The 72,089-nt window shown below is 34.1% G+C and overlaps 1 pseudogene; it reads right to left on the minus strand.

Moving 5' to 3' along the window:
- Window positions 1-8,941: 8,941 nt before the first annotated feature.
- Window positions 8,942-9,254, minus strand: LOC122479369 (annotated as a pseudogene).
- Window positions 9,255-72,089: the final 62,835 nt, after the last annotated feature.

Consider the following 72,089-nt stretch of genomic DNA (forward strand, 5'->3'; position numbering starts at 1 on the left):
TTATATAGTTGATTTTAGGTAATAATGATTAATCTTAAAATTTTCATATGTATGTTTAGATTGATGTTAATTTTATACTCTACTTAAAGCTATATTTGAATTGTAAGATGGAAAAGGGTCATATTTGTTTATTTAGTACCAAAAATGAACAAAAAATGTTGGATTAATTAAAACTATACAAAACATATCCTATAAAATATAGTTCAAAATATTCAAGAATAACATGATAATATTAACAGGAAGACTTCCAGCAAAAACAGTTAATTAGCACTGAATCATGATGTTACTATCTTTGTGTGTGTTTCTTTAGTTGTGAACTGTCAATAGGCTATATGTAAATGATGAATAAAGTGTGATAGCCCTGACACATTTTTAGCTTAATCGAGGATGCAACTGGTCTTATCTTTATCATTAATGAAGCAGTAGGAAAATGTTTTCAACTATATTATAAAATATTGCTGTTAATTCATTATTGATTAAGGTTATATTTATGAGTCATTTAAAGTCTAGGTTATACCATACAACAGGGAATTTTGAGGCATTAGCTAGAACTATTTTCATTTAATTCTAAAGTGTACCCATATATTAATTTAAATGAATGAGAATTGCCAATTGTGAAAATGTTGAGTGAAGCACATTTTTAAATTTTACCTACTGCTTTATTTCTGGTAGAAACCAATATTAATAATGCCAATTTGATGCACATTTTTTTTATGTAAAAAAAGTGGTTTTATTAAAACACAGGGACAGGATCCACTGGGCAGAAAGAGCTATCTGATACGTAATTATTTAAACAGTAAAATATTAAGAACCATAAGCAAAGTACATAAATATAAGATATTAATGACTTTTCCTATTTGTCTTCTATGTTTTTTTCTCTGTCTGGTAATTAGCCTAAGTTTAGATCCAAAATATATAAAATATTTTTGGGCATTTTGCAATATCTCAGTTACCTAGTTCACTTTATTCTATTATATCTTCATAAAAGCAGGGCCAATGTTTTATTTTACTGTAAGAGTAGTTTAACATGCACACTCGACTATCATAAAACATACAAACAAAGAGTTTAAAATATATTTGATTATATAGGGATGTATACAATTTTGTTTGCTCAAAAGTATTTATATGGATACCATAATAAATGGATTGATCCAATCTCAGAGTGTTTATGCCATCCAAAATAGTTACTTTAGTTTGTAAAAGCTAAGCAAATTAGCATTGCCCTTGTTTTCTTTCAAATATTTTCATTTATTTTCTACACCAATAACAGACATACATAAACACAAATTCACACACACACACACACACACACACACACACATGCTATTTCCCACAGGACAAGGTTTGTGGCATCAACTTATAAACTCTAATATCTATCAAACAATACTCTGAAATTATGTTTGCATATATACATGTATGTGTATTTATATGTGTGTATATGAAGAGATGTGAGAAGTTGGAATGGGATAATTAAGTTTATAGAGGAGGATAAATTTAATCAAAATTGAGCTTCAAAATGTGTTTAAAATGAATTCTGTAAATATTATTAAATAATCTATACAAAGATTCAAATAACAATTATATAATTGATTTTGCATACTTATTTGTATAAATACATTGCATAGTTTCATAACTTGATTCAAAATAATTCATTATATGTCTCTCATTTTTAAAAAATAGGAAATAACAAAGTAAAAGATAGAATTCATTCAACTAAAATTTATTGATATTTTAAAATAAAGTTAAATAAAGTATACAGTACTATTCTCAAAGATCTAACAGATATTTGAAGAAATAGATATTAAATAATGCATTACATAATATTTCAAATGTTAGGAAAAATTCTAGATGCCAACTCCTACTATCTGGCACTTTTTAACCCATTCCTCAAAGGTTCCAACTCATCCTGGAAAATGATTGTACATAGAAAAGACTGATTTAATTTTTTTCCCTGTCATTCCATCAGAATGGTGTGCAGTAGGAAATCCAGTTGTTATATACTTATGAAAGCTTATTTCTTCCTCTAAGGTCAGGAACAAGACAGGAATGTCCACTCTCACCATTGTTATTTAACATAGTACTGGAAGTCTTAGCCTCAGCAATCAGATAACAAAGAAAAATAAAAGGCATCCAAATCAACAAGGAAGAAGTCAAACTTTCACTATCTGTAGATGACATGATACTCTTTATAGAAAACCCAAGACGCGACCAAAAAATTACTAGAACTTATACATGAATTCAGTGAAGTCACAATATATAAAATCAACATATAGAAATCTGTTGCATTTATATACACCAATAATGAAGCAGCAGAAAGAGAAATCAGGGAAATGATCCCATTGACAATTGCACCAAAAACCATAAGATACCTAGGAATGAACCTAACCAAAGAGGTAAAAGATCTGTACTCTGGAAACTATAGAACACTTTTGAAAGAAAGGGAAAAGGACACAAAGAAATGTAAAAGCATTCCATGTTCATGGAATCGAAGAACAAATATTGTTAAAATATCTTCACTACCCTAAGTAATCTACACATTTAATGTAATCCTTCTCAAAATACCACCAGCATTTTTCAGAGCTAGAACAGACAATTCTAAAATTTATATGGAACCAAAAAAGGCTCCAAATAGCCAAAGCCATCTTGAAAAAGAAAAGCAGAGCTGGAGGCATCGCAATTCCAGACTTCAAGCTATATTACAAAGCTGTAGTCATCAAGACAGTATGGTATTGGCACAAAAACAGATGTATAGATCAATGGAACAGAATAGAGAGCCCAGAAATAGATCTACAACTCTATGGTCAACTAAATTTCAAAAAGCAAGAAAGAATATCCAGTGGAAAAAAAAAACAATCTCTTCAACAAATGGTACTGGGAAAACTAGACAGTAACATGCAGAAGAATGAAACTGGACTACTTTTTTATACCATACACAAAAAGAAATTCAAAATGGATGAAAGGCCTAAATGTGAGGCAGAAGACCATCAGAATCCTAGAGGAGAACACAGGCAGCAACCTCTTTGACATGGGCCAAGGTAACTTCTTACTAGACATATTGCCAAAGACAAGGGAAACAAATGTAAAAATGAAATACTGGGACTTCACAAAGATAAAAACCTTCTGCACAATGAAGGAAACAATCAACAAAACTAAAAGGCAGCCTATGATTTGGGAGAAGATATTTGCAAATGACATATCTGATGAAGGGCTAGTTTCCAAAATCTGTAAAGAATTTAGCAAACTTAGCACCCAAAAAAACAATCTGGTTAAGAAATGGGCAGGAACATGAATAGACATGTTTCCAAAGAAGACATCCAGACGGCTAACAGACACATGAAAAGATGCTCAACGTCACCCATCATGAGTGAAATGTAAATCAAAACCACAATGATATATCACTTCATACCTGTAAGAATGGCTAAACTTAACAATACAAGAAACAACAGATGGTGAAAATGTGGAGAAAAGGGAAACCTCTTACACTGTTGCTGGGAATGCAAACTGATGCAACGACTCTGGAAAACAGTATGGAGGTTCCGCAAAAAGTTAAAAATAGAAATACCCATGGCCCAGCAATAGCACTACTAGATATTTACCCAAAGGATACAAAAAAATATTGATTTGAAGGTGCACATGCACGCCAATGTTTGTAGTAGTATTATCAACGGTGGCCAAATTATGGAAAGAACCCAAGTTTTCAGTGTCCATCAACTAATGAATGGGTAATGAAGTGGTATATACATATACATACATATATATATATATACACACACACACACACACACATATGTATGGTATATATATATGTATATATGTACATATATATACACATATATACACATGTGTATGTATACACAAACACCTACATATGAATATTACTCAGCCATCAAAAAGAATAAAATCTTATCAATTACACCAACATGAATGGAGCTAGAATGTATTACACTAAGTAAAATTTCAGAGAAAGACAAATACCATATGGCTTTACTTCACTCATGTCTGAACTTTAAGAAATAAAACAGATGAACGTAGAGGAAGGGGAAAAAAAAGGGAGGAGGCAAACCATAAGCGACTCTTAATTATAGAGAACAAACTGAGGGTTACTAGAGGGGAGGTGGATGGTGGTAGGCTAAATGGGTGATGTGTATTAAGGAGGGCACTTGTGATGAGCACTGGGTTTTATATGTAAGTAATGAATTACTAAATTCTACTCCTGAAACCAATATTACACTATATGTTAACTAACTAGAATTTAAATAACAATTTAAAACAAATAGAAAAAAGCTTATTTCTTGCATATCTCAATTGGAAGGCTGAGATCTACTCCCAATTCATGTGGGGACTTAGCAAATCACAGTTAAAAATTTCTAGAATCACAGATATGCACAAAGAGCTTATTAACAACATCTAGAATTATAATCAGTTGCTTTTGAGGGAGCAATCAAGAGCCTTTTTCATAACAGATGTAGAGTATAAGGTTGTAATAAATTACAGCCATTGTGAGGAGACCAGGGGACCACTCTGAGACTGAGTTGACAATATTGTGATCTAATAAATGCATGTTTTTAAAAATTTTTTTAAATGTTTATTGATTTTTCAAAGACAGACCATGAGTGGGGGAGGGGCAGAGAGAGAGAGAGAGGGAGACACAGAATCAGCACAGAGCCTCTCATGGGGCTTAAACTCATGAAATGCGAGATCAAGATCTTAAGCCTAAGTGAGACACTTAACTGACTGAGCCACCCAGGCGCCCCATGAATGAATGTATGCTTTAAAAATCTCTGGGTGAGAACAGTGTGGCTGGGAAAGAAAGAAAGAGAGAGAAAGAGAAAGGAGGAAAGGAGGGAGGGAAGGAGGGAGGGAAGGAGGGAGGGAAGGAGGGAGGGAGGGAGGAAGGAAGGAAGGAAGAGAGAGAGAAGGAAAGACAGAAAGAGAGAGACAGGGAGCGAGGGAAGAAGGGCAGAAGAAAGGAAGGAAGGGAGGAAGAAAGAGAAAAAGAAAAGGAGAGAAAAAGCAAGTTGTTTAGATTTGTTAATAAGAATATATTTTCTAGTTATCTCAGTAAATTATCTGAAAAGAGAAGGCATAGGATTAGTTTTTTTAAGACCCCTCCTTTGGAATTAGAGTTTTACTGCTGAGTAAAGATCTCCCTAGATGAATAGGGCACAGCCCAAGCTCAAGCTTGACAAGTGCAGATGGAATTTACAAATCTAGAGTGGCCCTTTTGTATATTCAACCTAGCTGTCTATGCGATGTAATACATGTTGGAATCCTTTCTCCAGCTATTTTACAACACAATATTTCAAAAGCAATATTACAAAACAATTGTGTTGGGATTTCACCAGGAATATATGTCCATTAGTACTCTGTAGTATGGATACATGAAAGTAGACTATGCCTTGGAGAAGACTAAAATCTAGAAGAGTAGCAAGTTCAAAGAGATGTGTGCCCTGCCTCTGGTTAGTAGGGGAAATGATGGCTTTAATTCTAAGTTATCTATTATGTGTTTAGGAAAAAACTTTCCCTCTTTTTTTGAGAGTTCATGCTAAACTATGCCCATTAAAGAGCCGCCAGGTCTGCAAAGGTCAAAACTAAGGAAAACTTAACTGAGAAGGGGTGAGGCTAAGTAGTCTTGGAAATCAGACAACTAAAATTGTTTGCTGCCATTCTAGCTAGGCAAACATAAGTGATCAATCAGCACCCATTTCCATTTCCAGGCAGACATTGTGGTCTAGAAGAAATGAGAAAGGGACAAGAAATTCCATCTTGTGATTACATTAGGTAGGTACTGTTCACATAGTAGTTTTCTGCTTGATCTATTCCCCACCTTGGACATACATGAACAGAGGACATCTTGTTTGTTAAATCCAGAGACTAAATGCAGAATAATGTTTCAGAAGAGAAATTATGTATGGCTGGGATAATGGATTAGGGAACCAGATGCTTATATGTAAAAATCTAAAAACTGAACAAGCCAGTTGTTCAAGTATTTTCCTATTTTTCACCTACTAGTCACTTGCTATGGAGCTCATCTATTTTGGAGAATGACTACACCTGGGCTAAGGGTAATCTCAGTGAGAAATAAGATAATATAAATATAGAAGGATATAGATATTTAGCCAATATATAAGTTCATTCTTCAAACACTTAGAGAACATAAGGAAAAAAATATGTACCTTTGTAGAATGACACTGCTTTAGTGTTTAAGCACTACTGTTTGGAAGGATACATTAAATTTCTCTATGGAAGGAAGACACAATGAAAAGTAATTCAACTTTATTTGCTAGATAGAAAGGTTTGTTGTGAGAGACTGTGTCTGGCATACTACATTGAGATTTGAATACTTTCCCATTGACTCCTTCTCCCTCTTCCATGGAAACATTTTGTTTCCTGTGTGCACAGTTCACAACGTAAATGAGCAGAAGGCAAATACAACTTTGATGCCAAACACAGACTTATCTAACATCATTTGCACCATGCAAGAGAAAATTGCCCGAGAAAAAACAAACTGCTCAAACCCTAGACAGGAAAAGCATATTCCTAGACAGAAAATAGATGTCGGCCTGGGCTGGATGGAAGAAAAGGGAGAGAAGTCTATGAAATTTAAAAGTAGAGAAAATTTCCTCTCCTTTTTCAGGCAGGGGAAAAGAAAAAAAACATAGAAAGAGGACGATGAGGTGCATCTAGATGGAGAGAACCACGCTTAACATTTGAAAATATTTCCCATACACAAATGAGAGACATGATAAAATAGAACATCTTCTGAATCTGAATTATGTGAGCATAAGAAATTCTTAGGTGTTACAAAGAAAGAAACCTTCTGGCTGGTGGGTTTTTTTTTTAAACTTTTGTTTGTTTTTTGGCAAGTGTATTATAAGAAAGGTTTTATAAAGAAATAGAACCTGAAATAGGTAAGTAACCAACATTTTGTTTTGGTAGAAAAAAAAGTTACAGCAATCTATACAGGAATATATTTTTGATTTCATTTTTAGCATGGAGAATATGCATAGAATGTAAAATATAAATAAATACTATTGACTGCTTTGGGAAGAACATCTATCGTGAATACAATGATCCTGACAGTGGATAAGCTTGGGCTCTAGATTTAAAGTGTGGATGAATTTCTGTATACACTTATGTGTCTCTGGGGAAGTCATTGAACTTTTTAAATCTTCTCTGTTCTCATTTATATAATGGGGATAATAATCTTATCTACTAAATAGAAGGCAGAATAACTCAAGCAATAGCTTTCAAATATGTAATATGTAATAAGCAACCAACACATTGTTTTTTTATTTTTTTTTGAAACACATTAGTTATTTTAAAAACACATTAGTTTTTACTTTTAATTTTTTTATGATGAAATTTCCTGGATTTTTAGTTTAAACATTATTCTATTGGTAATAAGGAATAACAAAAAAGTTTTCAATCTAGCAAATGAAATTACCAAGTTGCTCTCCAGTGAAAAATTTCTTAGCTCTAAGAAGTGTGAAATTGAATGGAGAATGGATGATATAGTCAGAAAAATCAGTTTATGGCTTTAAAAACATGAATTGGACATTGTTCATACTAATAAATTATTAGATAATATCCTGACTATGACTGTAGGAAAAACTATGGAAATGTTGAAAAAAGATACTCACTATCAAGGCGCCTGGCTGATTCAAACCGTGCAGCGTATGACTCTTGATCTCACAGTCGTAAGTTTAAGCCTCACATTGGGCATGGAGCCTACTTAAAAATAGAAAATAAAAGATACTTGCTATTTTTTCTTTTTTCTTTTTTTTAACTTTTATTTAGTTTTGAGAGAGAGAGAGACAGACAGACAGACAGAGCATGAGCAGGAAAGGGGCAGAGAGAGAGGAAGACACGGAATCCAAAGCAGGCTCCAGGCTGTGAGCTGTCAGCATAGAGCCCCAGGGAAGCTCGAACTCATCAACCATGAGATCATGACCTGAGCCTAAGGTGGCTGCTTAACCTACTGAGCCACCCAGGTGCCCTGATACTTGCTATCTTATAACGGGAACATTGCCATTTGATTTTTAAATCTATTTTATAAATAAAAACCTCAGGATAACTCAATATTTTTGGACCAGTATATATTTACCAGTATTTTATAACTGTATAAAAATATGTAAAATTGTGTTTAAAATATTTAAGTTAATGTTCCTTGGTCAGTTCTGAAAATTAAACTACACTTTGTATCAGAAACATGCTGAGTGACCATATAATGAACACCAGATATGCAAATTTGCCTTGAAATTATGTAATTTACTTTTTAATAACTCATTGTTTAAGATGACAGTATAGAGGTGCCTGGTCTGCTCAAGCAGAAGATCATGTGACCCTTGATTTTGGGGTTGTGGGTTTGAGCCCCATGTTGGGGGGAGATTACTAAAAAATGAATTAGAAATTACAATGTATAATTACCAACTCATGTTATCTTTTCATATATAATTATATATAAAGCAATCTTGGATAATATACATCTTAGCAGTTAATCTAGAAGTGATTTCACTGTATCTTCTTTCCTAAATCACATACTTACAAGTGTTTTTTAACACTTTTTCATTTTTACCCATCAAAACATTTTGAAATTGACAAATGAAACATTTGTCGATTAATTTAAAATTTATTTCAGATAATTTTACCATCTTAACAGCATAGTGCACAATCTGAAATGTTAAAATCTGAGTTGTTTTAATCCAATCTAAGATTGAAGTAACTATTGTGCTTCTCAAATACAAATCTTTTCATTTCAGAAAAGGATAAAATATCACACAAAACAAAAATCTGAAGCTTCTTATTGACTTATTGGGGGGGGAGATACCATTAGTTTATTATAAAAGAGAGACATGCAAATTATCTACATGATGAATAATTTCACAGCTTCAGTGGAATGGGCAGCTTTCATGTGATGCCAGTTCAGTAATGGTTTATTTCAGTCCACATACTTTCTGAGAATGTCACTGTCTCTACATAAGAAATAATCCTTGTCAACCAGAACTACTTTGGTGTCTCCACATTCTGGGAGAAGAACTTTATCTATTTCCAACTTTCATGCTAACTGGTTGAAGTTCTCCACCCTTTCCTTTAGAGCCCAATCCAACAGCTAACTGCTAGTGCTTGCAATAGTTTTCCTTAAGATTTTTCTGGAAGCATGATGCCTCCTTTGGTTACTGTTAAGCTGCACTCTTTACAACTAAAACTCAGTCAAGGAGGGGAAGAAATTTTTTAAAGGCCTGTCCTGCCATAACTCTGGCCGCCACAGTTCATAGTCTGCTCTCAAGCTGCTGCAGCCACAGGAAGACCTACAGTTTCACCCTTGGACCATGTGAACCTGAAGCTTTTTAATACAGAATGAAATTAGGCATCATAAATTGGACTTTTGAAGACCATTTTAGAAATTACAGATAGCAAATTAAAGGCAAGTCAAGGGGCGCCTGGGTGGCTCAGTCGGTTGAGCGACCGACTTCAGCCAGGTCACGATCTCGCGGTCCGCGAGTTCGAGCCCCGCGTCAGGCTCTGGGCTGATGGCCCAGAGCCTGGAGCCTGCTTCCGATTCTGTGTCTCCCTCTCTCTCTGCCCCTCCCCCGTTCATGCTCTGTCTCTCTCTGTCTCAAAAATAAAATTAAAAAATGTTAAAAAAATTAAAAAAAATAAAGGCAAGTCAATTTACCCCCAAAGCGCTAAATCCAAGAATTGTTAATGAAAATATAGATATCTGCCAACACTAAATAAGATGGAATTGGGGCGCCTGGGTGGCGCAGTCGGTTAAACGTCCGACTTCAGCCAGGTCACGATCTCGCGGTCCGTGAGTTCGAGCCCCGCGTCAGGCTCTGGGTTGATGGCTCAGAGCCTGGAGCCTGTTTCCGATTCTGTGTCTCCCTCTCTCTCTGCCCCTCCCCCGTTCATGCTCTGTCTCTCTCTGCCCAAAAATAAATAAACGTTGGAAAAAAAAAATTAAAAAAAAAAAAGATGGAATTATATATAAATGACACACAGATAGTATGCAAAATAGTACGTACTATTTGTTCTCAATGATTTCATTTATATAAAGTTCAAATTTTGACAAACCTAATCTATAATCCAGAAGTCAGGGTTATTAAACTACTCTTTGATATGAGTGTGGGATCTCTGCAAATGATATTTTTCTTTTTACCTGTTCACTCTTTTGTTAGGTGTTAGTACCAGGAAGGTGGCACTGAAGGAAGACTGGACAGCAGGGGGACAGAGAAACGATTTTCTCCATTTTTTTTCTTTGCTTTCCTAACGGACTTAGCACAGAAATGTCTCCTTACTCAAGCAGTGGTTGCTTTTTTCCTAGCACTTCCAGAAATAGCATCATTGCATGTGTGTGTGTGTGTGTGTGTGTGTGTGTGTGTGTGATTATAAATACTGACAGGTCCCAAGATCTGCATTCACCAAACTGGAGACCAGGAAACCTATAGAGTATTTCTAGTGCAAATCCAAAGACCTGAGGCATTCCACTATAAGCCAATGGTGGTTCCAGTCCATAAGCCTGTAGACTAGAAACCCAGGAAAAATTGATGTCTCAGCTCAAGGCAGTCAGACAGGAGTTCCCTCTCATTCAGCCTTTTTGTTCTGTTCTGATGTTTAATTAATTCCATGAGGCCCACCCACAATCTGCTGTACTCAGCTCATCAATGTAAATGTTAAACTCATTCAAAAACATCCTCACAAAAACATCCAGAAAAATACTGAACTAAACATCTGGGCATGCCATGGCCCAGTAAAGTTGACACGTAAAATTAAGCACTACATCCATTCTTTTTTTTTTTTTTAATTTTTTTTTCAACATTTATTTATTTTTGGGACAGAGGGAGACAGAGCATGAATGGGGGAGGGGCAGAGTGAGAGGGAGACACAGAATCAGAAACAGGCTCCAGGCTCTGAGCCATCAGCGCAGAGCCTGACGTGGGGCTCGAACTCACGGGCCGCGAGATCGTGACCTGGCTGAAGTCGGACGCTTAACCTACTGCGCCACCCAGGCGCCCCACTACATCCATTCTTTAAGTTTCTACATAGTAATAACCAAAAGCTTTCTCCTTTGTCACTCCACGTAGTAACTTCTTCCTGAAATTACTATTTCAGTGTTCCCTCATGTGCCTGTTTCACATTTCATTTCTCCAATAACTCATATTAAATCCACATATTAACCTCTCTGGTTTGACATAATTAACTTAGATTTTGCTTTTCTGATGAGACGTGGCTGGCTTATCATATGGTTCAAAGAGTGGTCCCAGAAAACAGGCCCTTAAAAATGAGATCCAGGAATTCATTTACATGTGATCCTTGGACTTGATATCAGTAACAGCTAATGAGAAATGGGATAATAGCAATTAGTGACATATAGTAGTAGCATTATGAATAATTAATTCTGAAGCATGAGTCTTGATGATCAAAGAAGTTGCCTGTTCTGGTAAGAATAATGACTACCAGCACTGTGAGATGCAGTGGCTTTTCCTGACCATCCTGGAAAGCTTACAAGTCAGGACAGTGGCTGTCTGGAGGACTGTAATTGGGAGAGGATATCAGAATTGTTTAGATTTTCACAAAGTCATTTCCTTAATCTGATTAACAGATAAAAATATTTATTCCCTTTGTGAAAATGAATCAAGGAGTGAAATTGCTTATGAATTTTTCTTTATGTGTTTCATATTTCAATAACATATCCAAAAAAAATAATCATGGCAGTAATGTATTATAACAAACTGAATTAACTAAAAAATTACTTGAATCCATAAGGAGAAAAAGAAACAAAAGTGAAGAAAGTTTTTTTTTTGTAGTGATGTGACAGTTTACAAACGTATAATTGATAGTCTTTAAAAATCATCAATTATTAAAGATTCAGACAAAGATACTCAAGAGATACTAAAAATCATTGTGTGAACGAATGTTTGTTAAAGAAAAGATTCTTTACATGATCTTAAAGAATAATCCTACAGTTTACTTCTTAATTACAAATTGAAAAATATACTCTAATAATAATGAAATCTGTCAGTCTCTTCCTTAACTAAATGTTCAATTTTCCATCACAAATGTGGGACACCCTCGTATGCATGTTGGATAGAAGGAGTTCGACAGCATCATCTATTTAATATGATTTTAGAAATTATTGACAGAATCTAGTGAAAAGGAAATAGATAATTCACAATGCAGGACACGTTTTCAGTGTAACTGGTGTGTACTTTTCAAAAGTCATGAAGAATAGAGAGGAGCAATGGTGATGATGTAGCTTGGGCAAGATAAAAGAGACATCACAGAAACATGCTGTATAGGAATCTGGACGGAAAAATTAGAAGATAAAAAGGGAATTGTGGAGCTAGCCAAGGAAAATAGGGAGGTCTATTTGTTTGGTTATATTTTTATGTCGCTTGATTTTTGTAGGTAATTTATAGTAACTTTATTATGGTTACATAGACCTGATGGCCTTTTCCTGAGACATACATGGATGGAATTTCCTCCCATCTGCAGTGATTTGGCAAAAGGAAAGATAAAGAGAGGAGGGACAGGTGTGGCAAGATACTAACATTTGATGCATCTGTTTGAAGGGTGTATAGGTGTTAACTGTGCATTTGAAATTTAATAAAATAAAATAAATAATTTAATAAAAAATATGCACACTTATTTTCCTCCTCAGAGATTTTTAAAAATGTTTTTAAGTTTATTTATTTATTTTGAGAGAGACAGAGACAGTGTGAGTGGTGGAGGGGCAGAGAGAGAGAATCCCAAGCAAGTTCTGTGCTTCCAGCGCAGAGTCTGACACAGGGCTCGAACTCACAAAACCGTGAGATCATGACCTGAGCCAAAACCAGTTTACAAATGTATAATTGATAGTGATAAATACAATGATTAACTGGCTTAGCATTTTTGTATCTCTACCAATATTAAGTTAATACATGAGTTCTAGATTTATATAAAGCCTAAATTTCATGGAAGAAAATATGAGAATGAAACACTTTTCAAGTTCTCAACTGAATATATAAATTGAGAACTTAAATTATGTATTTATTATTCTGAAAATACTAAAGCTATTAAACAACATTTTAAGAAGTGACTCATGTCTAAAATTAAACTTTTCACATATGACAGTGTCACATACAAAGAAACAGAATAAAAAATAAAATTATTATGGTGGACATCTTTCTTTGTGAATAAAGTTAAATGTTTATTAAAAATAATTTTGCTCTGTTTAGAATGTAGTAAGTTATAAGTGACTGTCACTCCTACTATAACAATACGATCAAGCCAAATAAATTATAAAGTCATAGCTTTCTCTTCCCTGTCAGAGCACGAAGCATTTACAAAATCTAAACAAAACAAATTCTAGAAAAAGAATTGCCCTTTATCAGGGATAATATTCCCTTAGTTACTTATCCCAGAAATCTTCTATTCTGGATGCAGAACAGAATGGGAACACATGGGAAAAGAAAAAGAAAAGGGAGAAAAACAACCGATTTTAAGGGCTATGTGTCGGTGTGTAGGCCAGCATGATGAATTAGAGCCCTAAGGATTCCCAGCCATGGAGTGAGTGTCTTCCAACTTGGCAACACTTTCCCTGATGGTCTTCACCAAGTACATATGAAGAGAATGCCAACAGGTGGGCACCAGGAACCAGAGCTGACACAGTTCTCCATAAAGTGGCATAAGGCACTCCAGCACCTAAGGCAACAGCCCAAGTGTCAGGACAAGGCAGAAGAGCCGAGAAGCACTTTCAAAGCACCAATGGCTGGCACTGAGTGCCAGGCAGTAGCCTGATGAAGGCCATGAACAGGCGAGTGTCATGAAGAGAGGACATATGAGACAGTTAAAAACTGAGCAGAGCAGAGAGCATAGAAAACACCCACACTGAAAAATCTAGAAGTAGGTTGAAAATCAAAAAGAATCTCCCACAGTAGAGATGAATTTTATCAGAGCTATAAATCCAAGTGAGATACTCAGATCCCATTCCTATGAAAGGGCAGGTACGGATCATGGTCTCAAAATATTTGAAGTGAGTGGTGAAGTAAATTAACAAAACTTGTGTAAAAAAAAAAGTCAAATGCAGCTAAGCTACTGACTAGATGTCAGTCATATAATCTAGCAGCCTGATAGAATATGGGGTATGTTCTGGAAATCACATTTTTGTGTCAACCTCCACCGTTTGTTCTTTTTAAAGACAGTAATCTACATACAATTAACATTGTGAAATTCCAAAGTAACACAAACATATGCCCATATTCAAGAGAGAAAAGTTCAAAAGAAGATTTTGAAATAATCAGAAAAAAAAACTTTAAATAAGTCTGAAAAATATTAGATAAAAAGTTTGGAAAAAGTTGATACATAAACAGATGGCAATTTTCAATGTAGAAATGGAGACTATTAAAAGAAACAAATGAAAAGGCTAGAACTAACAAATATAATAATGTTAAAAACCCATTATTGAAATTCAGAATGAGACACAACTGAAAAAAAAAGAATCAGTCAACTTAAAGCCAATCTATAAATTATGTCAAAGATGAAGAGTAAAGGGGCGCCTGGGTGGCGCAGTCGGTTAAGCGTCCGACTTCAGCCAGGTCACGATCTCGCGGTCCGTGAGTTCGAGCCCCGCGTCGGGCTCTGGGCTGATGGCTCAGAGCCTGGAGCCTGTTTCCGATTCTGTGTCTCCCTCTCTCTCTGCCCCTCCCCCGTTCATGCTCTGTCTCTCTCTGTCTCAAAAATAAATAAATGTTAAAAAAAAATTAAAAAAAAAATTAAAAAAAAATTAAAAAAAAAAAGATGAAGAGTAAAAACAATAAAATTAAAGAGAATACTCAAGATCTGTGGAAAACATCAAATGTTCTAGCATTCATTTAATTTGAGTCCCAAGGGAGCAGAAAGAAATTGGACCCAAGACATATTTAAGAAAAGAGTGGCCAAGAATTTTCCCAAAGTGTTATAATGACTCAACTCAAAAATTCAGGAAGCTCAGTCTGTCCATAACAGAATAAACACAAAGAAAATCAAACGACTCATCACAGTCAAGGGTCTGTGCACTAAATACAAAGAAGAAATAACAGAAAATATTGGGTAAGGACATATTGCAAATAAATAAGTAAACAAAAATGATGCTTAAAGTTTTATCAGAAAAAAAAATCTGAGAAAGAAGACATTGGAATTATATCTTTAGAGTGCTGGGGGCAGAACAGAATTCTTTTATTTTTCTTTTTTTAATTCCAGTTAGTATACAGTGTTATATTAGTTTCAGGAGTACAATATAGTGATTCAATAATTCCATACATCATCCTGTGCTCATCACGGTAAGTGCCCTCCTTAATCTCCATCACTCGCTTAAACCATCCTCCCACCCAGTTCCCCTCTGGTAACCATCAGTTTGTTGTCTTTTGTTAAGAGACTGTTTCTTGGTTTCTCTTTCTCTTTGCTCTTTTGTTTTGTTTCTTAAAGTCCACGTATGAGTGAAGTCATATGGTATTTGTCTTTCACTTACTGATTTCACTTAGCAGAGTGCACTCTAGTTCTATCTATGTCATTACAAATGGCAAGGCTTTATCCCTTTTTATGGTTGAAAAATATTCCATTGCATATATCTACCACATCTTCTTTAACTATTCATCGATTGATGGATGCACTTGGGCTGCATCCATATATTTATGTTATATTTATTATGTAAATAATGCTGCTATAAACATAGGAATGCATGTATCCCTTTGGACTAGTATTTTTATGTTCTTTGGGTAAATACCCAGTAGTGTCACTGCTGGATCATAGGGTAGTTCTATTTTTTTTTTTTAATGTTTGTATTTATTTTTGAAGGAGAGAGTGAGACAGAGCATGAGCGGGGGAGGAACAGAGAGTGGAGACACACAGGCTCCAGGCTCTGAGCTGTCAGCACAGAGCCCAATGCGGGGCTCGAACCCACAAACTGTGAGATCATGACCTGAGGTGAAGTCGGACGCTTAACCGACTGAGCCACCCAGGCGCCCCATAGGGTAGTTCTAATTTTAACATTTTGAGGAAACTCCATGCTACTTTCACAGTAGCTGTCCCTGTTTGTATTCTCCCCAACAATACATAAATACACCTAGAATTCTTTATCTTAGAACATCATTTTTAAAATGAAGCAAAATAAATACATTAAAATAAATTTTAAAAATCTACTTTAATTGTCTCAGGAGAACTGTGCAACAATCAATGATGAAAATGTCTCTATTCTGAAGTTAAATGACACCAGATGGAAGTCCAAATGTGTAGGAGGAAATAAAGATTAAAATAAAAGGTAAATATGTAAATACATGAATGAGCATAGCTAATCTGCTCATCAAAAGACACCATGAGAAAAATGAATGTATAAGCCACACACTGGAAGAAAATATTCATTGTAGGTTTATCTGAAGAAACACTTATTTCTGAGATATAAAGAACTTTTAGAAATCAGTATTTAGAAGACAGCCATTGAATTTAATAAATAAATAAGTAAATAGGTAAACAGTGCAAAACTTGAGCAGATGTCACTAAAAAAACATGTTGAAACATGTTGAAAAAGCACATGAAAAATTATGAATATCATTAGTTATCAAGGACATGCAAACTGAACCACAATGGATCATGCTTTCCTACCACTAGAACAACTACTATTAAGCAAACTATTATAATGCAAAATGTTGGAGAGGATGTAGAACAAGTTAACTTCTTATATATTGTTAATGGGTGTGTGAAAAAGGAAATGTAGTTTAAAAAGACAATGTACTTATATGTTCTGACGAAGGAACAAAAAACCCAATTTTTACTCAGTCTTATTCATAGTAGACCAAAAGAGGAAATGGTTAAAATTCCAACAACTGGGGATGATAAAAATTCTAGCATTTTCATAGAATGTAATGCTACTTAGGTATAGCAAAATATCAACTACTGCTACATATTATAACACGGATGAATTCCAAATACATGTTATCTTGAAAACATGTTGAGCACAAGAAAACCCAAACCTGCATCATATATGTATTAGTTATCTATTGTTCTTATCAAATTACAGGAATACCTAGTGGCCTAAAACAACAATTTCTTATTTCACAGTTTGTGTGGGTCAGGAATCTGAGCACAACTTAACTAGGTACCTCTGACTTCAAGTTCCCAGCTTCGCAGTCAGTATTGACTGGGGATGTGGCATCTGAAAGCTCAATAAGGGGAGGATCTGTTTTCAAACTCACTCATGTGGATGTTGGGGGAGTTGTTTCCTGCTGAAGTATTGGATTGTGAGTCTTCCTTCAGTTCCTTGCTCTGTGGAGCTCGGTGGAGGCTGACTTTCTAGGGAGGTAGCGAGAGCTCCCAATGTAGAAGACACAGTCTCTTTGTAACTTAATGTTAGAAGTAACCTTCTTTTGACATATCCCAGTCACTAGAAGCAAATTACTAAGTCCAGCCTACACCAAGGGGAGGGAAATACCTCAGGGCATGAAGATCAGGAAGTGGGAATTATTAGTGGTCATGTTAGAGACTATCTACTACACCTATGATTCCATTTATATAAAAGGACAAGCAAACTGATTCATGCTGACTAAAATCAGTAAATGGTAATGTTCAATGAATGGCAGGCAAAGTTTAGCCGGAAAGAAGAATGAAGGAATTTTCTGGATTACAGAAATGATCTCCATCTTGGGGGTAATAATAGGGTGTTTTCAATTTTTAAAATTTAGTACATTGGTGAACCTGAAATATTACATATATATATAATATTTTAGTATTATAATTATAACATATATAATCTATAATAATATGCATATAAATATTATATCATATGTAATGTATACATATTTCCTTTTATCATTTATACTTTAATAAATTATGAAAACAAAAACAGTACAATTAAAAATTTGAACTATTTGAATATTGTAGAACTAATAAAATCGAAATTATTTAGATGATACGAAACGTCAATATATTACGTTTAATTTTCTGCAAAAAGTATCTACCAATTTTTTGTTGAAACATACTTTTATCACAACATATTTTTTCTAAACAGTAATATTCACTTGGATTCTAGTCTCATCAAGAATGTATAATAAGAATTTCTGTTAAAAGAATGTGCAGCAATATTTGGCATATATTGGTAGATCATAAATGTGTTTTTTAGCCTAAATGTGCATAGAGGTGGTATTCACTGCATGTTTATGTACGGATGGATGTACATATGTATCTGTCACAAAATTCCAAATTACATATAAAAGGGTAAGTAAATATACATATTAATAATGTAGCTTTCCTGTTCTTGCCTCATATGTACTTTCTGTTCTCAGCTCATTGCAAAACTTCCCTTCCTATCAACCACATGTGAGTTTGTGATTTTTTTCCTGATTACCTTTTGTTACCTAACAAATGACCCTGATTTAAGGTATAAAGCACCGTTTGATTATGGCCATGGTTTCTCTGCATCGGGATTTAGAGGGGACACAGTAGGGACAGCTTGTTCTTGCTCCACAAAGACTGGGTCCTCATCTGAGAAGACTCTAAAACCTGACAGGGACACAAATGATGCGGCTGAAATTAACTGAAGGTTTTTTCTTTTTCTTTAATATGTCTGATGACAGGGCTGGGATTACTCTTAGGCTGAACTCAGCTGGGACTGTTGATCAGAGTACCTACATGAGGTTTTTTTTTTGGTGGCTTGGAATTTCATAGCCTGAAATGGGGGCCAGTAAGGGAACATCTGGAAGGCCCATTAAAAGGGACTATTCTTTCTTTTTGTTAATATTTAGTTTTGAGGGAGAGAGAGACAGAGAGAGAGAGAGAGAGAGAGAGAGAGAGAGATAGGGCATGAGTGAGAGAGGTGCAGAGAAGGGGACACAGAATCTGAAGCAGGCTCCAGGCTCTGAGCTGTCGGCACAGAGCCCAACGTGGGGCTTGAACTCACGGACTGGGAGATCATGACCTGAGATGAGGTCGGACGCCCGACCAACTGAGTCACCCCGGTTCCCCACAGAGGGACCATTCCAAAAGGGACCAAGATGAAGCTGGAGGGCCTTTTGTAATCTTTCTTTGGATGTCATAGCATTATTGCTCCTGCTACACTGTATTAATCAAAACAGTCAGAAGCTTACTTCAAGAGGAGTTGACAAAAACTCCAACTCTATGAGAAAAGAGGCAAATAAGTCATAACTTTTTTTTTCTGCTGCTACTACCTCATATGCTACTACATACCTCATGCTTACATATCACACCCAGGGTTGTTAGGCAGTTAGTTAGGCAGGAGGGAGGAGGGATAAAGCAGGTGCTGGCCACACCCTCAGTGCTACCCCTGAGGAGATGCCTTACAAACTTTCATTTCCAGAACATTCCAAGGTAAAGGACTGTCCCAGGTGATTCAACAAATAACCTCCTCTTACCCCACCTGAACATATACCAGCCCTGAGGGCATCCATTGGCTTCAATTAATCTAACTGAAACAGAGGCATGAATACTACTCTGAGGAACAATGGTAGATGGATTTTACTCAGATGCCACCCTGCAGAGGATACAAATACCTCCTCATGCAGTTGAGACCTTCATAGGATGGATAGAGGCATACCCCACACAGACCAAAAGGGTAATTGAAGCAGTCCTCAAACTTCTACATGGAAATAACCCCCTGATTTGGCCTCCCAAAGTCACTTCAAAGTGACAATGGACACTCGTTTGTGGCCACCGTAGTTCAATCTGTCTCCAAAGCACTGGGTATCAAATACCACCTTTATTGTGCTTAGAGGCCACAGATATAAAGGTATAAAGGGCCAGCCTATACCCAAAAATTATTATTAAAAACATCACGCAAGAAATATCACTAAACTGGAAAGAAACCTAGCCACGTTCTCTTCTCTGTAGTCAGCTCCTAAGGAGGCCCTGGGTTGAAGTCCTTTTGAGGCCCTGTGCTGGCAACTCTTCCTCACTACAGACTTCTTGGTAGATCCAGAGACCCTAGGAATACAAACTCATATCCTCTCTCTCTCCAAATTTCAGCAGGCTTTAAAGGAATGCATCCTAACAGTTTCCACTACCAAATAAGAGACACCTTCTCTATTTGAACCTGATGACCAAGTTCTAATCAAAATCTGAGAAGATGGCTGCCCTAAGTCCAAACTGGAACGTACTTACAAAGGGCCTTTTCCAGTTCTTTTGTCTTCCCCTATAGCCATCAAGGTACCAGGAATCCCTAGCTTGATCCATCATTCCAGAGTTAAACCCTGGAATCAACCCCCAGCAGACACCACAGATGTCTACTCCTAGTGAATCCCTCGAACACTCGAAGTTAACTCTTCAAAAAGATTCTTCATGGGGGCATGAGTGGCTCATTCAATTAAGCAACTGAATCTTGATTTTGGCTCAGGTCATGATCTCGTGGTTCGTGGGTTCAAGCCATGCATCAGGCTCATACTGACAGCGCAAAGCCTGCTTGGGATTCTCTCTCTCTGCCCCTCCCCCATGCATGTTTTCTCTCTCTCTCTCTCTCTCTCTCTCTCTCAAAATAAATAAACTTAAAAAAAAGATTCCATGAAAAATAAGTCTTCTGTCTTTCTCTGTGTTATCTCATTAAGGAAAGAGCTTGCCAGGGGCACCTGGATGACTCAGTCAGTTAACCCTCCAACTTTGGCTCAGGTTGTGATCTCATGGTTCATGGGTTTGAGCCCTGCATTGGGCTCTGAGCTAACGGCTCAGAGCCTGGAGGCTGCTTCAGATTCTGTGTCTCCCTCTCTCTCTGCTTCTCTCTCTCTCTCTCTCTCTCTCTCTCTCTCTCTCTCTCCCTCAGAAATAAACACACACACAAAAAAAGGAATAGAGTTTGCCATAGCCACCTTATCCTTTTTACAGCTCAATTCTTTGTCCCTGATTTGGGATCATTTCTCCTCCAAATCCTTTACTTCCTTCTTTGCCTTACTTAAAAATCTCCATACCAAGGGAATACTTGTCTTCCTGGGTCATCTGTCCACAACTGTTTACAATTACACCCTTACTTCCTTTAGTCCCCTCATTCTAGGGGCTCTCTTAATGTTACTCTTTAAACCAAAACTAATCAAAATGTTGGTATTCTTTGTCTCCTCCAGGTTAAGTGTAGTCAATTTCCAACTGGTCCTCAAGCAAAGATACTAACCTTAGATGCTTACAACTCTTGGTTGATCACCTCCAGCCACCACTGCCTTCTCTCTGGACAGTCAGCAAGTGATAAACTCTCAAAACCTTCACAATGCCTCCTAACAGCTTGAAGAAGCCATTATCCCATTTCCCAATGATTTGGGGTTCAATCACTTGAGGATGGAGTGTTAGGCAGTTAGTTAGGCATGAACAAGGAGGGGTAAAGCAGGAGATGGCAACACCCTCGGTGACACCTCCCAGGGTTGACAGCCACAACTTCAGAGCCACCTCTATGGACTTAACAGAACAGGTAGGGGCTAACCACAGAGCTGGCTCAAAAGCCACAAGAGGACTTCCAATATCTGAGCATGCACACAAAGGGTACAACTTGCCTTTAAGTACCTTTAAAGTCACAACAAAAGCTCATTAGACACTCATAAATGTACAATACATAAATAAATACAATTATAAGAGAATGCATCATGGGTAGGTGCCATGTGCAGAGGCCAAAATATTCTATAACCACCAGCTTACAGTCAAAAATGTCAATCAAAGCCAAATTTATGTGTACACAAAGCAGGCTTAAAAGGATGAAGCTAGAGCTTCTTGGGGCCATTGCCACTCTTGCTCCAACAGTGGCCCACTTTCACTCTTGAAAGTGTAACTTATCAGATCAATGAATTTTATCTCCTCAATCTTGTCTCAGGTCTCCAATCCTTTGGTGCATCTGGGACAAGCATTGAGTGACCAGGGAACAGAGTCACTATGTGTTGATCTGCATTTATCTTGTATGTAGGTGTTACTTGTAGCAGCTCTTTGTTCTTATATCAATTCAAGGATTTTGCTTGATTCTCTGTGAATATTGTTCACTATTAGACCCTTTACTACTGATCTGCAATTCCTTGAGCTGACAGATTATTTTGTTTTCTGTATATAAGAAAAGCATAACTCATCTTCCTATCATATCTCCATCAATATGATAACCCTATTATTTTGTGCCCTGAATGACCCATGTAGATCTTGGTTTCCTTTTCCCATGTTCCACTCCCTCTCCTCCACTCTATCTTAAAGAGTCCTTCATAAAAACATCTTTGATGTCTTTCCAAATATTCTACAAACATTTTGCCTAATGAAAATAAAAAACTGTAGCCTATAGATCCAATTCCTTCCTTTTCATCACGCTTCAGAAAAAGGAAGTCATATGAAAATATATCTCAACACTGAAATTAACCTTAAAAAAATTTACATTTATAAAGGATTACTCTGCTCTACTTCCACAACTTCCAGTTGTTTGCATCCTTGCAAAAAGGCATACCTTATGTATCAGACATCTATAATTTCTTTCTCTAAGGATTAAAAAGAGGCACATTTCTGTCTACCAAGACTCTTATGCTACCTACCATTCATGGACTTATATCCCAGTGCCATATAACCTCACAAAATAAACAACACAAAGTTCTATGTGTGATTTATATTCTTTCCTCAGACAACTCAGCAGTGATAAATATGAGCCTCAATTTGATAAGTAAATACAGCAGCTTGTTTGTTTTTTAAATAAAATAGATAAGTGTTTGACAATCCAATAAACAAAAAATGCAAAACTACCAATGGAAACAGAATTAGAAATGAGAAGTGCAGAATTAGATATGAGGAAGACAAACTGTAAAAAAAAAAAAAACAATGCAAGGTGCAATAGATGCCAAAATCTAGCTGATTTTTAAGTATAATTTTAATGATCAATAGAGACTTTGTATTAGCCATGATTTGTGCATGTGGATGTATAATTTTGAAATATATTTGAGATAAATAAATACTGAACATTTCACATTCATTTTGTGATAATTAAGTTTTCATTCCAAAACTCTTAAAATGCTTGAAAAGGATAACACATATAAAACTAAGTTACAGATTTATCTTTATACATTTATATATATATGAATATACATTTAGTTTCATGCATTATACCTATTACATAAAATTCTAAATAAAATCTTATGAAATTAATTTAACAGATAATTTACATATGTTCCACTCCTAATTCAGAAAAGAAATATTATTTCGGAACAAAGATAATATTAAATATAGCAGTTTATAGCAGTAGATTCAAGGGCAAGAAGAAGAATCCGATATACAAGCAGACACTGAGTAAATGTCACTCAATGGTTCTAATTAAAACAACAACAAACTTTTAAATAACTGGGGATCCAAACTTACAGAGAATACTAATTGTTCATGATAGGCTTTTTCTTTCCTTCTTCCCTTCCTTCCTCCCTCCCTTCCTTCCTTCCATCTTTCTCGTTTTCTCCTTTTCTTTCTCTTTTTCTTTTCCTCTTTCTTTCTCTTTCTTTCTTTCTTTCTTTCTTTCTTTCTTTCTTTCTTTCTTTCTTTCTTTCTTTCTCATCTTTATTAAATTCCCCCTCCCCCACCAGACACATATCTACTAAAAGAAACATGTTTTCGAAGCCTGACTTCTAGATACAAATGGACGTGATATTAAATTCTAGATGGAAATGGAAGTGCAGAGTGTCAACTTCCTGCTGGGTTTTACATTCTATCCATGTTTTTAAAACTTCCTCCTACATCCTGTTGTTTTTAATGTGGATCACAACATGTAGGGCACATTTGTTTTACCATTAGAATAGAAGGACTCTGGATCTCTGAAACCATGGAGCATTAAATCAGTCTTTTACTTTTAAGACAGTGTATTACTTTTTTACACAAAATACAATTTGCTTACATTTTTAAACATTTAAGTGGTTGGGAATAAATGAAATGTGAAATCTTGATAGATATAGAAATTATGAAGTTGAAACCCAGGGAAAAAAGGCAGAAAAGAAAGGAAGAAAAATATTTTAAAAGGTGGTTTGGATTAATTTTTAAGAACTAGAAACGATGAAAGTGGGCAGTTTCCACTTGAACAAAAAACAGCAATTACTACAAGAAAAAGAAAAGGATAGTGTAAACTACACAATATTTATTCAACAAAGTTATATTGGTATAGATCATTGACATGCTGTACTTAAAATATAACGTATGTCTAACTTTTAGTCAATCATAATGGCAATTATTATAGTACTAATCATTCACTATTTCCAGGAAACAATACACGTTTTCTGGTTTTTGTAGAAGTAATTTCAAAATTTGATGCTTGAATACCAAATCATTTTAGATAAAATGTGATAAAATAAAGGACTACCCTTTAGGATGGAGAACTCAAACAAGATTATAGTTTAATTATCAGTAAAATTGTATAATATACATGAAGTTTTAAAAGAAACTGTTGCTCAAGTCAAGTAGATTATAACAAGGTCAATACCATGTTAAACAACTGATTTCTATTACATATTTTTGAACTACAAGAGGAAGAAAACAACTAAGTATACATTCATGACTGCTTCATTGATTTTTTTTTTTTACTTGTGAAAACACAGACTTTTGGCTTAAATGAAGATTGAGAGGCAAACAGTTATCATAATCCTTGATTAAAATGTTAATAATGAGGGGCGCCTGGGTGACTCAGTCAGTTAAGTGTCTAACTTCACTTCAGGTCATGATCTCATGGTTCGTGGGTTTGAGACCCATATCGGGCTCTGTGCTGACAACTCAGATACTGGAGCCTGCTCGGATTCTGTGTCTCCCTCTCTTTCTCTGCCCCTCCCCCACTCACATTCTGTGTGTGTGTGTGTGTGTGTGTGTGAAAAATAAATAAACATTAAAAAAATGCTATAATGATGCTGAGAAAAAAAAAAAAACCAAACATTACAAGCCAGAATTTGGCTAAAATTTGAGATTTCTTTGTGACATGTATGGTGTGTAATTGAATGCATTGCTAGGAAACATGATCACAGCTGTGCTAATTACAGTGACAGTCTTTAGAATATTCAAATATCATTTATGATATTTTCTGGAATCTTTGACAGTTGGAATAATTTAATGAACCGTGTTTCAAAGACCAGCCTATAACTACTTTCAGAACCCAATGGCAAGAATACTACATGCAAAGCACTAGATTTAATTTAGACATATTCAGTAGAACAAATAAAAACAAAAGATCTTTTTAAAAAGGATCAAATCATGGCTACTGTTGGGGAAAACTCTGAATAGCCCCGGTAGGCTCTCATTTAATGTGAACTGTTGTTTGATATTTTTTTATGACAACATACACTTGCAAAAAACAACCCTATGCATATTTTATTGTGTGACTCTTAATAGGCTGAAAATATTTTTAAAGATGGAAAAAGTTATTTATAACAAAAAAAATGTTTATGAAATATTGAACAGAGTGGCATTCCAATAGATTATAAGTAAATTAGAATAAATGAAATCCTTTGCATGACTATTAAATAGAAAATTCACATAAACTAATCCAAAAAGAAATGTTTAGTGAGACTATAATCAAAGTATAGTCTCAACAGAAAGGAGAGGAGATGTAAACACAGAGCAACATACTGCTTTTTTAGAAGTTTTCTTTATATTACCCAGGATTGAAATTCTGATGGAAAATTAATATTCCATGGATCTAGATGTTATGTTACTTTAAGAATCAGTAATAGTTTTGATAAAAGTAAATTATATGCTAGAAATAAAACAATAATAATAATGATATGAAATATTTTTATGAAGATCCAGGAATCATTTGTGGATCTAAATATTGCTTACTAATTCTATTAACAAATCTGATTATAATCCTCAGCATACAAAATTTCTCCAAATTGAAATTATAAGACAATTTTTAGAACTACTGTGACACAAGGCATATCTAGTTTGGTGATATATCAGTTTAACCCAATCATGTGAAAACCTTATCACAATATAATGAGATTTTGTGAACACTAAGGCAATATAATATACACTAAAATAAATTATATCAATTTTGATTTTGGTATTTATCCAAATGCCCTCCTATCAATACAACATCTAGGTATGGGCAATTGCTCTTTACCACCTCCCTTAGCACAAGAAATACTTCACAAACAGTTAAGAACAGTTATATCAGTGTCATCATATACTTCAGTAAAGAAAGCCAATTAATTCAATAATGGTTTTATTCCCCCCCCCCATCCAATTAATACAAACAAATGAAAACTTCTGGGAATCCATTACACCAAAGGAAAAAATCTGACATTTGTGTATATGTTATTATAAATTCAGTCTAAAAAGTAATAGTAAAGAAACAGAAGTATTTTGTGCTAATATGAATGCAAATTTTTGTGCTAATAGGAAAATTTGCGTTTTGATGGAACACAGCATCATATGAAAACATATTTTTATTGAATTAAGGAACTTATGAAGCAAAAATGTACTTTGAATGGATAGTGATATAAATATGCAATTCATAATTGCCTCAAAAAAATAGCAAAACCTTTTGATTTTCTACCTACTGAGATAAAACTGTTAGTTGTTTGACCAGAAGCATATTCTTATGTAAGTTAGTTACAGAAACTGAACATAGAACTTTTGTAATAGTGCAAAGTGGGATGAAAAACAGCGTGGACAGCAAGTTTTCTCTTTGCTGCCCATATATGTGGAATATAAAAACAATCAAACAAAAAAACCCTGCAAATCAATCTAAGATCTACAATGGCATTGGATTACTATTGAACTGACCCTTTTGTAAAAAAAATATTTATGGAAAAAATTAGGTATTTTAAATCAAAATAATTAAAAATGGTACATTAAACTTCAGATTTGAAGTTTTTATAATTATGAAAATAAAACTTGCAAATGGAAAAAACTGATATGTAGGTTTAAATCACGCAAGTTTTCTTGCATGAAATGAAAGACTGTATATGATTTTATTATGACATTTACAAGTGTGCTTTAAAATATCTCAGCTTGTGAGAGTAATCTTTTGAAGGAACTCTTTTTAATTGGATACATTTATTCTAATACCAATTGAATAAAACATAACAGGCCTATAATTTTGCAGATTCTGAAATCCAATAATGTAATATAGTCAACTTATTTTAGTAGTTTTCCTTACAGAAATATTTATCTAATTGCTAAGACAGTGGACCTTAAAATTCTCATCACAAGGGAAAAATGTAATTATGTGGGATGATAGATATTAAATAAACTTATTCTGACAATTATTTTGCAATATATACATACAAATATCAAATCATTATTTTGTACACCTAAAACTATGTTATATGTCAATTATATCTCAGTTGGAAAAAAAAGGATATAACTCTTGAAAGCACCTTCTAGTACTCAGACCTGCTTAGGAAAAATCTCTAGACATTTCACCTTTGGGTTTGGAACAAAATCTCAGCCCCAACAGTAATGAATGGTGTTAGAAAGTTACCAACCCTTGAAAATGAGAGTAGAGAATGAAAATACTATTTCAGCCTTAACTGGAAATAATTAAATACCAAAACTGTCTATCCTGTTTCCATTACTGAGAATAAACCGTGTTAGAGGAAAGAAATGTCACCCGGAAAGGCACGCTGCAGCTTTCCAGATCCGCAGAGTTCCCTGGACATCCGTGATTCCTTGGCGTGAAGAGGGCCACTGTGGCCTGTCACAGGGCAGGAAAGAGGGATTAGAGACTTCCACATCCAGTGGGGCTCAGTGACCCTCTTTCTGTGTTTAAATTCTCATTTCAGGGGCATCTGGGTGGTTCAGTCAGTTAAGTGTCTGACTTCGGCTTGGTGCTGACTGACTGCTCAGAGCCTGGAGCCTGTTTCAGAGACAGCCCTCGCTCTCTGCCCTCCCCTGTTCGTGCTGTCTCTCCCTCTCAAAAACAAATAAACATTTAAATATATATATTCTCAATTAAATGGGCTTAACTTTAGGATTAAGGGATAAAAGGAAGATTCTTTTTGAAAGGGATAGTCTTTTTTTTTAAGACTTTACATAAAAAACATGAAATTTTTACATTTTAAAATTTTACATAGGAACATTTGAAGTTTGTCCTCAAAGTCTCCTGAGGGACTCAACTCTGACTTTCCCAAGTCTCAGTGCCAGGTGACCCCAGCTAAAGCATCTTGTGCAGAATGTAGGATTGGTGAGATCACAACCAGTGAGACCAGGGCCTGTTCCTCTCAGTCCTGCTCTTGGCTGGGTGGTGGGAGGGGGCACGCTTTTTCATAGAGACACATTGAGATACTTGACCTTGACCCTGGCCTGCCAAAGTCTGTGTTCATGGGACACAGAAGTTCAGGTAGGAGTGAGAGTGACAAGGCAGGATAAATCGTCACCTCTGCCAGAAACATTAAGAGTGATGTGGAAGACAAGACAGACACCGAGGGTTTCAATCCTTCTTCACTAGCAGTGGAACCTCCCTCAATCTACATTTTTAAATGTGTAAAATGGAGATTTTAATAATACACAGGTTTATCAAATGAGATAGTGTAGGTAAAACTGTTTTACAATTTGTCTAGTGCCATAAAAGTACAAGGAAACCATAAAAAAATAAAGAAAAGAAAAAATAGTTTCTAAAACGTTTTTTTTTAATTTTTTTTTTATTTTTTTAAGTTTTTTTTTCAACGTTTATTTATTTTTGGGACAGAGAGAGACAGAGCATGTACGGGGGAGGGGCATAGAGAGAGGCAGACACAGAATCGGAAACAGGCTCCAGGCTCTGAGCCATCAGCCCAGAGCCCGACGCCGGGCTCGAACTCCCGGACCGCGAGATCGTGACCTGGCTGAAGTCGGACGCTTAACCGACTGCGCCACCCAGGCGTCCCCTAAAACGTTTTTAAATCTACAAATGGACATACTATGAAAATATGCAATCTGGAGTATTATACATTTTAATATGAAAAATGTTAGAATAGGGAATATGCTCTATATAGCAAAATTTACTCTCAGTTTATGTGATACCTCTGTCTTTTAGGGAAAGTATATTCTCAATTAAAAAAATATTATGCTTATAAAGAAGAGTCATTTGAAGGGGTCTAAGACTTGCAAATTCAAGAAGGTAATTATTTTAATTTAAACAGTTAACATATAAAGCCAGACTAAGAAAAGATTTTTCTTCCAGAAATTACCAGTGATAGTATAGGTACATGAATGCTTGTCAAGAATATATATACTGCTTATTTATTTTTAAGTGTTTCATATTTTATTTATAATATTTCTATTTGAGGGGCACCTGGGTGGCTCAGTCGGTTAAGCATCTGACCTCGGCTCAGGTCATGATCTCATGGTTCGTGAGTTCCAGCCCCATGTCAAGCTCTGTGCTGACAGCTCAGAACCTGGAGCCTGCTTTGGATTCTGTGTCTCCCTCTCTCTCTGCCCCTCCCCCACTCATGATCTGTCTCTGTCTCTCTTAAAAATAAACATTATAAAAGAAATTTTTAAAAATTTGTATTTGATTTGTATATCATATTTGTAACTTAGCACCATAGAAAGTTTCCTTTTTACTTATTTAAATGTAAATGGGTTCCATGAGATAATAGAACCAATTTATTAATGATTTAGTTATTTCAAGTATTGTATAATTTTAATTTTTTTATTTTTTATTGTTCTTGTTCTCACTTTCCATATTTAGACAATTAATTTATGGCCCACATCTACTTATTACTTCCTGTTTATCAATTTCAATCAACATCTTCTTCAGTCTAATGCCTGAAGGGCCACTCCCATATGGATTATTTCTTCTACCAGTCCTGCATTCTTGCCATGATAATTTTCTTCTGAAAGCAATGAGGGTAAATGGATTAAGATCACCAAGAAATGTATTTCTTATGTATTTCTTTCTTTTTTTTAATGTTTATTTAATTTTGAGAGAGAGAGAGAGAGAGAGAGAGAGAGAGAACACAAGCAGGCTAGGGGCAGAGAGAGAGATACAGAATCTAAAGCAGGCTCCAGGCTCTGAGCTCTCAGCACAGAGCCCAACATGGGGCTCAAAGCCACCAACCACGAGATCATGATCTGAGCCAAAGTCCGATACTCAACTGACTGAGCCACCTAAGTGCTCCAAGGAATGTATTTCTTAAGATTGGATCTTTTCTGAGTCTTCAGACAAGAAGTAGCTGATCTCTAGCAAGTGGGTTGCAATGCTTTCAGCTCTCCTACAGTTCATGGTAATCTAGACAATTTACAGGTTTTAAGTGCATCCATTCAAAAATCTCCAACCCAAAAGTAATGGTCCTAAAACTTTCCATTTCAAGTCTTTAACCTTACCATTGGACACCTATCAAGTTTGTATATTTTGCTTTCTTTCCATCTGGATATGATTTACTCCAGAATCTGATTCAGATGCAGGAGAGGAGGGTCTATTTTTCCAGACTTCTCCAAGTGAGTTCTTAGTCATTGTGGTGCCACAGTAGGTCAGGGATTATTAACACCCACTTCAAAAGATTTTTCTTGCCATCTGACCAGTCATTTGACCCAGATAAAGAATTCTACACTGAAAGTCTGCTCTTTGGGGCCACTTTTAACACAAATTGTTAATTGGGATTTCTTCCAAAAGCCAAGCCTGGTACATGGGCCAGATAGTGTATTTGGGAGTTTAGCCCAGGAGGAAGGAGTGAGGGACCAAGCAGAATAAGACAGAAAGGGAAAAAAGCCAATTTTGTTTATTAAGATAATTGTTTTAGTCAATATTTTACTTTTCATGTACCTCTAAAAATTTTAAAGTGTCTCTCAAATTGTTACTGTTAAAGCTTTTTGGTTGGGGCACTTAACCATTGGTGCGTATTCACCAGTGTTGACTATCTGCACGCATGCAGGTACCTTCTTCCATGCAGCACCTAGGTGTATCTACCCAGAGAAGAGTGACAATCCCTACCCCCAACCCCAACTAGCTCTCTAGCCATGATTGGCCTCCTCTATCACTGTCACCTGAAAAGCTCACATGGTTCTAGATTGCTATATATGAATCTGTTCTCTGGGTCTTGAGTAACTCCTGTCTTCCTTTTTTTCCTGTAGTATAGAGGTGGTAGTGGCTTCTGTTGATAATATCTTGATTTGGGCATCATCTTGCTTGACCTTTGAATTTCCATTACCTAAGAAACCAATTCTCTGCAATACATTTACCCACTATTATTGATTTTACACCCATTTCTCCACTTAAACGTCTCTTAGTAACAGCATTGATGTAACCCATGTTCTCAAGCACTCATTATTCATTTGACTCATGTAGTTTATATCAGCATTTGATATTGTTTATCATAGCCTACTATTAAAACATTTTCTTTGCTTGCACACACTAAACAAATTATTTCCATTGATATTTCTCCATATCAATATCTTTTACAGAATAAGTCTTTTCCATCCACCATTTAATGTTGACCTTTATCAAGACTTAGTCCTGGATCTGATTTCCTTTCATTCTATAGCACTCCCACCCACATAGACAGCTTCAATTCCTTTCCATTGGCACAAGACTCACAGATTTGTACCTCCAGTCATAATTCCTTTAATTTATATTTTAATATTTAAATTTAATATTTAAATTTTCATTTATAATTTATATTCCTCTAATTTATATTAAAATTCTACTTTTATTTTTACTCAAATGCTTCAAAAAAACCCCTAAAATTAAACATGTGAATTATTTCTATTTCATAATAATTTCATCACAAATCTGCTTGAATTATGGTCGGAACCTAGTATCATAGAGTGGTTGATTTTGTTTCATGGAAATGGGTTGTTATTTTTTCTCTGACCTCAAAAACTTTGTCACATTAATAATTCCAATCCATCTCCACCATGTATATAATCTAGAGACAGAAGCTCCACTTAATATGTTTTATTGTAAACTATAGACATAACTATTTCTCACAGATTTCTTGATAAACATCAGTGAATGATTTGGATAGTGGACATATATCAATCTACAATTTTATTATTTTTTAATTTTTATTTTTTTAATTTTTAATGTTTATTTATTTATTTATTTATTTTGAGAGAGAGAGAGCAAGATCACATGAGCAGGGGAGGAGCTGACAGGGGGAGAGAAAGAAAGAATCCTAAGCAGGTTCCACACTGCCAGCATAGAGCCCAACATGAGGCTTGAACCCACAAACTGTGAGATCATGACCTGAGTAGAAATCAAAAGTTGGATGTTTAACAAACTGAGCCTCCCAACAGCCCCTAAAATCTTATTATTATTTGGAAAGAGAAGGGCACAAATAATATCTTTTTTAATTTCCTATGAAAATAGAAAATGAAAAAAAAATGGGTTATTTTAAGTTAGCCGGCTTTTATGTTCCTTAGACTGTACTATGGAGATTAGAATTAAAGCACTTCAGATTATAAAGATTCATACCCCGTACCTAGTTTTGAGTTTCACATTTTATTGAATCCACTTTGTTTATTTGGAAAGAATGTGGATATTTAAGGTAGAAACATATGAACTAAATATTAACTACTATTATGTAGCTTTTGATTACTCTAAATAAACTTTTTAGGACAGTAGTTCCATAGGAAATAATATAAAAGATATCTATATTAAAAACTAGACTTACTATGCATTAATTGCCTTCAAACTTAATAGAAGAGCTACAAACAGTAGTTATTGCTACTAATACTACTAATAATTTTATTTCTGGTTTTATCATGTTAGTTTTACTAATTTTTACTTTCTACTCATGACTATACTACCAACATGTATAAACCTACTGTGTCTTCCTTTGAATTGAATTTGGAATACAAATGAAATTGATTTTATGTATATTAATAACATAAAATTTATTTTTGCAATATTTTGTTGCCCATGAGAATTTTAAGACATTCTTAGTTGATACAAGTGAAAACATATTTCCCCTCCACATTAATTCTTGTGTTTTGGGTTTTTTTTCAATCATTGCTTTGCGATCCCACTGTATAAATCCATCATTAATAAAATAGAAACAAACGAATTAAATTTAAACTCTGGTAAGATGTATCATATACTTTACAGTTTCTGTAGAGGAAAGCTGTTAACCCTCCCTTTAATTCTAATTGTCCTATGAAAGATCATGGTAATTACAGAATTCCTGGCATGGCATTTATGTTGCCATTCATTGTGATGGATGTATGTTAATCAAGTTGTCAATTCCGAAATATATAAAGAGTATTTTAATATGTATTTGTTTTAACGATTTCTTCTGCAGCAAGGTATAACATCATACAAATATTGCACTATAAAGTATTTGTCATGAATAATACAAAGTCATTTGTCTTTCAATCATAGCATAGATTCGAAACAGAAGGGAATATGAAATTTTATGCAGATGAAGGCAATTCATACCACAATTGGGTTTCTTTGCACTATGATGTAGACACCACCCAAATATCTTCTTTCAGTTGTGAAGCTAAGTCTGTAGAAAGCTGCCCCTAGGAGAGGGAGTAGTATTCATGGATTACTCTGTAATGGGAAGTGGCAGCTTCCCATTGTGTCAAATTTCCTACTGACACAATTATTCCAATAGTTATCTTCTGTGACTCTCAATACAAACTATTAGTACAGATTGTTAACTATAGTGTCCTGCTATTGTGCTGAGTCTAGAGTCATAGAGAATTACTGAATATTCAAAACCATGACTGCTATTTAATTTAGGACAGTGCTATGGGAGTAGCAAACTTAACATAACATAGCATCAGGGTTAGTTTTTGACTTTTCTATATCTTTGTGCTGCTTTTCTAAGTATCCGAAAAAAGAGTAGAGAATTTTTGCTTTTTACCTAGACTGTTGCACACTCTAACTATATTCTAACTCCATTCTAAGACATTTTATGCATGATTTCCAAGTTATATTTTCTACTTTAGCAATTTAATTGTATTAATTCCCCAATGTAAGCACTGACAATGACTTCGTCTTTTCTGGGTTTGTGGATTATGGAATATCAGTGAGAAATTAGCAGAGAGCTTAACCAGCACAGATCAAAGCTTAGAAGTACCAAAATAGCAAAAGATTTGTCTGAAGTTACACAGCTGAAAAATGACAGACTCAGACCTTGATTTATATGATTATGAAAGCATTATTAGTTTTGCCTATTATTCTGCCTTAAACTACTGTATAAATGGCATTTGTTTAGTCTTCAACTCAATCTGATACACTTTCTCTATCTAAACTAGTTCATTTTATTGTAATAAGAAATTTCTTTTCTAATCATATTATATTCTTCATTTTATCCTTTCATACTTTGGCTGTCTACATGATGGGTTTTTTCCTTATATTCCCACAGAATACCACCTTCAGTGCCTAAAACATTGTATTTCCTCAGTAACTATTTAAAGATTGTGTGGATATACAAATAAATACTTCTAGTATTCCTTTTAAAAAACGTAACTCCAGAAGACCCACCAGTATGAGCACTCAGCAATCTTATGTTTAGACTTAATTCTAATGTTCTAGTGTTGGCAGAAAGTGTAATACATGTTTTAATTTTACATGCACTGTGTAAACCTTTTTCTTCCCCTTGGAATTACTAAATTAAATTCCTTATCCAGTCAAATTTGAATACAAAAGTTAAATACGAACTAGGTCTTACAATGAAAATGAACCTCATATTATGGGACAATTTAAAGGTGAAGGAAAGACTGCAGTGAATAAAAAAATATATTTTTAAAATTTATTTATTTATTGTGGGAGAGAGACAGACAGAGCATGAGTCAGGGAGGGACAGAGAGAGAGAAAGGGAGAGAGAATCCCAAGCAGTCTTTACTACGTCAGCGTAAGGAGTCTGTCGTGAGGCTTGATCTTGTGAAACTGCGAGATCATAACCTGAGCTGAAATCAAGAGCTGGATGCTTAACCGACTGAGTCACCCAGGCGTCTCAAAAATATTTTTTTTTCAAACAAATTTCCTCAGGTTAGACATAGTTCATTTAACCTCTACATGTGCCCTGTTTCACAACAAGAATTAAATTTCTGTGAGGGATAAACTAAAAAATCAATTTTAATATTTATGTTGGCTCAAGAAGTGAAAAATGTCAAGCATTACTGTTCTCCAAAGTAGACAAGTTATGAAAATGTTTTTTTCTGGGTCTAGAATGTAAAAATAGTGTTCTATGATCAGTCTTAAATTATTCTGACAAAACACAAAATTGAAGTTGTCCCCACAATAAGTTCTGAAACACAATCTATACAATAACAGTTAAATACATAAACACAGCAGGTTTTCTAATTTATACTGGAGTCATCAATTCAAATTGAACAGGAAGATACTCAAATTCTACTAAAAGAAGGCACTGTAGCTAGTATATAGTGTTTCAAGCATAATTTAAAGTTAATTTGAAATAATATCAATCTAGAGAAAATAGAGTGAAATATTTATATGAGTGGTAATGTTCAGAAATAAGGACTGTAGAACTTTCCCCCTCTTCCTCCCAGGCCACTGCCCTCCAGAAACTATGAGTTATCTTTCAATGTTACATAATCTATCTGGCTCTTGTTGCCTCACTTATAACATACGGATAAAATCCCATTTTTGTCTGAGTCTTTGAGGACTAGAACAAATGGCTTTGTTAGAGATCCTTGCTAACTTCAAAATCACTGATTCTTTAGTTAAATTTATGCCTGCTAAGAAAAACGATTTTAAGCTAACTTTTATATACTCTATTTTATTGTCAAGTATTTTTAAATACCATTTTTAAAAAGACAGTTTTTAAAAGTTATATTTATTTGTTTACTTACTTATTATTTATTTCCAGATACCTTTCACTAAAGCTTTTAGAATGCATACGGAGTTGAAGTTTTTCAACAAAACATTGAAAATCTTCATGACAATTCTAATTTAAAATTATTTTGCTATATTATATAAATAAAGTTTTGAATTATGACAAAAACATGTAAGTTCTACCAAATATAAATGTTGCTTCATTTTTTTAGTGGAGGAGCAATAGAAGAATTTCTTTCTTTCTTCCATTTAGAAGGAAATGAGAAAGAATTATTTTTAAGAAATTTCTATAGTAGAAAGGTATGATTTATGTTGTGTATAGGACACTTAAGGGAGAAAGAGTAAGGAGGAAAGAAAAACCAAAGCATTGCATCCAATGCAGGCATATCTAGAGGCGTTGTGGATTTGGTTCCAGACCACCACGATAAAGTGAATATTGCAATGAAGCAAGTATGGCAATAAAGAGAGTCAAATGGATTTTTGGTTTCTTTAGTGCATTCAAGAGTTATGTTTACACTTGACTATAATTTATTAAGTGTGCAATAGCATTATGTCTAAAAAGTACATACCTTGATTAAAAAATGTTTTATTGCTAACTATTACTATCATCTGAGCTTTCATCCAGTTGTAATCTTTTTGCTGATGGAGGGTCTTGTCTCGATGTTGACGGCTGCTGACTGATCACAGTGGTGGTTGCTGAAGGTTGGGGTGATTATGACAATTTCTTAAAATAAGACAACAATAAAATTTGCCACATTGCTTGACTCTTCCTTTCACGCGTGATTTCTTTGTAGCATGTAACATTGTTTGATAGCATTTTACCCACAGTAGAACATCTTTCAAAATTGGAGTCAGTGCTCTCAAACTGTGCCACTGCCACTGTGCTAAGTTTATGAAGTATTCTAAATCTTTTGTTTTCATTTCAACAATCTTCAGAGCGTCTTTACCAGAAGTAGATTCCATCTCAGGAAACCAATTTCTTTGTTCATCCATAAGAAGCAACTCTTTATCCACTCAAGTTTTATCATAAGATTGCAGCAACTCAGGCATAGCTTCTAATTGTAGTCTCTTGCTCTTTCTACCACATCCACTGAAGTTGAACCCCTCAAAGACATGCACGAGGGTTGAAATCAACCTCTTCCAAATTCCCGTTAATGTTGGTATTTTGACCTTTTCCTGTGAATCATAAATGTTCTTAATGGGATATAGAATGGTCAATCATTTCCAGAAGGTTTTCAATTTACTTTGTGCAGATGCATCCAAGGAATCACTATCTATGCCAGCTATAACCTAACACAATGTACTTCTTAAATAATAAGACTTGAAAGTCACAATTATATAATCCCTGAGCTGCAGAATGGACATTGTGTAGGCAGGCTTGAAAACAACATTAATCTCGTTGTACATCTCCAACAGAGCTCTTAGGTGATCAGGTGCATTGTCAATGGTTTGAAAGGATTTTTTTTTGCTCTGAGCAATAGGAGTCAATAATTGGCTTAAAATATTCAGTAAACCATGTTGTAAACAGATGGACTGTCATCCAGGCTTTGTTATACCATTTATAGAACATGAACAGAATAGAATACCATAATTCTTAAGGGGTCCTTGAAGTTTCAGAATGGTAAATGAGCATTGTTTTCAACTTAAAATCACCACCTTATTAGCCCCAAACAAGAGAGTCACCAGTTCTTTATTGCTCTGAAACTAGGCATTGACTTCTCTCCAGCTATAAAGTCCTGGAGGGCATCTTCTTCCAAAACTGCTTTCTCAGAATGTTGAAAATCTGTTGTTTAGTGTATCAACTTTTATTAATTATCTGAGTAGGTCTTCTGGATAACCGGCTTCAGCTTCTACATCAGCACTTGCTGCTTTATCTCGCACTTTATGTTATAGAGAAGCCTTCTCATGAACCAATGTCTGCCACTTTCAAATTTCTCTTCTGCAGGTTCATTACTTCTCTCAGCCTTCATATAATCGAAGAGAGTTAGGGTCTGGCTCTGGATTAGGCTTTAGCTAAAGGAAATATTATGGCTGGTTTGACCTTCTATCCAGACCACTAAACCTTCTCCTGTATCAGCAATCAGGCTGTTTCACTTTCCTATCATTTATGTGTTCACTGGAGTAGTACTTTTAATTTCCTTTAAGAACTTTTCCTTCACATTCACAACTTGGCCAATTGGTGCAAGAGGTCTAGCTTTTGTCTTGTCTTGGCTCTTGACATATCTCCCACACAGCTAATCATTTCTAGTTTTTGATGTAAAGTGACAGTCATGAGACTCTTTGTTTCACTTGGACACTTAGAGGCCTTTGTAGGGTTATTAAGTGGCCTAATTTCAATATTGTTGTGTCACAATAGTAACATCAAAGATCACTAATCATAGATAACCATAACAAATGCAATAATAATGACAAAGTTTAAAATATTTGGAAATTGTGAGCATTTCCAAAATGTGACATGCAGACATAAAGTAAACAAATGCTGTTGGAAAAAATGGCATTGACAGACTTGCTCAATGCAGGGTGGCCACAAGCCCTCAATTTGCAAACAATGCAATTATCTGCAAAGTGCAAGGGAGCCAAGTGCAATAAAATAGTCAAATAGATAAGAACAAAACAAGAAAACAGAAATTTAAGGGAAATGTAACTCATGTTGATCTTCATTCTTTTATAGTCTCAATAGGCATGATTTTCTGAAATCACAGTTAAATCTGTAATGATATTTGCAAATAAAACATTCTTCATGTATCTGTTCTTCTTCATAGCACCATAGATATTACCTTTAGTAATTTTATATAAATAGCTTTACTATAAGCATAAATTATTTTTTCATGGTTTTTTATAACAAGATGACACATTTGAATATATATGTGTATACATATATAATAAATACACAAATGCATATATTTACTAAATATTTGCATATATTTATGCATTTGTGGATTTGTTTTTCATTTCAGGTGGAGAATTTAGTGACATATCGCTGTCAGTATATCACTGACATACAACACGTTGTGTTCATCACAAATGCCCTCCTTAATGCCCATCATCAATTTAACCCATCTCCCTGCCCACCTCCCCTCTAGCAACCCTCAGTTTGTTCTCAATAGTTAAGAGTCTGTTTTCCTGGGGCGCCTGGGTGGCGCAGTCGGTTAAACGTCCGACTTCAGCCAGGTCACCATCTCGCGGTCCGTGAGTTCGAGCCCCACGTCGGGCTCTGGGCTGATGGCTCGGAGCCTGGAGCCTGTTTCCGATTCTGTGTCTCCCTCTCTCTCTGCCCCTCCCCCGTTCATGCTCTGTCTCTCTCTGTCCCAAAAATAAATAAAAAACGTTGAAAAAAAAAAAAGAGTCTGTTTTCTTGTTTCCCTGTCTCTCTCTTTTTTCCCCTCTATGCTCATCTGTTTTGTTCTTTAAATTAAACGTATGGGTGAAATCATATGGTATTTGTATCTCTCTGACTTATCGCTTAGCATAATATACTCGAGTTCAATCAATGTTGTTACAAATCTTTGCAGGATATATTTTTTAAAATTATTTTTAAATTTTATTTTTTATTTTGAGAGAGAGAGAGAGAGAGAATGAGAGAGGAAGAGAGAAAATCCCAAGCAGGCTCCACCCTGTCAGCACAGAGCCTGATGCAGGGCTCAAACTCAGGAAGCATGAGATCATGACCTGAGCTGAAATCAAGAGTCAGATGCTTAATTGACTGAGCCATGCAGGCACCCCTCTTGCATGGTTTTTAAAATAATGAATTTTGGAACCAGATTGCTAAAGTTGAAATCTGAGTTGCATCACTTACAATTTCCTCACTTGAAAATTAATAATAAAAACAGTGCATTCCTGCCTAATCATAAAGGGAATGTGAGGGTAAAATGTATGTGTACATACACACATCACACCACATCACATAAATACGTCTTATTTGGAATACTGTCTGGTGAGTATAAGCGCTATAAAATGTGTTATTATATTCTATATTTCTATCAACTGAGATATTATTCCTCAGAAAATATAAAAGTAATATATTGTTTAAGTTTGGTTTAAAATAAAACTTTTTATATAATTATGGCTAATTAAAAGAGAAAACCTATATTTAGATACATGAAAGTAATTGAAAGCATGTTTATGTCAACACCATTTTTGTTTAGACAGAGGCAATATCATAGGCTTTTGAATTCACAAAGTTAATACAAAATTAGTTCATGATGACATAACCATTGTGATGCCTCATTGTCTTGATATTATTTTGTTGTTAAAATTGCTTTCATTTTCTTATACACAACTCTGAATATGAGATAGAATAATTTTAGTTTCTGATTATTCTAAAAGTAAATCCTAAAATGCTATGGGCATTTTAATTAAATTTTCTGAATAGTAATGCAAAGTTTATGATTTCCCCCCCAAGAATTACATAATCAATCACAGTTATACTTACATTGTTTAATGTACAAGTGAAATTCTAATATTAGTATTAGAGGACTATGCACTGTGGTGCTATCTTTGAGTACATAGATTTCTAAGTCCTTCAAATTAATAGTATTTTTTACTGTTAACAATAAAGCCTTCCTCCTCTTTATTTCTAAATACTTGGATAATGAGTGTACAGAAATAGAAATAAAGATACAATTTAGATAGAGATAAATATAGACATAGAAATAGGGATCAGGACAGGGATAGAGATATATATGTAGTACCCAAAACAGCAACATGTCTCATTTTACTTCCCATCTTGTTTATATTAAATCTCTTTTTGGACCATTATTTGATGAGTCAATTTTAATGAAATCTCCATGATTCTGAAAATCTTTAGATGATGATGATGATGATGTGTATTTTGCTGGTCAAGTTATGTAAGTACAGAGGGACCCTGAATCTTATGATCCAATATTATATAAAATTACCTGAGGTAAAATGCTAAGAACATATCAGGCCAGGTATAGGACAATAAGTTATGTTGTCTTTCTCATGTTGGTTTTCTGTTAGTTTCCCAGGGCTTCCATAACAAATTACCAATAGCTTGGTGATGTAAAACAACAGATATTTACTGTCTTATAGTTCTGGAGACTAGAAGTACAAAATCAAGGAGACAGCAGGGTCATGCACCCTCTGTGATTTGTAGAGGATGTCTTCTTCTTTGCCTCTTACAGTTTCTAGTTGCCCCAGACATTTCTTGGGTTGTAGCAGCATAATTTCAATCTTTGCCTTCAGCAAAGTGGTGTTTTTCCTGTATCTCTTCACATTGCCTTCTTTCTATTTGTGTCTGTTCTCTGTCTAAATGTCCACCTTCAGGAAGGACACCAGGCATATAGAATTATGGCCCACCCTAATAACCTAATTTTAACCTGATTACCTCTGTAAAGATCCTATGTCCATATAAGGTCACATTTTGAGGTACTGTGATTCAGACTTCAACATATCTTTATTGGGGGATAGGATTCAACCCATAACAGGCTACAGTGTTCATATAAGAGGGTCTTTTTCTTCCCAAATAACTGGATCTGGTCAGTTAAACAATTACATTTGAAGCAGAAGGCACGGAGTGGAGTCTTTGTTAAGAGCATGAGACATGGTAAATCCTCAATACATATTTGTTGAGTGAATGAATTAATCAGCTTAAGGAGTAAATATTACAAAGAAGTAAAGCAAAGGAGCAACTATTTACAGTGTTTTGGGGTGCCTGGGTGGCTCAGTCAAATATCCAACTTCAGCTCAGGTCGTGTTCTCACAGTTTGTGGGTTTAAGCCCTGCATTAGGCTCTGTGCTGACAGCTCAGAGCCTGGAGCCTGCTTTGGAGTCTGTGTCTCCCGCTCTCTCTCTCTGCCCCTCCCCCGCTCACATTCTTTCTCTCTCTCTCTGTCTCTCTCTCAAAAATAAATAAACATTAAAAAAATTAAAAATTATAGTGTTTCACATTAAAACAAAAAACCCTACATCAACAGTTTTGTATTTTAAAAGGATCAAATTCAGGATAGTACTAAATACACTGGGCACTGGAAAAATTTCCAGACATGCTGAAAAATATATGCATGTGCACTATTAATTCAGGATGTTATTTTAAATTTTTTTTTCAACATTTATTTATTTTTGGGACAGAGAGAGACAGAGCTTGAACGGGGGAGGGGCAGAGAGAGAGGGAGACACAGAATTGGAAACAGGCTCCAGGCTCTGAGCCATCAGCCCAGAGCCCGACGCGGGGCTCGAACTCCCGGACCGCGAGATCGTGACCTGGCTGAAGTCGGACGCTTAACCGACTGCGCCACCCAGGCGCCCCCAGGATGTTATTTTAAAGAAAAAATATATAAATTAGATTTTATGGCTGCACACTTTGTACTGGTTGCCAAATTATAAAGTGGTCAGATGTCAAAGCTTCACTTAATTTTGTGTTGCTTGATCTGATGTTTTCTAGGGTTTTTAGGTTTAGAAAAAAAAAAGACACGCAATTAAATTTGAAACTAAACAAATAATTTTAATATGAATGCTACATTCAATGTATATTTGATAACCCTTTATTTTCCTTTACTGCTAGAGTGATTTATATCATATTATTTTTGTAAGAATTAATTTTAGAAAAGATGTGGTAAACTCCATCTACTGTTGTTGAGGTAGAAAAAAGAAAATAGAGAAATATAATTTGAAGGAAATTAACCTCTTTACAATATAAGATAATCTTTTTCTTATGAGTCACTTTAAGAATTTAGACTTCATAGGAGCTGTAAACATATACTAACAATTAAAATGCATTTAAAAATTACACCTTTAAAGTTTATTTTGATTTGATCATCTAATTATAATTATTCAATTATATATATACTCTTTTCTATTGTGGCTGTACCAGTATTCATTCCCATCAACAGTGCACAAGCAGTCCCTTTTCTTCATGGTCTGACCAACCCTTGCTACCTCTTGTCTTTTTGATATAGCTCCTCTAATGGGTGTAAAGTGACATCAGGTTGTGGTCTTTATTTCCATTTATCTGATGATTAGTGATGTTGAGCACCTTTTCATGTACCTGTTGGCCAGATCCCCAGACTGATGGGACTGCATCTGGGGTCTTAGACAAGCAGGGCTGGAGTTAGGTCATACGGCTGTAACCAGGTCTGCAGTTGGGTCTGCAGGTAGCAGGCCTATTACTACACATGGACAGATGTGGTTGCTGTCAGATCCCCAGGTGGATGAGACTCCTCAGACCACAGGCCAGCAGGGCTGGAGCCAGCGAATGGGCCCACTTATGGGGCTGCAGTGGAGTCCATCTTCAGTGGGCCTTTTATAGGGAAATGTATGGGGGTGGCTCCTCTGGGCCTCTGCACAGTCTCCTGCCAACTGCCCAGACAGGCTCCTAGCCATGCAGGATTGCCTTTGGGATTATGATAGAATGGTACAAGAGCCAGGTCGCAGGGTCATTTCAAGATCTGCAATCAGGTCTGCACACATTGGGCCAATCACCAAGGGTATGGATAGGTATGCTGGGTCCCTAACTGGATGGGATTCATTGCAAACCAATGAAGAGTAGGGCTGAAGACAAGTCTATAGAGGAATAGATCTGCTTTGATCTGCAGAAGGGACCATTTTGGTAAGCATGCCACCAGAGCACAGGCTTTTTCAAAGCTGCTCTCCTTGTTCTTGGGCTTTGCTGAAGTTTTGCGTCTTCCTACCTAGACTCCAAAACTCCCACCAACGCACTTTGTCCATGTATTATTACCAGATTATTGTTTATGTGGGGTAACAGGAGTTGAGAACCTCTTATTCTGCTATCTTACTAACATCACTCCCTAGGAAGTGATTTTTCATGTACTTATAATACGCAGTGGAATTTTGAAGGGTTAATCACTATATATTTGCCCAAAGAAAATATAAAATACTTTGGAAAACTCATCTATAATTTCCAGAACTCTTATGCCTTCCAGAGATTCTCACTCTTTTCCTTAAATAATGCTGAAAGAGTCATTACTCAGATTTTATCGTGAGTTCTCCATTATGTAGACTGAATGAACAACATGTCCAAGCACATTTGTTATTAACCTGGAAAGGTTTCTAAGATCCTTCTCATTTTATATTAATTTACATTTAGATTAATGGGCCTTTGAGAACATTGGTGGGGGCAAACTATCCTCATGAGTATCTAATTTACTACACATCACTTGCAATGAAATTATACCTGCAGAAAGCTTGTCTTATCTATTTTATATTGTTTGCTCTTCACTTTGTTATCAAGAAGAAATTATATTTCCTTTTACCTCCATATTACTAATATATACTGTAAAAGGTGTAAAATATACTATTTAACACACCAAGAGAAAAGGTAGGCATTATATATTAAGACTGTTTTATCCAAGCTTATTATTGGAACTCACTGTGGCTTTCTAAATACATGGGAAAATAATATCATGTAAATAATAAATTTTGGATAGGAATAGTATGGACTATTAGTATGGACTGATAGTATGGAGTAAAGAAAAGCAAAAATATACACCTAAGGAGCCAACGTAATTTTTAAAATTGAACTTCAGTTGTTATCTTGATTTACAAGGTAAAATAAAAAATGACGGAATAAATACCTTTCAATTATTGAATTCATAATCATTCTCTTGTAAAATTTGATACATTATCTTCAGAGACCATTCAGAAAATGGAATAATTTCTGTGGGAAGTACGGCAAAACAGTAAAGGATTATGCAGTGACAGCATTTTCTGCAATGAATGCTTGAGTACATTCCATGATGCTGCTTTTTATATGAGCCTACTGTTAATGATGAGCACAAAACATTAAGCATAACTCAGTGAAGCAATTCCGTAAGGTGCTAGAATTATATAGACCAGATGTGTAGCCTTCTGGTGGTGAAACTAAACTCAAAGACATAATTTAGAGTAGGAATACGTATATATAGCAATTACATCTCTTTGTATATACCCTAGAGTTATTTCCACATATGTGCACAAATTAGCATATATAAGAATAATAATTGTACAATTGTTTGCAACACCAAAAGTAAATTATAAAATAAAATAAATGTATATAAATTATGAACTGGGTAAATCATATATTTTATATCTTTTTAAAATATTTTGTATTGACAACAAGACAATTTAGTTCTAAATAAATAGATACATACTAGTAATTAATCAAAACACAGTATTGAGTAAAAAAAAATAAAGACAGGAAGCAGGAAAAAATGATAGTACTCATATTAATTAAGGAAGTACAACTGTCAATCATAATTCCTGGGTTTATAGGTCACAATGATCAAATACCAACAATTTACCACAGTTATAAGTTTTTAATATATTTAATATATCTAATTTATAATACGCACATGTTTGTAAACTATTTAAAAAATAAATATGCATTCCAATCAGAATAGTTATTACTGAAGTTGAGGTTAGCAGGCGGTCCATCAGAAGGCAAACATTGAAGCCCACTTTACCATTCTTGTGATGCAGTGTTTTCATTTTTTCATATGTATTATCTTTGATAGAATCTAAAAAACAAGAGTCTTGACGTGATTTTCTGAAGATAGCATGGCGTCTGTATTGCTGATTAATTGTTGAAAGTATATCCACATGTGAAAATTGTTAACTTGATATTCCTTTCTTATTAAAAAGTCGAGGAGCTTGACATATGCCTGGATGAAAACCCATTGACTTCTAAAGGTATAGTTAAATAATTTTTTCAATCGAATAGAAATTGTCCTGGTGAATATGTAAAAAGCCCACTCCTTCAAACTTATAAGAAACAAATAAATTTCAAATTTCTGCATCAAAGAGTATGGGTAAACCATTTTTTAGAAGAATCTGCATAAAGCATGCATCCCAGGTGTTAATTCTCTCTGAAACATGCATGTACAGGTAAATCAATTAGCTTATATTAATCCTCATCTCTGAGTAAAAATCTTTAAAATCTTAAAATCTTTAAAATCTTTAAAATCTTAAAATTTCACATGAAACTAGCAGAAAATAATTAAAAAGAAAAAAAAACAATATAAAGACTTCTTAGCAGTAGGAAAGAAAGTGAATAGAATAAGTATGGTATAGAAATAGAATTTAGCAAAAACTTAAAAAAAATATCAGATCAGATATGAATATTCAGTTTTAGCCACAGAAACTAACCCATCAAGAAAAAAAAAGGGATATTCCACATCTAATTAGGATCAACTGCTTTTCAACATAGTTACAACGTGCAGCAAATCTAAGTATGTGATCCAGATATGAAAATCAAAGCTTCACATTTTCAGGACATAAGTCCATTTTTTAGTTTACTTTTCAGTGAATTTTATTCTTACAACTGAATTTTTATTTTAGCATACAACCATTCAATATTTAATATTTGATTTTTAAAATGTTCTAATGGTATTCTTTGCCAAACAAATTATCGAAGTGGAATATTAGTGTTTACTTGGTTTTTTTTGTATGTAAGTTTTTAAAATTTCCATTGCAGATATTTGAGTCCAATTTACATGTTAAAGAAAATATTCTATGGGCATAAGTTTTTAGATCAATATGGAAAATTATGTTAAGTAATGCAGTATTGGGTTATTTGTCTTTTCTTATTTCTTATGAATTTCCTGAATTTGTTTTCAGATACTAAAACTTTAAGATTTAGTCTAAGGCTGAAGGAAACACTAAACAACGGCTAAATTTCATTACTATTAGAGTCTAATATCTGTTGTTGAAGCCAAGATTTATTCACAGAAATTTAAAATTTAAGTGTAAATTTTATCCTTAACTATTAGATAGGTATTTCAATTATTTTTAAAGTAAACATATAAACTTACTAACTCATTGTCTTTTTAGCATTAAGCCAAGTATTGGCTAGATACTTTTTAGCATTAAGCCAAGTATTGGCTAGCCAAGTATTGGCATTAAGCTAGATAATTTTATTTTATACAGAGCTTATGAAGTATGATCCATTTTTAAATTATAAAATAAAATATTTCATTGCTCCTTTTTTCTCCTTTGCTTCTAATGATCACAATGAAGGTAATTAACACATCCATTAACTAACAGATGTATCCGCTCCTCTTTTTTTTTGTGATGAGAACATTTGAGATCTCTTTTTAGCAAATTTCAAGTGTACAATGTATTATTATTGACCATAGTCACCATGTTGTACCTGAAGTTCCATTGATTACTTACTTATCTCATAAAGGGTTAAGTCATCATGTTTCATTACTTTTCATGTTAGTAACGCAGGAGTTTATATTTTTACATGCATGAGTATATGTGTATATTTGCAAGTAGATGCTGTTTCTCAGTATTTTAATATTGAAATATTCATAAATTACATGCAAATTTGAAATACATGAACACATCAATATATTTTTAAGATCTTCGAATGACAATACTTATTCTAAACACAAATTTGATCATGTAAATTACTGTCAGTCTAACGATCAAAGAATCATATACAGTATAGTAAATATCTGTCATGTTTCTGATTACCCAGCAGGTTGAACATCCTTAGTTATAACGGGAAGATTCCCAGTCTGTGGACTTGTATACCAAAGCAAACCCCAAAAATAGAAATTCCTAGAATCACTGCCAGCTAGTACACAGACTTGGAAAAGGACTCTCAAATCAGAAACATCACTAACTTAAGTTCGGAAATGAGTCAGGTGATAAAGCCTTCATCACATTCATTTTAGATGATGGTCAAATTATCAGCCTTGATGCCAGCAGGGATGTCAGTCTGGTATTCTTTTTATTTCAAGATTGAGTATTTGATGAAGAAATAGCTTCAGCTGGAAAACAGCAAGTGTGTTGTCTTTGGGTAAACTTTAAGATATATGTTCTTAGGCACAGTTCCCGATATTTGTTTTCTACTCCTTGCAACAATTATGTGAACTACCTCATATTATTGAATCCATTTTTGTTTATTCATAGACAGTCACCTTCTGTTGCTTGCAACCGAGACTTCTGCGTGAAACAGAAAAATCTCAAGTCCACTAAAGAGGTATGTTTGCTATAAGGTAGAAATGATGGAAAATCTGACAATAGCTTAAAAATGGCTCTTCCCCTCACCCCCAATGTCCTAAGATGTCAAATAGCAGATTATTGCAATGATTCAAAAGCCCAAAGCTAACAGGCCACGATTTTTATATTTCTCTTAGCTTTTTTCCACATGATGATTGTTACAGATTCGGGCATTAAGACAGATGTCCTGCAGTAAAAGAAGTTAAACAAAATAATAATGCAAAAGGCAATAGGAAGCAGGCCAGTTAGGGGCAGAAAACTCACGCAGAATTTTACAGTACACTTATACTTATGCCTAATTGGCTCACATTGTGTCATTGAGTCACTATATTCGCAATATAGGCCAAGGACTGTAATTTTGTAGCAAAGTACATTTCTGCCCCAAATTAAATTGGGATTGATTTTCAGAAAAGAATTTAGCCTGACCATATCATTTAGAATCAAATGAAGATAATATAAAGCCCTCTACCTATTTTATACCAAAAGGTATATATTCAGTAGAGAGCCTATGTTTGTAATAATTACCAAAAGCTAGAGGAATGTGTATTTTTTCTTTTTAGGAATGACTTAAAAATTTTTTTAATGTTTATTTATTTTGTGTGTGTGTGAGAGAGAGGCAGAGCTCCAGTGGGGGAGGGGCAGAGAGAGAGAGAGAGAGACAAAATCTGAAGCAGGCTTCAGGCTCTGAGCTGTCAGCACAGAGCCTATGCGGGACCCTAAGCCGGGACCCTCAAGATCATGACCTGGGCTGAAGTTGGACGCTTAACTGACTGAGTCACCCAGGAGCCCTTTTAGAAATGACTTTTAAACAATAGTTATATCGACGGAAGTAGCCTACCGAGGATGTGCTTCTTCTGCTTCAGTCAGAAAAATGCTAACCCAGCTGATGGGCTATGAGTCACCCTATTAGTTATAATCTTGGAAATGAGAATCTAATACCTGATACCTCATACCTAATACCTGTGAATGTTGGAACCAAAAATCGCACTGCTCCAGCACTAGTGGATGGCTGACACTCATCTTCCAACCATCCCACTTGAACTGGTCCTGAATTCAAATCTCATATAGAACCAAATGAAACAGAACCAAAATCACATCATAAAGATGATATAAAGAGAAGCTTAGAAATGTAGTTTTTAACTTTTAAGCCTCTATTTTACAGAAAGAAACAGCAGAAAACTGTTGAGAGATATGTATGACCTTATCTGCTACAGTTGTGTAAAAATAAAATGTATTTCAATAAGCTCTATTCCGTGCCTTTCAGTTACATTTTACAAAAGATCAAATCACACTGCAACTCACTCTTTGGAAGCATAGTGACATAAGGAATAATGTAGAAAACAATCTGCTCTAATTCTATGACCTTCCAATGTGGTTCCCTTCCCTTATAAAGCCATGTCTAAGCTGCCAGAGCATTCTTCTGATTAATTCCCTCTTTTCTTATTTTCTTCAAATTCATCCATCCTCCTTATAGGAACTAGAGAGGAAAACAGGTAAACATTAAAAAGTTAATTTTACTATTATATTTAAAATTCTCCAGTACTCCCTTATCATTACAGATTGGCAATGAGTTCCCACCTGAGCAAATAAGGTTCTGCCAAACTCTTTACTACCAGCACCTCTTGCTTCATCTAACAACATTATTGACCACTTTACGTTCCAAGTGAAGACATTTTACAGACATTTTACAAACTTCTTTGCTTTCTAAATCCATAAATTTACTGTTGTAGTATTTTACATGTCTTGTATGTTCCCGCAGCTAAATTCTATTCACCACTTAAGATACAACTAGGACACCCCATTCTGCTAGATATTGTCCTAACATGATATTCTGTCACTTTTTCTCTCTTTCTTCTTCCCCTTAGGAACATTTCTTAATACCCTTTCAGTATATCTATCATTGCACCTACCACATTTTATTTAATCATCTATTGGGGAAACATATTTCCTGTGACATTATGAGTTACTTGAACAATTGTTTTACATTCGCTTGTATGTTGGCAACACATTATTTAGTGCCAGATGCTTATAAGTAATCAATAAATGTTCATGATAGAAAATGAAATCAAATGGTAAGGAACACCTTCAGTCATAATATTGATTACACATTTTAAAGAAAAGCTTTTATTCAAGTGCTGCTTGATCTGTTTGAATATGAAGATCAACTGGAATAAAGTTGATAGTTAAAATGAATGCTTAGACATAGTTAAAAATTTACTTGTATTCCTACAAATAAGAACTAAGATTTGCTGCTGCTGTTTTTATGAACAATAAGTTCAACTTTCTTTAAAGGATGCATATGTGTGCCATGAAACAGTAGTTACTTGAATAAGCGAAGTAGTTTTTAATACCTTAAATTTGTAAATCACTTTTTTCTATGTCTGTTGTGACAGACAATGCTAAAGCTTTTTTTTTTTTATATATATAATCAAAGGTTTGGAGATTTTCAGGACAAACTTTCAGAATCTGATTTCACAATTAGAGTTTTTTAAATGCTATAGTTACATTCTACATAAGTAGCATAAGTTTTCAGTAGAGAAATATCTTTAAAAAGATTATGCTTTATTTATTTGTACCTTCTTGTTTTCCTATCAAAAGTACAGACTTTGTCTACTTTTTTTAGAGACAAATATAAACATAACTAATTATTCAATTAAAGTTTCTAAGAAGTAACAAATGAATTCTTGAAAAAGAATGCCTTCTGTGATTAGTTATACCCTTTGGAAGATCTCTATGATTAATTGTCTCACAACAATTACTTGTCTTCATTAATTAGGAATATACCTTTTCTCCACCTTCTCAATTCAGTTAAAAGTAAAACAGAAGTGCAATATCCATATGGACTTATTGGTACTAAGCGACCTTTTAGAAAATGCTCTCTGAAAAAAGTAACTGTTCAGAAGTTATTTAGTTTGCTTTAAAGTTACTTTGATTAGTAATTTTGAGGATTGATCCTTAAAGAGTTAATCTAGTAAACTGCCGTCCCAATAACGGACATTTAAAAAAATCACTAACAAGATATCCCAATATAGAATTATTTTATGTGTGGCAATCAGTAACCATTTTCATTTGAATACCACCCAACATTTTCTCCCAGGAAGAGGAACTCTGTCCACGTTTTTTTGCAATCAAAGCTTCAGGATAGTTCCCATTTAAGACACTCATATGGTTCTGTAGATTTTTAGCACTGGTTGCTTTTCCCTGAGCATTTGAATTCTGGACTCTGAAGGCTGGGGTAAAAGCCTACTATAAATGTAATTGAGTTTTTAAAGGTTTCTCTAAAGTTCAGCAGGGATTTAAAATGAAGAATTTCAAGCCTGCCTGGCTATAAATAAAATATGTTCTTTAATGTTGGAACCAAGCACTTTTTTTTTCTTGTCAGCAGAAGGAGAAAAAAAATCATCATTGGAGAAAAATGAAATATGACTGATAAGTCAAAATAGTTTTCATCATTGCCTTGATGTTTTTTTTACTAGAGGTCAAAGTTCTTATGATATTACCCCTCCTTTTCTTTGGTCATCAGAGGGATTGGGTGGGACCAGATTAAAATACCTCAATTAGGAATTTTTTTTTTTAATTTTTTTTTTCAACATTTATTTATTTTTGGGACAGAGAGAGACAGAGCATGAACGGGGGAGGGGCAGAGAGAGAGGGAGACACAGAATCGGAAACAGGCTCCAGGCTCCGAGCCATCAGCCCAGAGCCTGACGCGGGGCTCGAACTCCTGGACCGCGAGATCGTGACCTGGCTGAAGTCGGACGCTTAACCGACTGTGCCACCCAGGCGCCCCAGGAATTTTTTCAATTATTCAGCTCAAAATGAGTTGGAAAGAAAAATATATACACACATACATGTGTATACGTACATACATATATAAAACACACACATACATATATATCTAAAGCTTCTGTACTATTATTCTGTATTCTTATATAACAAATATTCAAATATTTATAGCAGGATATGGCTACCTAAAAATAGGAAATAATATCCTAAACAAAAATAAAAAAGGCAAAGTACATGTAATAAAATATAAATATTTATAATGTTTATGACTGAATGAAGAATAGAGAACATGTAAAAGAATTAAATAGCTTTATGGGAAGAATATAGAGAACAGTAGGGTATTTAGTTACTGTTTTTATGTAATTAATTCTATATTAAAAGGTAGAAGTTAAAGGCACTAGAACTCACATAATGTGCCAATTTTTAACCACAGAATTATATTGATTTCATAAAAGACAGGAACATTATTGAACATCAGTTTCTATTGTACAGGAACAATCATATCAATACAAAAAAATGATCTCTACTCTTGCATAGAATTTACCTTGCATGAAATGTTAACTCAAATCTGAGTCAAGAAGTCATCGTTCCATTAACGCTAAAGAACACAGATCCTATTAGAAGATCATTTTAATCATTTTATTATTTTCTTATCTGTTCAATGAGGACTTCCATTTATTTCCCAATGATAAGCGTGCATACTTATATTTAAAATAAATGTCATAAAAATAATCTGAGTATTAACTTGCTTTTGGAAGTACTATTACTATAGATATACTTCCAATAAGTCTATTCTACCACACTGGGGTGCCTGGGTGGCTTAGTCAGTACAGCATCTGACTCTTGATTTCAGCTCAGGTCATGATCTTGTGGTTTATGAGATGGAACCCACATTGACAACGCTGACAGTTTGGAGCCTCCTTCGGATTCCGGTTTCTCTCTTTCTCTCTCTGCCCCTCCCCGGCTCATGCTATTTTCTCACTCTCCCAAAATAAATAAATAAATGAATAAGTTAAAGAAAAGACCATCCTACCACCACCACTACTAATATTAAAGAGAAAGATGAACAATGATGTTAACATTTGTTGATGTTGTAAGATTTGAAGTCTTAAATATTTTTCATGAATTACCTCTAATATAAGCATTAAATAATGTTAGAATGCCATTAGGTTTGAATATGAGGTCTAGGAGATAAATATATTGTAAAACAATACCACAAAAATCTCTCTCTCTCTCTCTCTTTTTTAAAGTTCTAGTTAATTTGACAACCAAATTGGTCACAACCACTATTGATATCCACTGTTAAATAAGAACAATGAAAACAAAATATAACTCCAATTAATCAAACCTCCAAAATGATTTCTCTTGTCATTTTTGTAGTGCTAACAAATGTCTGGGCAACAAATATTTCACAATATAAATTCTCCCCTGCATCAATTTTGTAGCTCGTCACAAAACTGTAGTTGAAACCAACAATGACATAAGCAGAAGACGGATATCTTGTTAATTTTTTCAAAAGTATATTTCAAAGCAGAAGTAAATTTAGTGTTTTCTTATATGTTGATGAGGCAAAAGGAGATGAAACATACCTTATCAGTCAAAATTTTACTTTGGTATCTAATAAATCTCTAAAAATATTTCTACTAAGAATGAAGATACACAAGTGAAATATTTGCACATTTTTATTTGGTTTGCAAATAAGAAACAATAAATAAGACATATTTTAAATATTTACAGAATGTAAGTCCAGATTTTGGAAAGGAAATTGGGTAAACTTAAGGTATATAAGGCAAAAATTTGTCTGAAAAATGATGAACTAATTAAAACATAACAGACTGAATTTAGTTTGTGGGTGCTTCCATTTTTTTAAAGTAGTGGGTCAGCTAAAATTATCATAATAAATACATCTTTAACAGTGATGATATATTGTTTCATGCATAATAATAACTGTTATTTTCTCGCTAAATTTCCTGATAGTATTTACCAGATAAATGTTAGTTGTGTAGTTTAATATCGCATCAATAATCTATAGATTTATAATCAAGGGTCTTTAATTCTGCTGCTTCTAACACTTTAAAACATTATCATTAAGATTATGTTTACTAGAAAGTACAATTGGTGGTTTTTATAACTTCTTACTTTTTTACTCCTTCACCTGAGATTAGTGTATAAATACAATCTTTATAAAGATTTATAAAATAAAATCGTTATAAAAAAACGCTATGCAAAGCATTAGTCTCATACGGAAAAAAACCTCATTTCTTGCTGTCTTTCAATATTTCAGGTATCAGTACTGTTGTATTGGATGTGACTTTGGATTTGTCCCACTGCATTATCTAGATTATATTTATATTACATTCTTAACTAAATCATTTCATAACCTTTACAAAATAATTAGAAAGCAAGATTCTGTTATCTTTTGTATGGCTAAAGTAGGGTAGAAAAAAGGAAAGACATACAAATCCCCACGAATAAATATTTGGGTGGGGATTGCCAATTACTATGGGGTTGGATTGACCATCAGCCCAGTTGATGAGAAATACATATTGATGAGATTTTCCACTTTACACTACAGAGAATCTTAAATGTTGGTCAATACTGAAGTATCTGTTTTTCCCTTACTTGCTTCAAATCCTAGCTAAGAGTATGACTCAAATATTTTGTTTGCTTTCACAACTAGGTTGGATATCTGCAGCTTCCTTATCCATTTATGTTACACGGAAAATATACTGCTAACGGCTTGTGCACTGGCCTTAGTTAAGTTTCAAAAAATAGTTAATTATTATTATTTTCAGAGAGAGAGAGACCAGGGGAGGGTCAGAGAGAGAGGGAGACACAGAATCTGAAGCAGGCTCCAGGCTCTGAGCCGTCAACACAGAGCCTGACGCGGGGCTCGAACTCACGAACCGCGAGATCATGACCTGAGCTGAAGTCTGACTCTCAACCGACTGAGCCCTCCCAGATGCCCCCAAAACAGTTTAATTATTTAATCTGTTGACTGTTCCAATGTAAATTAATGCTTGATATATCTGCTACCCAAAATAATCAAGGAAAAGAAAACATAGAATAAAAATGTTAACCTAGAAGCACAAAGCAGGTAAAGTTCTAAATTGAGAGCTGTAGGAAAGTCTAGCATGAATTCAACATACACTAGAGAACTAGAAAAATATGATTAAAAAGTTGTATTGTTTTATGTAGAGTATAATGAAAGAAAACTAGGAGCCTATTTCACTGAGACATTCTGATTCAATTGAATTTATAAACTGCATTCTGAATTTGACAGTGTATTAAATAATAACACATCATGATCAACTAACATTTATCCTGGAAATGCATGGCTCTTTTCCCAACAGAAAACCTAAGAATATAAATCAAAAAATTAATTGGCAATGCACAGTCTTACAATTATCTCAAATAATTCACACAAATTATTTGATGGATTCAATGCTTATGATTTAAAATATTTACCAAATATAGATTGAAAGAAAATATTTTAACTTGTTAATATTTATAAAGAAAAAAAATGACAGCAAATATACTAATTGGAGATATACATGCATTTTTAATTTTTTAAAAATAAATTAAAAAATTTTATTTAAATCCAAGTTAGTTAACATATAGTGTATTAATGATTTCAGGAATATAATTTAGTGATTCATCACTCACATATCACACCCAGTGCCCATCCCAGCAAGTGCCCTCCTTAATGTCCATCATCAATTTAGCCCATCCCCCCACCCAACACCCCTCCAGCAACCCTCAATTTGTTCTCTGCATTTAAGAGTCTCTTATGGTTTGCCTCCCCTCTCTGTTTTTGGAACTATTACATGCATTTTTTGAGAGCAAGAAAATAAATGTTTATTATTATTGAATTTTTTTCATTGGAGGTATTTGCAGTTAAAAAAAGGAAAAGTAAAACATTGTGAGGATTACAAGAGGAAGGACCCACTGTCCTTATTTGTTAAGAATAGTATCTTAATTAGAAAATCGACACTCTAATGAAACAAATAAAAATGTGGCAAATTTTCCAAATGAAGCCAAGATCACAAATACTGATAGCATATTTCTAATCACCTACAAAATTTAAATTATAAAAATATACCTCTAAGTACCAATAAGGCCCCTGAGTATGTAATAATTAACTTAGGCAAGAATACAGAAGTTTCTTACAAAAATAAGTTTAGATTCCAGTAAAAACATTATGATTTGAATTAATGGGGAAATATTCCAAAGGCCTAATCTAAATGAGAAAAGTCTTTATGAGAGACATAACCCTCATGGGGAAAAGGCATTTATATGCTACTACTCCCCTCTAGGCTTCCTGTCTTGTCTAAAAGGAGGGGTGGAGGAGTGAAGAGCTAAGAACACTTGTTAAGGTTAAAACTCCACAACAGAGCCTAGTAAAAGACAGAATTAATCATAATTACCACTCCTCCCCAGTGCTTCCTTTACTACCACATTAACAACACTCAAGTGTATTTATAGGGGATCACAGCTAAAAGTGAGGCAAGACCAATATTCTTTCTTAGTAGGTGTCCTTAGTAGATATCCTTAAATAAGAGAAAGGTAATTGGAAAATTCTCCAAATATTGGGAAATTAAATCATACATCTGTAAATGATAATGGTCTCCAGGTGCCTGGGTGACTCAGTGGGTTAAGTGTCTGACTCTTGATTTTGGCTCAGGTCATGATCTCGCAGTTTGTGGAATTGAGCCCTGGGTTGGGCTCTGTGCTGACAGTATGGAGCCTGCTTGGGATTCTCTCTCTCAGTCTCTCTCTGCCCCTCCTCTACTTGGTGTGCTCTCTCTCTTTTGAAATAAATAAATAAACGTTAAAAAAACCCCGAATCATCTCAAGAGAACTTAACAGATATTTTGAAGTAAATGAAATTAAAAATACAACAGATCTAAATCTGTGGAATATAGTGAAATCAGTAATTAGAAGAAGATCTATGACACTTAGAAATGTATTTTGTTAATGAAGAAATATCTAAAATTAATAACCTAAGACCCATCTTAGGTTAAAGAAACTAAGCCTAAACAAGCAAAAGAAAATGAATAATGAAGATTAAATTCAGGAATCAATAAAAATGAAAACAGAACAATAGTGAACATTAATGAAACTAAAATATTTATTTTTAAGAGATCAATACAATTTAGAAATATCTAGTCAGGCTAAGAAAGGAAAAAATAGATATTAAATAATAATTAATATTAGAAATGAAATAGGTTCTGATTACTAATCTCATGGACATTAAGAGGATAATAAAGGATTACTACAAACTCATAGCTCAAATACAAAAATGGACAGAAATGAAAAGATGTAAATAGTACATGTTAAAGATATTGAACAAATGGACTTTTCATAAACTGTTAAAAGTACACATCAACACATGTACTTTGGAAAGCTGTTTGGCTGCATGTCCACTAATGATGAACTTATAAATACCCAAGACCAAGTAAATAGAAGTTAGATATATATGGAACATATGTGCATATATTTGTACACAAATAGAGATGTCAAGAATGACATAGAAGCCATATTTTTAAAAGCCTCCCAGTGGAAATTATGCATATGGTCATAAGCAATACAATTTATAAATCCATTGTAGTATATTTATAAAATGAAAAAGAAGGAACTACTCCCTGCAGCAGCATGAATGGACCCTACAATTATGTTGAGCAAAAGTTGCCAGACATTTCTATTTCTGCATTAAGTTATTCTTCAAAAACAGGCAAAAATAATTAATGGTGAACATTGAGAGAACAGAATTAGTGAAGAAGAATGATTGGTTGGTAATATACCATTTTTTATGTGGTGTGTGTATTTTGTGAAAATTAATTCTTCTTTTATCTATAAATCAAAATGAATTATATAGACAAAATGAATTTTAGCAGAAATAAACAGAGAAGGCATTCAGCTGGATTAAGGTAAATCCTAAGTATCAAAAACTAGAGTTGCATGGTATTTATGAATGTAGACACAAAGATGAATGGAGTAGAATGAAAAACTCAGTTTAAATCCAGTAAATTTAAACCATTTTGGAAATTTAGCGTATCTAAATCCAACGCAGAAAGGACAGATGAGGGGCGCCTGGGTGGCGCAGTCGGTTAAGCGTCCGACTTCAGCCAGGTCACGATCTCGCGGTCCGTGAGTTCGAGCCCCGCATCGGGCTCTGGGCTGATGGCTCAGAACCTGGAGCCTGTTTCGGATTCTGTGTCTCCCTCTCTGTCTGACCCTCCCCCGTTCATGCTCTATCTCTCTCTGTCGCAAAAATAAATAAACGTTGAAAAAAAATTAAAAAAAAAAAAAAAAGAAAGGACAGATGATTCACTGAAGTGTAATGTGACAACTGACTAACCATTTGGGAAAAAAATAAAATAAAGTTATTTCTATATCCCGCATTGCATACAGGGATAAAAACTAATGAACCAAATATTTCGTTGAAAAATGAAAAAAAAATACTAGAAGAAAATATGTGAGAATTGCTCACTTTTTAGATGGACATTTCAATTGATTTTGTTTACGTCTGAGGATTCAAGAAAAAGGGTAGTACCATATTAGAAGAAAAGAAAAATATTCAAACAACTGAAATAGGCAAAGGTAGATTACTCTGGGGGACAGGTCCTATCAAAGGACATGAGGGCTGCAAGACTTTTAGTTTTTTACCTATTAGTCAATTTAGACTTTCATTTTGGTATGTGTATTTTACTTAATGAAAATAAAAACTCAAATTGATCTCTGGAGATTGTATGCAGATCACATAAAATGCAATCATGGAGATAAAGAACAATGGAGAATCACAATTCATATTTTGGAATCAAAAAGCGTTTTTGGATTATTTACTTTTACATTTCAGTCTCGATAAATGTGTAAAACCAGACACAGTGGAAAGATTTCAGTTCGTGTGTGTACTGTGCTCAATTAGTTAGTGGCTGTCAGGAGATGCATTGCGAGAATCTCTGAAATGTTTCTGGGATTAGTAAGAAGGGGAATGGGGTAATTTAGCTGTCTTTTAGGAACTTAGGGAAGTAAAAAGATGATGCGCTCCATATTTCTCCTTTCTTTTATAAGCCAACATAATGATATGCAATGTACATTGATGAGATCATTCTGCAAAATAAGTGAACTTTTAAATAAGGTGACTCAGTTACAGCCTATTCAGTTTGAGTGTGGCATACATTAAAAATGTTTTCACAATGTTTCAATATAGAATGAATTGTTAATAAAGTATATAGAGATTATCTGTTGATGAACCATATTTGACATGCGGCTTGGTATTTTTTAACATATATAATGTCCCTTACAATCACTCAGTTCTTTGTTAAAGTTGGGAAAATAATTTGCCCTGAAAATATATTTTTCCCATTGTATTAAAAAGGAATCATGTTAGGTGAAGCTATCTTGAAATTCCATTTATTTCTTTGTAATCTATCCAAAGCTACCATAAAACAAATTACTACCATCAGGATAGAAATAGCTACCTCTTCCGGTTAACTTGTTTACCAGACTATGGTGCATCCTTAACTCGGCACATACTGTTGGTATTGTTTATCCAGAATTTCTTGTTACTTTTTGTTCATTTTATATGTCTCTCAACCTATATTTGAGTATCATTTTCACTCTGAAGTTTTCCTAAACATTACTCTCTTTGATGACTTTGCAAACCACACATTAGTTGTATTAAATATCTAATGTGATAGAAGTGAAAATTTAATCATACACATACCACCATAACTATTTATAAAGTGTGCTCCCTTAGCAAGGGTGTAGCCTACACACTGGGTAAAATATTTCCAAGTCCATGTTTTGTGACCTTAATGTTGCCTATATTCAAGGCATATTATATTAACACAGTGATTTGCCATTGGTTATTAGACGATGCATATTTATTGCTATACAGTAAAAAAAAAATCATGAGAGATCCATATTTTCCACACTCAGTAATTTTAAAATGCTAATTTTATAAAATAAATTGTAATTTTTAATTTAGTTTCATGCAATGTAAAGTGGTATTCCATTTTTTGTAGAAGAAAGGTGGTAAATTTACTGCAGGCTCAAATAAAGTTTGGAACTATGACCAGCTCTATGATGATTTGCTAAGGTCTTCTGCATTTGAAAGCTAAAAACTCATCTGGTTTCAAGTTAAGCTGACTAGGACATAATTTCCAACAGGGAAAACATGGTTTCATAGACAAATTTTAAGAGAACATGTGAGGCACAGCAGAGAAAACTATCCTTCTAAATTATACACTTTACTCTGTCCACAACATTTGGGTTTTTTTCTCCTCTTTTCTCCCTTTAATTTTTTTTTTCCTTTTAGAAATAAAAACTCAGAGGTTTTCTGGTAAAAAAAGCTAAAAGGAAAACAGCAGCTATAAAGGAGAATATCTGAGTTATTGGCAAATACTTAAGTTAAAAATGAAGCTAATGTGAAACAGAATTTGCATTCTAGTCATTTGTGTGGTATATAATCATGTACTGTATGCAGTTAAATGAGTCTGTTGTCTGGCTGTAATGAATATCTACATCCATCCTAACAGTTAATGAGGAATAAATGACTTATTATCCATGAATGGCTGTATCTAAATAGCTCTGCAACAAAAACAGAATATTAAAATGTGTAGCTAAAATAGATCTTAAATGATAATGAACTTACTTAGATTATTAATTAATTTTTAAAGCATCATAAGAGTCACTGCTTTAGGATGAAATCAGCAATAGACAAAGTTCAAGCACAATGACAGATTCAAAGTATGAATTTTAAATTGGATTTAAATACATATGTATGTGTTTGTGTACGTGCAGGTATATATGTATATACATGTGTATATACACTCATCCATATTATGCATTTACACACATACACACACTGACACACATTTAAAGGAAAACTGTCTTTTGTAAGGTATCTTTGCAACCTTAAAAATAACAGCACATAATTTTTACCTACCCCAACTTCACTTAACATGTTCATTTATAACATATAAATATAATTTTAAAAATTTTAAATGAATATATATAATGCATAAGTCTAATATTTAAAGGAGAGAATGTCATATTAGAACTATGTTTTTGTTAAGTCTGAAATTCATGCATAAATTTTGAAATAATGAGGGAAGTACTTTTTGTGAAAGCTAAGAGTGTCTTTTAGAAAATAATTTTTAAAAAGAACTACAACTTTTATTATTATTTTTACACAATGGTCCATTATATTATTTTATTCTACTAATATGAAATAGATTTTTAAAAACAATCCACAGTGCTCTGAGGTGAGAGATTCAAAGGCAGTTCTTTTAATCTGTAAATGATAAGCTGAGCAAGTTCTAAAAATAGCTAAATACACCCTCCAAAAGTCAAACAAGCTATTTACTATTTTATCATCTAAATAGATGTTAGTGTATCCATTCCCTTTATTTTACTGCAACACAACACAATTTCAACTACGTTTATCTCTAACTCAGGAAATTGATGTCCCCTCCAAATGACTTGACAAAACTCTATCCTCAACCCACATTCTTACCCTCAAAATCTATTTCTCTCCCTGAAGACAAAGTAATCTATTAAGGTAGCACGTCTGAGTGTTTCCTCCCCTCCCCCAATCCATTATTTACATTCAGGTCTTCCCATTGCTTTCTGGGTTGGACCCAGATCCATTCCTTCCTGTTCTCTCTCTTCTACACTATGCCCTCCTTTGCTCTTTTCATCACTGATACAAGTACATTTGAAATGTCTTACTGAGCCATGCACCCTTTCCAGGGGACTTTTTCATATCCTGTTATAATCACACTTTATTTTTTTCTGAATCATCAGTTTTCCAGGGAGAATTACTCTGTACTTGCAGATCAGTTAAATCTCTGTTGTATGTGTCCGTATACAATCTACACACCTCTAAAGAAATTTCCAGTTTTAATTTTACACATATTTGTGAGCACGAAGCAGAGTTTACACAAAACTGCAGGACAAATTTATGTAAATCAGAAATTATGACTCTGTATAGCATTGTGTGGCAAACAAACACATTAAATTTCAGACATTTCTTGCCACACATAGTAGTAACACAATAAATACTAAGTGACATTTGAGCTGTGTATCTATGGCTAGCAAATTGTCTTAGTTTTCTGATACCTATTTCTGGAAATGATAGCAGTATTTAAAAATGGTCTACCAATATCAGTAATATATACTCTAAATTGTTATTATGATTTATTTCATGAGTAAATAACTGAAATACCAGAAACATAGAAAACTGTGCCTTGCAGTAACTGACCATTTCCAAGATTAATTACATTTGGCCAAGATTTGGCAGACAGCTGGATGTCTGAGAAGACTTCAAAGTGATTTCATGCTCTTTCTTCTGTCAAGTGTCAATGTTTTAAGGTATCTCTAATTTGATGCAAATATTACGTGATGTTTATGGATAAATTAACACACACTGGGTCCCTGCTAAGTGCTGAGACAATGCTAGAAAAATGCAAATGACATTTTTTTGTGTGTTGATGTATTTAATGATCAAGGGGAAATGAATGTAAAATTATACATAAAACAAAGACAAATAAATGTTTATGATCATACATGAAGAAGAAATTTGGCCAAAAAGAGAGTGAATATGTTGTATATGATTTTTATTGTAATTTTTATTACATATCATGGTCTAGTCATGTTAATTGTTATGGTGGAACGACCTGAGAAGTAACATTCTTATTTTAAATCCTCAGATCTGAAAAAAGATCAAAAAGTACAAATTCATTTTAAATAAATGTAAACTTAAAACAGATGTGTAATTCCTTTTTCATAAATTGATTTTCCCATAAAATCCTTGTGTCTCTATGAAAATTTTAAAATGGAATGCTGCAGGTTTTTTTTTTTAATGAGAGAAATGATTGAAATTTCTAAAAAAGTCTAGCAGACATAATGCATTTAGACATGACTGGCCTGAATGAAAAGTACATGAGATATTTCAGGGGTAAGCAATGGTAGAAAGGAGGAAATAAAAGTGTAAGGATACCATGCACATGCCATATTTTTATGAATTTCTGTCTGGTAACAGATAATGATAGGCATAGGTTTGAACCAGTGACCCTGATATGAGAATCTCCCTACCTGTCCAAATTTATTTTGAGTAAGTCAGTTTTCAAATTAGGTTTAATTTGCATTTTTAAAAAACTAAATTCGTTTTAAAATTACATTATTCACAGGAATATCTGAAAAGTGTACTAGGTTCTGAAATGGAACTGCTCAACTTGGCCATAAAACAAAAAGTTAGAACAGAAATGGTAATCTAGGAAAAACCCAGGGAACACAAGTCAGGGAGAGATGTTTGCCAAGCATACTTACAAGGCTACTTTAATTTTTTTTTTATTGTTCATATTTTGAGAGACAGAGGCAGAGGAGAGAAGGGGCAGAGAGAGAGAGAGAGAGAGAGAGAGAGAGAGAGAGAGAGAGTCACAGACTCCAAAGCAGGCTCCAGGCTCCCAGCTGTCAGCACAGAGCCCAACGTGGGGCTGGAACCCACGAACTGTGAGACCATGAGCGGAGCCAAAGTCAGACGCCCAACCAACTGAGCCACCCAGGTGCCCCACAAGGCTACTTTAAATCACACAGTGCTGATGGTTACAAATAAAATGCTGGATTTCAATCAGGAACAGGAAATTATTTGTAAGTATTATTTGTGCTTCTACCTTGTTTTATTCTCAGATACATCATTTCCAAAAATAATTCTCTTAATGGGGAATATCTCATGCAGCAAAATACAGAAACCTCTAAATTACTACCTATTTTAAGCCACCGAAACTTCTTATAAATGCCACATATATCATTTGTTTGCATTTAATAATGAAAACAATCAAAATATATGAAGATTTAGAGGTAAAAAAGAAAACATTCAATTCTAGGGTAAGTGGATAAACAATAGCAACATATAATTCACCTACATACTTTTCATCGTTCAAAGCCCTCCAAGGTCTATATTTTATAACCATGTTTTGATTATTTTCTCCCAGAAGCATGTTCAATGAAACAAAGTTGTTTAATTGATGCTATGTAAGTGTCCTCTAATCAAATAAGCATGGGACACACTGCATAACTTATTCCTCTTGAATATCTTCAGAAGTACTACCTAAATTTATTTAATCATAAAATTTGTTTTCTAAACCAAATACATGAAAATCCACAAAGATCTAGCCTTGGATAAAGCCTCACCAATTAGCAAGATGCCCAATGTTTACCCAGATCTGTCTTGGTATTTTTATATGCTGTTTATCATCTTGTCTTACCCTGTTCAGTTTCAGCCACCTAATGTGTTTGTAATTTGCACCATCTTTGATCTCTTGTAAAAGTTGGTGTTTCATAGGCTACTCATTCTTTTCCCACTTTTCCAACTGAAATGTTACCTTCTCTTTAAGCCTAGTCTTCTTTGGAAACAGGAACCATAGCTTATCTATACATATAAACTACCATAGTATCTAGAATATACAAGCTCATAACTTTATCCAATATATGTTAAAACAAATAATTTTTAAAAAGAAAGAAAATTATGTTAGATTTATTTCCTTTGTAATAATTGTGATATAAAAAGAAAGAGACTGAAGAAATCTATAATGTTAAGGAAATTGGAGGAGAATGAGAAGAAAACCTAAACATATATATTTAGGGCAATGCTCTAATGACTGCTTGAATCACACCCATATAGAAAATAGTCTGCTGACAACCTTCATTTGATAGGATGCTTTTTTGTGGAATGTAAGTCTTAAACTTTTGTTAGCCTCATCACTTAAATGACATTTTGAGCCAGGCAAAAAGAAGTGAAAGGTTTAAATAAGTCAATATTCTTGGGAAAATACATAGGAACACAGAAGCCAGAAAGGATTTTGTGTGTGTGTGTGTGTATTTTCATCAATTATTCTATTCCTTTTCTAAAAATCACAATTACCTGGGTGTTTTTTTTAAAGTTTATTTATTTCTTTTGAGAGAGAGACAGAAAGGGAGACAGAGAGAGAGAGAATAAGGGGAGGGTCAGAGAAAGGGAGAGAGAATCCCAAGCAGGGTCCACACTGTTAGCATAGAGCCCAACTTGGAGCTCAGACACATGAATTGTAAGATCATGACCTGAACTGAAATCAAGAGTCTGATTCTTAACGGACTGAGCCACCCAGGTGCCCCTTACTTGTAGTTTTTAAAATTTTACTTTATTAAAAATCTTCCTTAGTCAATATAATTAATATTAATACTTAGATACAATATAGTGAATATGATCATGATATATTAAAATAGACTTAGATTAAAAATTAAAAAAAAAATAGATGAAAATTATTGTATTAATTTAGATTTTTCCCACAATGATCTCACCTAAGAAATCAATATACATAAGCTGCTGTGTGTCACAATTATTTGTGACTTTTATATATATACAAACTTTTTATATATACAAACTTTAAAAATAATTAAAATAATTTAAAAATAATTAAAAGAATATCATTTTCAATGCCTTTAACTATATACATAGTAATATGCTCTGCATATTAAAGAAAAATTGTTAGGAATCTTTGATTGATTAGTCTTTGAAAATACCAATAGATATCTATCTGTATTTATATGCAACACTAAAGAGTAATACGTTACAAAAATTGTACAAACTCTAATGCACAGCTTGTTTTTAGCTGCTAACTTTGTAGACTCTAATGGTCTAAAGCCTCTTGCAACTCTCTAAGAGAGATCTTGCAACCCTCTGAGAGAGACTTTTTAATAAAGTCTTTCCATACCAGAAAAAACTGATTACCATTGCAACATGGGAATTCTATTTGCTGTTATCCCACCTCCTGGATGTTTTTACTTGGCACCTACTTCCTTTCTGATGTCACACTAAAGAAGATTATATCTAGCAAATTTTTATTTCAATATAGGTTTATTTCTAAAGAAGAGTTCCCAGAGTGAATGTAAAAGATAACTGGAAAAATTGTTCACTTCAATTTGTGTACAACAAATAACTTTACCAGAAATGGGCCCAGCTGAGATGAATCTTTTGGAATTATTGTCTTGACAGCTACATCAAGAAGATTAGTATCTCCCGTATTCCAATTCTATCTTTGAAAATCAGGAGAGTAGGGATGCAAGGCTAGGAGATTTACATTAAAATGTAAATACAGCAGGGCCTTGGCTCTGCAGTCCTATTTATTTTTATGCCCTGTTTCCCCTCTTCCTTCTTCTGTCCTCCCCTACTCATCGTACCATGTCTAAGAAAACACAGAATGGACATAGTTCAGAGCTTCCAGGCTGGAAAACACGTGGAGATCTGGGGGGAGTGGTGCACATGGAGAGGGCCCTGTGCCTTCTTCCCATGCCTAGTCCTGTGTATCTCTTCATCTGGCTGTTGATTCATATCTTTTATCATATCCTTTAAAAAACTGGTGAATGTAAAACAAACAAAACAAAACCACAACAAACAAACAAACAAAAACACACGGAGAATGACTTACAATATCTCTGAAACCTCACACGGGTTTGAGTTACCTGAGTTTATTCTCCTTGCCAGAAAATACTTTTAGCCTGAAGTTGAATACATCTTGTGTTCACCTTGTTTTTAAAACAAGATATTGATTAATTTATTCTCAAGATATCAGTGGTATAAGTTATAGCATCATTTACTTATCCAATTATTTGAAGAATAATGAAATTTGTGTTGAAAAATAAAAGATCCAAGACTCCATGCCTCACCTTTACTAAATAACTCAACATTGTTTAGAGTAAAAAAATTATGTTGGAGTAAAAAATTCTCCAAATCTAAAAAGGTATCCATGATGTTTGTGCTTAGAAACATTCTCCTTAATTGCTGCTTCACAGTCTCTCTGTCCAGGACTTCCTCTACAATGTCTTGCCTTCATCCAGAATATGTGGCATTTTCAAAACAGACACTATGTTTGCTATTTATAACAACAAAGACAAAGGGGGTAATGAAGCCAGATTATCAGGCATTATGTATCATAGGAAAACTTCCTGCTCAACTGCAGAAGGGAATAAACTTTGGAAACCTAATGTACACAATTAATCTACAGTCTGAAAAACAATTAGTCCAGCAAGGTTGTGGCAAAGAGGAATACAAACTCACACAGATGGATATAAACTTTGAGCAAATCAGGTGCGAGTTAAATAAACAAGAACTAAGTTTCTTCTACTGAGAATGCAACAAATCCTCCTGTACAGGGAATGGAAACTATTCCAAAGGTTGTTTCTATATTAGATAGAAGAAATACTATATTCCATTGTTAAAGAGAGTCTTCTTACGTAAAAAGTTCTTGTTAAAATGGAAGATTTTATGAGCCAACCAGTAAGGAAAAACATGGTAAAAACCACTTACATGCACAGTGGTGTTTTAATATATATTGAAAGCAATTTTCATTCTCTAATATATGAAAAAAGCTTCTGTGCTTCTTCAAGTAAGTTAAAGGTTGTATAGAAATGGCAGTCATATATAAATTCCAGTATGTATAAAAATTAAAAGGGATGTCTGGGTGCCTCAGTTGGTTAAGCGTCCAACTCCTGATTTTAGCTCAGGTCATAATCTCACATTTGTGAGTTTGCCTTGGGCTCGGTGCTGACAGTGTGGAGCCTGCCTGAGAGTCTCTCTCTCCCTCCCCTTCTTATATTCTCTCTCTCAAAATAAATAAAACTTAAAAAATTTTAAAATATATGTATTCACATGGAAAAATAAACTACACAAAATGACTGTATGTATTATGGTGGGAATAGTTATGAATTTATTTAAGTATCAGGGAGAAAAATAATACAGTAGAATTAGAACTTGTTTAAAATAATTTGGAATATTAATACATACATTTATTATATGAGAATAATGTTATGAAACCTAACATGGCTAATTCACAACAGACATTGATCTTGGTGCGTATTTACTTTTACAGAGTAATCTTTTCTAACCTCTTTTTGTCTTTTTGCTGTCAGTTACCATCAATCAGTTAAACCTTTTAAAGCAAACTGCGAGAGAATTCTTAGGTCACCTTTATTTTGTGTTTTTTCAAAAGAAGTATATAAAAAGGACATGTGCTTCTGTTGAATGACTGAGTGTCCTGTATATTAAATATATCTTTTAAATATGCCAGACACTCTCATTGGCCTTGCATATTCTTATTCTTATTTTATTAGAAAGCTGACATTAGTGCCTCAGGGACTGAACTTGTCATAAACATTTTTTTCTGAAATTAGAAAAAGTAAATCTGAGTGCCTGGAAATGAACACTCACCTTGATTAAAATAAGAAAATACAACCATCTTTCATTTTCAATCTTTCTTTACTAGAAGAATGGTTTTTACTTAGTGATTTTAAACTCACCTGTGGTATGCGTACAAGAATATTTTGAATCAGTTTGGTTCAACTAAGAGTTCCCAAGCATAATTCATAAAAATACTGGATTTTAGATTTTGTAGACTAAAAAAAAGAGCAGATGGTGATAATGGAATAGCCAAATATTTCTAAAAGGTGGATTTTTAAAATAATTGCATGCCTTTTATTTTTAAAAAATAAAGCAGCATGAACACATTAGTTAAATTTTAATATCCTTTAATTTATAAAATTAAAAAAACTATAGTACGTCTAACACAAAAATATGATTTTTGAGCAAATAAGCTAAAACCAAATGATTACATAAAACTAAATGATAGCACAGGAAATAAAGTAACTTCATTGTGTCTATTTTAACATTATACACATTTAATGTCTATTGTTATTAATGGCATTAATCCTGCATTATAATTAACGAATATTAATTATAAATATAAACATAACACCACCATCAATATTTTTCTTATTCAGTGAGAAGAGCAATGAATCATTTATGCTCAATTACTCTTTTTTAGAAAACAGCTTTATTAAGGTATAATTGTGATACAAAAGACCACATATATTTAATGTATACAACTTGATGAGTTTAGATGTATGCATACCCCTGTGATACCATGCTTAATTTCTCTTAAGGACTCTATATATACAAACTATATATGAGTTCATAGGGAAAAATTGAGCATCATAAATTTTTCTATATGTAAAAGAGAACCAAAAAAAATGGAAAAGTCTTACATTGAAAGCAAACTACCTGTTTTTCCATCAGACATTGAAAATCTATGAGTATTAGAATACTAATGTATCCCACGGAAAGGAGATCTTCTGTAGGTATTGGCTTCCCCAATAGACACACAATTTGATTGAACCAAATCTTTTTGGCTTTCATGCAATGTATAATTTTACATTTAAAAAAAGTTTAAATGAACATGTTTAGGGTAAGATGCTGGATAAAACATCATAAAACATAATTGACAATTGACTGAAGAACATTTATTTCTAATCCATATTCATGATTTGCCACATAAGGATTGCTACACATGGTTATGAAACATAAATGTGAACCTCAGGACAAATTATGTATTTTTTTTTCCTGTTGGAATCAGAATAAAAAGTAGGTATGTGTAGTTATAGAAAAATAATGACATATTTCTTGTACACTTAACTTTGCAACTGAAATAACTTCCTGCCAGTTTTACACAGGATTTAATAAGTAAAGGGGTGCCTGGGTGTCTCATTCGGTAAGTGACGGACTCCAGGTTTCAGCTCAGATCATGATCTCACGGTTCATGAGATTGAGTCCTGAGTTGGGCTCTGCACTGACAGCACAGAGCCCGCTTGGGGTTCTCTCCCTCCATCTGTCTGCTCCTCCCACACATGCTCTCTCTTTCTTTCAAAAAAAAAATTTAAAAAAGTAACACACGGCATTTCTAATAAGCAGACAAGCTTTATTTTCAAGGTAAATATAATACATGTATCACTAATCAAAAGCTGATTCCCTGAATCTCGTCAAAAGATGAAAATAATAACTTCCTTTATATATCAATGAAAGTAAGAATCACAGATTGTTCTTACATTCATGTGGATGTCTGAAAACACATATTGTATTATCAGGGCTGGGTACTTGGTTCTTATCTGGAAATTTGCTCTCTCTAAAGGGTAGCTATGGATTTATCTTCTAAACTACAGTAGTCTCCAGGTTGCTGGGTATTATAATAATTAATTCAAGCAAGCTATCTTCAAAAGTATTTTTGAGTTCAAATCAATTTTAGAGCCCTCTGAGAAAGAGGTGGATAAAAGGAAGTGGCCCTCACCTGTTGGTGATATTAATGAATAAATAGGAGTACTGGAAATGATAGTCAGGGTTGGCAAATGGCAAACAGGACCAAAATTAGTAGCTAGGAACCAAAACTTAGTTTCTATTTTGTTTTATAACAGCACAGATGAGAGACTTAAATATCCATGCCTCTGGACACTGAAAGTATATTAAATAATCGTGTGACACATTTTTATAAGTAAATGTAACTTTATCAAACCAACATTTAAAAATGGCAATTAACAGGGGCGCCTGGGTGGCTCAGTCAGTGAAGCGTCAGACTTTGGCTCAGGTCACGATCTGGTGGTCAGTCAGTTTGAGCCCCATGTCTGGCTCTGTGCGGTCAGCTCAGAGCCTGGAGCCTGCTTCGCCCCTCCCCCACTCACGCTCTGTCTCTGTCTCTCAAGAATGAATAAACCTTTCAAAAATGGCAATTAACAGTATTATTCACATAGAGCCAAATAAATCAAAATAGTTAATAATAAACTGATTACTAATTTTTCTACTTTTATAATATAAATCAATATCAGTAATCATTGCTGAATTTTTCTTCTCAGAGTTCAATATTTCTGGTAGTACCTTTCCTTGTTGAAAAGACAATCATGTACTTTTAATGGATTTGTTTTTGGATTTCCTGAAATACTTGGATTTCATGGTAACATTAAGCGGCCTTTCATTTACATATGGTCAGTCATACTTAATCTATAATCAGATATTTTAAATATATTACTATATAGCATTAATCTAACTTGTTAGATAATAAAAAAATAGCAAAGTTTTACTCTGTGCAAAAAAATGTATTTGTTTAAATATCCAAACATAAGATCATCAAGAACATCATTTTATAAACAACAGAAGTAAAGCACAAGGAAATAAAATAATCCATAAATGCAGAAGGATACACTGTGAGACAAAAGGAACAAAGATTCTGATTTCTAAATTCTTAATGTGCTATCTACCAAAGCAGGACACCAGACACAGCATCACCAGCACACATTAGCTCTGCATACATCTCTGCATTATGACTGCTTACCAACATTATTTAAAATGGATATTTTTCTGCACACCTGGGTGGCTCCCTAGGTGAAGCATGGACTCTTGATTTCAGCTCAGGTCATGATCCCAGGGTCACGGGATGGAGCCTCATGCGGGGCTCTATGCTGAGCTTGGAGCCTGTTTGAGACTCTCTCTCCCCCTCTCCCTCCGCCCCTCCCCTCTCTCTCTCTGGCCTTCCCCAGCTCGTACTATCTCTCTCTTAAAAAATAAAAATAAAAATAAATAAATAAAATAGATATTTTTCTTCTAGAGCACGTTATTATCTTTTATTTATTTATTTATTTATTTATTTATTTTTCCAGTTTTTATTTAAATTCCAGTTAGTTAACATACAGTGTCATATTAGTTTCAGGCAGAGCACTTATTTATAGTTCATCAAAAAGTGAATACTTCTGTTACTATTTATTTAATATGTACACATTTATAAGTTGCAGAAGCCTGACAACTACCTCTGTCCAAATGGAAGTCAATGGCTGGAAGCCATTCCATGGCTGGCTGGAAATCAATGATCACTGTTGAATGAATGAATGAATGAATTAGCAGGCAACTATTTGAGAAGAAGCAATATGAACCTCTGCATGCCTTCTCCATTTGTGTTTTGTCACTCTATACCCTCTTGCCTATGTCCCATCAGGAATACACTCTTCATTGTGGTAAGGAAATACTTCCCTTCATTGCCATAAAGGATAATACCTATTTAGGGAGGGATTTGCAGATGTCACCAGGAGCTTATGTTCATTACTCCACATGTTATTTTACCTGCTTTGGAAATATTTTATTCATGGATTTATCTCTTAATTAAAACATTTTATTTGTCTATATCTCAAGTTTTTCTCTAATCAGTTTCTTCTAAATTTTTAAACTGTAAGTTTTGCTCTGTTTTAAATTATCTTTTATTTTTGAGGAATGGGCAAGATCCTCATATAACACTGGTAGAGAAGACCTTTAAAAACATATTTTATACTGGAAATGATGTTGATTCCTAATACATTGAGATGATGTCATTTCGACTTCCTGTGTATTAGGTTAACTATTTAACATAAATATTTGATAACTGTATTGCTTAAATATTCTTAATTATATTCCGTTTTTTCAAGTAATCTCTATGCCCAATGTAGGGCTGGAAGTCATTACCCCAAGATTAGGATTGCATACTCCACTGATGAAGCCTGCCTGGCAACCCAAAATTTTCTTAATTTTCAACACATAATAACCTTACATGTTTCTTTGGATTAAACATTAAGGATCTCATCTATTATCTTGAATAGATTTGTGTTCAACATCAATAGTTGAAAAAGTAATTTCAAAGAAACAGTTATATCATAAAATGGTCAAAGACATGTATCAAACTTCAAATCATGGAAACATACTTTTACAAAAAAATATAAAATTAGTTGTTAAAAGTCATTAAAATCAAATTTGATTTGCTGACCTCAAATAGTATATAGTCTTATTTTTTTACTA

The sequence above is a fragment of the Prionailurus bengalensis genome, chromosome A1 (genome assembly GCF_016509475.1).
Source record: "Prionailurus bengalensis isolate Pbe53 chromosome A1, Fcat_Pben_1.1_paternal_pri, whole genome shotgun sequence".
In the NCBI taxonomy this organism is placed as follows: domain Eukaryota; kingdom Metazoa; phylum Chordata; class Mammalia; order Carnivora; family Felidae; genus Prionailurus; species Prionailurus bengalensis.